Below are 72,089 nucleotides of genomic sequence, written 5' to 3' on the forward strand. Positions count from 1 at the left end.
ATTTGTTGGGCCGTATGGTTTGTTGCCACAGTGTAGGGATTATATAAAGAGGATATCTCTTCTCCTGCATCCACCCTGCCAAGATCACTCAAGATCTTAAATATTTCAATGAAGTCACTTCTGTCTAAACTTCTAAACTCCCAGTAGATATGAGCCTAGCCTGCCCAACCTTTTCTCATAAGACAACCTGCTCATTCTGTCAAAAATTCTTGTCTACAATAACCAACTAACCTTGTACATGAAGAATGCAGCTGGGCAGGATGACTAATGTTTATGGATCGCAACATGATTTGATAGATTTTCATTAGGTAAGTTTTCATTGGCAAATGTTGGTAATTGCAGATGAGGTACAATCAGTTATAATCTACTTGAATGGCCTACAGTCATATTCTGTTTCAGTGCCTTCATGAGAAAGACGAGAGAAAATGGGAAGAACAGTGACCATATAGAGTCTGTGATACTGCCACCTAGTGCATAACACGAAACATCAGTCAGCAGAGGTTGAATTGGATTTTAGATAATTTGAATAGTCTGGAACAGCACGTACAGATTCCACAGAAAGAGCGGTGGAGTTCTGGAAACAGGCTTTTTATCCTAGAGTTTGATTTTTTTGTGTCTTCCTGGCCTTCCAATTTATTATCTTCCCAAATGTAGTTCGATAAGTACCTTTTCCTAATGGCCAGTCGTTACAGCAACTGAATCACAAATGAATCCTTACATATCTTTAACCAAAGACTGCAAAACCTACCGTCCAGTAGGGGATCACTGCATAGCAACCAGAAGCAGGATACCTGGGTGATTTTCCACTGCTGGCCCTTTACTTCCTAGTATAGGTGAATGGAAGTTAACTATAGTGTTCCAACAGTTCCAACTGAAATCAGTTGACTCAGCACAAACCAGAGATTAAAGTCGGGACTTCCAGATGTCTGTGACTCATACATAGTCGGACAAGCCAGGATATCTGGCTTGTACATGAGCCAAAAGGAAAAAGGAGCTATGCGCTTTTTTGTGTAACTGCTGTCTACCTCTTGTTGGGGCAAGTCTCTGTGAGTGGTTGCAGTGACTTGGAACAGCAGGTTGGATTCCTCCACATTGTGCTGTCAGGTTAACACCTTGAGGGTCACTGTGTGTGTGTGTGTGTGTGTGTGTCTGTGTATGTGTGCGCATGTGCACATGGGTGTGTAATATCTTCACTATGGGTATCCCCAGAAAGTTGGTTTCTTTGCTTGACTGCCACAAAGCTGTTGCAGGTGTCTCCTGAAACTGGTTGCTAGGAAGCTATAGGAAATTAGTCTTTTATTTTATTTCGCACACAATCCCATTGGAACAGATAATGGGTTCTGCTTGGCAGCGTCTTACTCTTCAGATTGCCATTTGTGAAAGGAAAGAATCGGACTCTGTTTCTGTCTCTCATCAGATTGACAATTGTCAGTGTCTTCTCCAATTGTGCAGTAGTTGAACAGTTTTAATGAATATGTCACAGCATAAATGACAGATATTATTCTCCTTGACACAAGGGAGGTGGAGGGGAAATTTTTGATAAGTGTACAAGATTCTGACAAGTTTAGGTAAGGTAGATAAAGTAAAACTGCTCCTATATGGCGATGGCACAAGAGTTAGGGGGACACAGATTTAAGGCTTTAGGCAAGAAGACCATGAATGTGTGAGGGAAAACTTTTTAATGCAATGAGTGATTAGGAGCTCACTGCTTACAAGGGGTGGTGAAAGTGGAGGAGATGAAAAGGATCCAACAAGGAAATTGTATAGATAGGCACTTTCAAGAAATAGAATTTTGGAATGAGACGAAGTTGTGTAATGTCATTGGATGAGTAATCCAGAACCCCAGGCTAATTTCTAGGGGCACGGGTTTGAAACCCATCATAGCAGAGGGTGAATTTGAACTCAAGAGTAAAAAATTTAGATTAAAGAATTGGCCTAATGGTGACCATTGTCGGTTATTGTAAAAACCCATCTGGGATTTCACTAATATCCTGTTGACCTTTAGTGGTCTAGTCACCATGTGACTACAGACCCACAGCAATGTGGTTGATTCTTAACTACCCTCGCCCAATTACAGCTGGTGAATAAAATGCTGACCTAGCCAGTGACACCCTATATCCTAGGAATTAATTTTTTTAAAAAAGCCGACAGAAATAATTGTTAGACTGTTCCCCAAAGTATCAGTCAAATGATGGCAGTATGAGATAACTGATATATTCTGGTTTTGTGAGTGGGAAGAGTAGTTGATGTTTCCTTGGTTTAGATTTCTCTTCTGTTTGCTTCTATTTCGCTCAGTCTTCTGCGAAGAGTCTTCGAGCAACCATTGCAGAAGCCTTTGACCGTCTGCACCGTTTCTTGAAGGAGAAACAGAAGTCAATGCTGGAAGAGTTGGAGACCGACACAGCCCGCACCCTGAATGACATTGAACAGAAGATCCAGAGATACAGCCACCAATTGCGTGAGGTGCAGGAAGGGATGCAGATCCTGCAGGAGAAGCTTGTTGAAGCAGACAAGCTAATCTTCTTAGAAGGAATCAACACAACTTTGGAGAGGTAGAGTATACAATAACCATTCATTATGTGGTATATTTGAGTTAAAGTGGACCAGTAAAGGATGTGCAAGTCCTGCCTGTGTCTTACATTTCCATTGTATTTTCCAAGTCATAGACTCATACAGCATGGAAAAAGACCCTTTGGTCCAACCAGTCCATAATTCCAAACTAAGCTAGTCCCACCTGCCTGCACTTGGCCCATATCCCTACAAACATTTCCGATTCGTGTACTGATCTAAATGTCTTTCAAACTTTATAACTGTATCCGTATCCACCACTTCCTCTGGAAGTTCATTCCACACATGAACCACCCTCTGTGTTAAAAAGAAATTGCTCCTCATGTCTTTTTAAAATCTTTCTCCTCTCACCTTAAAATATGCTTCCTGGTTTTGAAATCCCCACCCTAGGAAAAAGACATATGCCATTCACCTTATCTGAACCCCTCATGATTTTATTAACCTCGATAAGGTCACCTCTCAACCTCCTATGCTCCAGTGAAAAAAGTCCCAGCCTATCCAGCCTCTCCTTATAACTCAAACCCTTAATTCCTGGCAACATCCTGGTAAATCTGTTCTGAACTCTCTCCAGCTTAATAATATCCTTGCTATAAAGGGGAGACTAGAATGTATACAGTATTCCAGAAGAGGCCTCACTAACGTCCTGTACAACCTCAACATAACATCCTAACTCCTACACTCAAAGATCTGAGCAATGAAGGCAAGCATTTAAAACACTTAATACTGACCCATTCCCAACCAATTTCTTGCTTCAGGGCCATTGCCAGGAAGGCTGCATTGCACTGCTGCATGGAACATCATTCATTGTGCACTGCCTTCCTAATTTTCCCGTGATCAGTAATCAAATGAAAGGCAAAGATAACCCCATCCATAGAGTGAATATAAGGACAATCATTTCATTTTAATAGAAATTTCTGCCATGGGATGTGACTATAATTTTCAAGTCCAGTATTTGTTGCTCATCCTAAATAGCCCTTGAACTGTTAAGAGTAGACCACATTGAGTCACGTCTAGGCCAGTTCTGGCAAGGATGGCAGATTCCCTTCCTGACAGGGTACTATAGAGCCATGTTGTGCAATAACCAATGGTAGCTCTCATGGTCATTATTGAGGCTAGCAATATGTACGGATTAATAATTAAATTTAAATTCTAAATGGCAAAGTGGGATTTAAACCCTTGCTTTCAGGGCATTAGCTTGCGCCTTGTGATTACTAGTCCAGTGATGTTATTACTGTGCCACCAGTACAGTGTAGACTTGATGGGTCGAATGGCCTGTTTCCACACTGTATGGATTCTTTAACCTTAGAGACTGAGTAAACCTTCTTGAACACCATTATGTTTAATGTAATGCTCCTAAAATCCATCACTCATCTGGGGTTCATTAACTCTGTGCAATGGTTTACTTGAAACACATTACAAGTTGTGAAAGTTGTAGTAGCAAACCACTTGATTTGTGTATGTGTAGTGTGCAAACCACCAGCAGACTAACCGCCAGGCAGAGTCACAACATTGCATAACACACACCACACACAGATCTTAATGGTGAATTCTTTTAAAGGCAAGGTACATATACAAGATACCCTTCTTTCCCAGTGAAACTTTAACTATTTACAAATACAAGCGAGCCTATGTGTCTCCAATGAATTGTTAATTTGCCGATCTGTCGAGACCTCATAATGGTGACTTTGTTTGGCAGTCCCACTGATTTCCAGTCATCATTGATATTGCTTGTCATTTCTAATTGCACTGTCAAAGTTTTCTTTCATGGGCTGCAGTTACTGGCCCAGAACTTACTTATCCTGGTCCATTGCTGTCAAGTTTTCTCCCAGATTAGCCACTAATGGATCTAATTCCAAATAGATCAAATCTTCCTGGCATTTACTGTTTGGTCATAGTAGCTCAGTTTGAAGCTCTGGTTTTATTCCATGGATTTTTCTAATTTCTGTCAAAGCCTTCTGTTGGTTCGGTTTTCATAACCTGCTCAAATAACCGTCCAGTCTCCCCAGACTTTGTTTGTTTGAAGCCTGGATCTCTTCCACTTGCTGCGTCAGTGGTTGTTTGGTTTTCTCAGTGTGCTGTTTGAGTTCTTTCCCTAGAGCATTATTGCTGGAGTTTATTTCTGAAAGGCACGTCTCATGAGAGATTTGCAACTCATTGTTGTGTGTGCTTTGCATCTCGACCTGTTTTTGAAGGCCTGTTATTTTCTCTAGCATTGCTGTGAGCTCAAGCTGATGTGCTTGTAGTTCCTCCTGCTGAGCCTGTGTTTTTGTGTGCGAGTCTTTTTTCATATCTTCCTGTAAGCTGGTAACTTGTTCATTAAATTGATTGTACTGAGCTTGAAGTTCATTCTGCTTCTGTTCTTTCTTCCTTCTCTTAATTCATTTCTTTTGAGCTGAACGGAGGTTATCCTTAAAGAGCCCACTCAGTGATTGTTCTTACATTTGGATTTAGCTTGAGATGATTTTTCAGCCATTTCCTCTTGACTTTCACTTTTCTCTCCACAGCAGAGGGCTACGATTTTATCTCCAGTAATTTGGAAGACAGTGAAGTGTTTTCTTTGTCCGTTATATTTAGATGTGCATGTATTTCTTAGGGAGTGTGCTGCAGTTTCTGTTATGTCTCTCTGATGTTTTGAAGTTTCAAAGTACTATGTACCAGTACCCCTAGGTCTCTCTGTTCCACGACACTACTCAGAGCCTGACCATTAACAGTATAAGTCCTGCCCTTATTTGATGCAATAAATGCATTACCTTGCATTTATCCCAATTAAACTCCATCTGCCACTGCTCAGTCCATTGGTCCAATTGATCAAGATCCCTTTGTAATCTTAGATTACCTTCAATTTTGGTGTAATCTGCAAACTTACTAGCCATGTCTCCTAAATTCGCACCAAATTGTTTATATAAATGACAAACAATAGTAAACCTAGCACTGATGCCTGCAGAACATGGCTGGTCACAGGCCTCCTGTCCGAAAAACAACCTTCCACCACACCCTCTGTCTCCTACCATCAAGCCAATTTTGTATCTCCCTGAACCCCATGCGCTCTAACTTTATTAATTAGTCTATCATGCAGAACCTTGTCAAAGGCTTTACCAAACACCTCATTGATCTTTAAGGGGCCCAACTGTCTCACTAGTTGCTTTAACAAATCCAAATGTAAGAACAGTCACTGAGTTGAACTCTTTAGGGATAACCTCCATTCAGCTCAAAAAAATGAATTAAGAGTAGGAAGAAAGAACAGAAGCAGAATGAACTTCAAACTCAGTATATTTAATTCAATGAAAAAATTGCCAGCTTACAGGAAGATATGAAAAAAGTTCGCACACAAAAAAACAATGTCTACCTCTCTGTCCTCATCAATCATTTTAGTGACATCCTCAAAAAACTCAATCAAGTTTGCGAGACACGATATCCTGTGCTGACAATCTCTAATCAGTCCTTGTCTCTCCAAATGCACGTAAATCCTATCTCTCGAGAAACTTCTCTAACAACTTACTCACCATTAATGTCAGAGTCATCAGTCTGTATTTCCCAGGCTTCTCTTTGCAGCCTTTCATGGAAAACGGCACAAAATTAGCCTCGCCACACTTCCCCACCCCCGACCCCACTGCCCCGGTCCTCCGACACCTCACCCATGACTGTAGATGATATAAACATCTCTGTTAGGGGCCCCGCAATTTCCTCCCAAACTTTCCACCACATCCTGGGATACACTTATTTATCCACCTTCATGTTTATTAAGACCTCCAGCACCTCCTCTTCTGTAATGTGGACTATTTTCAAGATGTTAATATTTATTTCCCCAAGTTTCCTGGCCTCCATGTCTTTCTGCACAGTAAATACTGATGCAAATATTCATTTGGTATCTTTCACATCTCCTGTGGGTCCACACATAGACCTCCTCATTGATCTTTAAGGGGCCCAACTGTCTCCCTAGTTGCTCTATTGCTCTTAATGAATTTGTAGAATCTCTTTGGATTATCCTTAACCTTATCTGCCAAGGCTATCTCATATCCCCTTTTTTTGCCCTCCTGATTTCCCTCCTAACAATGCCCCTAGACCCCTTATATTCTTCAAAAGATTCACTTGATCCCAGTTGTCTATACATAGCATATGCCTCTTTCTTATTCCTCAATATCTTTAATCATCCATTGTTCTCTAATCTTACCAGCCTTACCCTTCACTCTAACAGGAGCATAAAGCCTCTGAACTCTTGTTATCTCACTTTTGAAAGTCTCCCACTTTTCAGTTGTCCCTTTACCTATGAACAGTGTAGTCCAAATTGCCAGTGTTAAAGTTATGTTCACCACTCTTTGGCTCATAGTATATATTGTCAGGTTCTAATTTGTCAATCACTTCATGTATACACCTCTGTTTGGATAATAGATTGTCTTTATTGTAGTTTAGAGGTATCCTTGTGCATTGCTTATTTGGGTCATGCATGACTCTTAATAGCCACATCATTCTTTACCCTGGAGCACTGCCTCTGCCAATGGGCCTTTTCTAGAACCTGCCTTGCAAAATCGATTGAGAAGTGGGCATTATGTTGATGCATGCAGAAGGCCTCACCTTCCATATGTCTTGCTATGATTAGGTGTTCCAATGATTGTGTCAGTTGATGAATTTGTACTTGAGACTTTGAGTTTTGTTGACCTGCAAGGATCGTTTCGTATTTACTTCCTTCCCTCAGCAGCTCTTTTACGTGCTAAGTCTCCCACTTGTGTAGGAAGTCATTCTGGAAAGCTTGCGTGGGGGTGGATGTGCCCACTAACTCAACAATTATGTTTTCTCGCATCCCATCTGAAAAATCTCATCATGCAGCCTTTTCACTGGATCTGCTTACAAAGTGGTCTTTGCATTCTGTAAATGTTCTCTACACAGCATAAATTCTAGTCGGTGAACAGAGAGTTTTAATGTGACTCTGAACTGGCCTTCTAATGTGATCCATATCTTTTGGAGACCTTTAGTTTTTTGGTTGTTAATCCTGTGTGTAGACCTTAGTTCCCAATTGCTAAACAAATCTGAATGGCTTGCTTTTCTGTACTGGACATAGCCGAATCTAGAAACAATTGCTCTGAAAGCTGTTTAAACCTTTATATTGTGTTAGAAGGTTTGCTGTGGCCCAATTTAAAATAAGGAATTTTGTGGACATTCTGACAAGATACCTTTGGCCTTTCCTCATTTGTTATTAATCCAGCACATACCCTAATCACTTGCTTTTCTCAAGTGAACTAAATAGGCCTCTTGACAACAAGCTGTGTCCAAAAATGCAACTAACGACGACATTCAAGGTTGGCTGTCACATTAACACAATTTAATACTGTTGACCATATGTTTCACATGTTGATTAACTTTCTTGTTTACTGTTGAAGCACAAAAGGCCTCATTAACACAATATTTTCCATGGCTGTTCATCTGTTCATGTAAATGTTTATGGTCAAATAATCAATGGCTTATCGGTGGTTGATTCATTCGTTGTGTTGGCTTCTTTAATATAATAAAAAAAATTACAAGTAATGAAACAGCAATGACAGCAAACCAACCAGTTTCTACATGTACAGTTTGCACACCCATGTCAGACTGTCAGGCAAAGTCCTAATAGTGTATACACAGAGCACATGCAATCCTTAAAATGAACTCTCTTCTACATACAACATATACCTACTCAGAAATCAGGCAAAAGCTGACTAGTAGCTTACAAAAAGCTCAAAACCTAACAGTGAAGTGCAAAAATGATAATAACTTTGTGAGTTGAATTGTCAGTTTTCACACTATTTCTTCGCCTGTACCTGAGATGGGAGAAAATGTTTAATTCCATGAAAGTTGGAAGGCAGAAATCCAGAAGTTCCAGTTGCAAAATTGGTGGTACATTTCTCAGTGTCCAAATAAACAATACCTGGAAATGTTGAATTTTGCCTTGAAAACATTGTGCATCCTCATTTATTTACATCCATCTGATTAGAATTGAAGTTTTTTAACCCTCAATGATACATGGACTTTGATTTTTAACAAACCATTGTGTCCTCACTTCCTGAGGTTATTTTCCCCCCGTAGCCCACCTAGTCCAGTTCAGAGACAGTCTAACAGTGCAATGTTTTAGGAGCGGCATGGTGGTACAATGGTTACCTTACAGCACTAGGGACCCAGCTTCGGGTGACTGTATGTGTGGAGTTTGCACTTTGTCTGCATGGTTTTCTGCCACGTGTTCCAGTTTCCTCCCACAGTCCAGGTTAGGTGGATTGACCATGCTAAATTGCTCTGGGGATATGCAGGTTAAGTGGACCAGCCATGGTAAATGTGGGATTCTGAGAATAGGGTGGGATGATCTTCAGAGGGTTGGCGCAGACTTGATGGGCCAAATGTTCCCATCTGCACTGTAGGGATTCTACGAACACCTCCTGAGATTTGTCACTGAGACCCTGTACCCAAGTCTTTGATGAAGACATTCTGGTGCCTCCTTTTATTGTTTCAATTCCTGCCAGCTCCGACTTGGTGCTTTTTGCAACCTGTCAGCCCTAATTGGTTTTCAGTGTGGTCTACTCCTTGAAGTTCAAAGTCATTTCATTCAATAATTTAGCAGACCCTGTCCCACTTTGCTGCTGTGTGTTGCATCACATAATTCAAATTACTGGTTAACGAAACATGGGTGTCTAAAAATGACTGGTTATAGCCTACAGTTCATACTCCAATGAGATTTGAGGTGAGGGGGAAGTTGAGGGGCACAACAGGAGACTCCAGCGACTGCACACAGCTCTTGCCATACTGCTGCAATCATGGTTTTCAGACACTACTGTCTGATTAGAGGTGGAGATCAGTGCTTGTGCTAGTGCCATTCCCTTGCAGTGGGAGGTGTGAAATCTGGTTGTTTCATGACTTTCTGCTTTGCATATGCACTATACTAGTAGTTCAGTAGGGCTGACTTAACAGGACTGGCACTCCACACTTCTCAAAAATTAGGGAGCTCTAACTCAGTGAGTGTTGACAGGACTTTTCTTTTCACATAGTCAATGGTACCTCAGTTTTATCCATTGCTTTATCAGATTGCATGTCCTGAAGTTAGTACTGTAATTTGTGCAACCATTGGTTAGATTATATTGAGGCAATTTTTCATTCAGTCCTCAACAATCCCTATCACATCCATTAGGCACAAGGTGAGAGTTTATTCTGATGCATGTGAACCAAAATTCAGCATCATCTACCTCTGTTCATTTAAAAAGTTTTCCTTTCCTCCCCTTCTTCATCAAAGATTATTTCACTCAATGTCACACAAGTGGTTCGCTTCCTAAGTGCAGAGACTAACAATTCTGAGATCTCAGCAAAGGAGCCACTATAACATTTTCACAACACTTTGGTCAAAGCTAGCATTTAATGAATTCTGCAGTAGCATGAACATGTCCGGTTATACACAAGGGGATTGTTGACGTCTGAGCAACATATGGCCTACAAAACCTCTTCATACTTTTCTGGATATAGAATACCGTAAGACTAAGAAGTAGTTCTTTGCTATCTGTTGGATTATGTCAGGTTTGGTCCAGTTTTGTACTTGGTGTTCATTTTCTGTCTAAAATGATTTTCTGCTAAAATGACTTTTCTCTTCTAGGTTAAAGGGAAAGATCCATGAGACCAATTTAACCTATGAGGACTTTCCAACCTCCAAGTACATGGGCCCCCTGCAGTACACCATCTGGAAATCCTTGTTTCAGGACATTCAGCCAGGTGAGTTACCAACAAAGTGAAGTTTGACCAGGTCTGAGGATGGTCTCCTCCCTGCCATAGCTATTCCTGACTATTGTACATGTCAATCTGAGGAACTCTGGGTGATATCTCTTTGCTTTCTCATTCATGAAAAATGCTAAACTCTATCGTAAGATGGAGTTCACTAGGTACTGACAGTCTAGTACCTGTTCCACGTGACTGTTTGCAAGGGTCAGCCATGATGTGGAATGTGGCAGGGCTGTTTCACTCAGGACAGAGAGGAATAATGCTTTGGCCAGCCAGTGGCTGAGGTCTGCAAATTTAGCATAGACTCAGGATTGAACCAAAGACTTTGCTGGTCTGTAGGGCAGCACCTTTTCACAATTGGGCCTCTGAGAGGTTTTGTTTTATTTTAATCGATATTTACACAAGCTAAATTCCACCATGCATTTACTTTTGCAAACCTCCACGCTAAGGAACCTCAACACCCACCCCCCAACAGCTACAAACACCCATAGACACTAGCCACCATCAACCTCAAATGGTATTCCCCAGACAACCACAGACCCAGTGCATTGTTATTCCAGTGCTTTGATTGCTGCAAAAACCTCTTGCACTGTTTTGCAGGGAAAAGTGGAGGCAGTTAACCACCAAATCTTAGAATTAAGCAAGGAACGGTCAACAACATCAGTTTTGTGAAGACTTTTGATAGTCGCAAGAGGGACAGCAGGGCAGAACTGTATAGACAGAACCAGAAAAGGGGATAACTGTTTCTGTTGGTGAGAGGTTTGGGAACAAATAGACACAGATTTAAGGCAATTAGCAAAAGAAGAAATAGTGACATGAGTGAATAGGGCCTGAGGGTGCGGTGGAGACAGAGTCAAAACAGGCATTCAAAAGGGAATGGGATCATAAATGAAGAATGTGTAGGTTTATGGGGAGAAGGTGCAGGATTGGAATTTGGCGAATTGTTCCTTTGAAGAGCTAAAGCAGACACGATGAGCTGCAGGCCTGCTACTATGCTGTAACCATCTGATGATGGTGTAATCACATCCTTGTAACGGTTTACATGCTTAACAAGTGGATAGTGGTCAGAGGAGGGATGCGATTGGCTGTAGAATTGAATTGCCGTCAAAATGCCAAATTGTCAGCCATAATTTAGAAGCAGTATTCTCGCCTTTGAAACAGGAAAGCTCTAGGTCAAAGTCCCTATTCTGGGCGCATGATCAAAGCTAATTCTCTACTGCAGTATTAAGAGAGTGCAGCACTGATGGGCTGGTTTTCAGGTGAGATGTTAAATTGAGGCCCTTACGAACATAAGGAATCGGACATCACTTATTTTAAATAGGAGAGGAGAGATCGCCCTGATCAAACTGTACCTCGGGGCTAGCATCCTTTTTAAGAGGATCTGTTCGTTGGCACATTGCTGTGTGTGGGAGCTTGCTATCCTCGAGTTGGTTGCTGTGCTTCCTACTTCACAGCAGGGAGCAGACTTAATTCACTGAGAAGAAAACCTGGGTGGGGGGGGTGCTGCAGACGGCGCTATGCCAATGCAAGCCTCTTTCTGTTCTTTGAAGAGAGGGCGGCAAACAGCGGAGATGAGCATGTACCCGGAGGCGTGGGGGGGGGGGACATAAGACGAGTCAGAACCCAGTGATTTTGTACTTGGCATTTCGGAAGGATGTTGATGATTTTAATCCCTCCTGTTTGCAGTGCCAGCGGCCCTGACGCTGGATCCGATAACGGCCCACCAGCGCCTCATCCTCTCCGACGACTGCACCATCGTGGCTTACGGGAACCTCCACCCGCAGCCATTGCAAGACTCACCCAAGCGCTTCGACGTCGAGGTGTCCGTGCTGGGTTCAGACGGCTTCGACAGCGGCGCCCACTACTGGGAGGTGATGGTGTCCGAGAAAACGCAGTGGATGATTGGGGTGGCGCTGGAGTCCGTTAACCGGAAAGGGAGCATCCAGATCCAACCTTCCAGAGGCTTCTATTGCATCGTGATGCATGATGGGAACCAGTACAGCGCCTGCACCGAGCCCTGGACCCGGCTGAACGTCAAGTCCAAGTTGGAGAAAGTCGGCGTCTATTTTGACTACGACAAAGGCCTCCTGACCTTCTACAATGCTGATGACATGTCCTGGCTTTACACTTTCCGGGAGAAATTCACCGGGAAGTTTTTCCCTTACTTTAGCCCGGGGCAGAGTCACGCCAATGGGAAAAACGTTCAGCCATTGCGAATCAACACCGTCCGGATCTAAACAAAAAAATGCCAGGAGATTTTCTGGATGAAATCAGAGCTCCCTTCTTGATTCTTTTCTCTCATCCATCCCACTTCCCCTGGTTTTAATTTATGACTGAGCCCACCATTTGTCTTCTCAGCCTCTGGTCATCGTGGATCATGGCAGAAACTGTCAAGAGAGCACAGGAGTGCCACTTGCTGTCCGTGTTTATCACCGCACCATTGACAACAGCCCTCCTGGGACGAGCATCATTATAGGCCCATGGAGCCTCTCCCTGTAACCTCTTTACCCACTTTCTCCCAAGCTAATTGGGAAATATCAAGTACCAATTCTCTCTCCTTCCTTAGAATGACAAGCTAGTGATCAGAAACTTATTGGGATGGGCAGAAGTGCTCATTTCTTTCCACTGCATTGTGCCCCCTCATTTGATTTTATGTTTGAGTAGTTATGTATTTTTTTTCTTTCTCTCTCTCACTATTTCCCCTGCATCACTCCTGCCTTTTGCACCCATGTCTTTGCCCCATTTCTCACTATTGTTCCCCATTTATCTCACCGTCTATCACTGCCTTCTGCTGCAACTTTCTCTCTGTCTCCCTGCTCCATCTTTCTCACTGTCTCCCCCACCCTTCTCTCTGTCTTTTCTACATCTCTTTCAATCTTCCCTCCATCTCTCTCTCTGTCTCCCCTCCATCACTCCCTCTGCCTCCTCAACATCTCTCTTTCTGTCTTTCCCCATCTCTGTCTGGTCTCTGTCTCACCTCCTTCCCTTTGTCTCTGTCTCCTCTCATCTTTCTCTTTGTCTGTGTCTTCTAACCCTTTCTGTCTGTACTCCCCATCTATCTCCTCTTCCGTCTCCCTACTTTTTTGTCTCTCTGTCTCTGTCTCCTTCTCTCTTTCTTTCTGTCTCCTTTTCCGTCACTCTGCCTCTGGCACTCCCCACCCCACCTCTTCACTACACTTTTCTCTGTCTCTCCCCTCTGCTCCTATCTCCCTGTTTCTGTGTCTGTCTTTTTCTATCCTGCTCCATTCCTATTGGGCACAGTGCTTGAAACTTGTCACATTTCGATTGAACAGCCCAGTCACCAGCATGAAGTAAAACGGTGGAGTTTTATGCAGAAAGTGCAGCAGATGGCTTTTGCTAAGAGTCTGTTTTGAATGCCTGTGTGTGTGTGTGTGTGAGAGAGAGAGAGAGAGTGTGAGTGTGTGCCCGTGTGTGTGAGTATGTGTGTTTCTTTGTGCTTCCTTCCAGATTAGCTGTCTATGCCAGGGTGCATCAGTGAGAGACTAAAATGACACAAATTGATGGCAAAGCAATCAAAGGCGAAACAGACTCTAAACTGATTTGGGAAATTTCAGCTGAACTGAGAAATAAAAGTTGTGAACCACCAAACCTGGGAGGGCATTTCACAATGACCACAGCATCTCGGCACATGGATTAGGGGATGATTTTGGACTCTCTTTCTCTTGTTTTCCGTTGATTATTTTTGAATAAGGATTTTGGTTGATGGACGAAGCAGTGAAGGAAAGGGGCCATGGCTTCTGGGGAACATTTGTAAATAGGCTTTGGGATACTGCTTCAATAACGGTTCAGTGTGTCTTCAATGAAACCAAAATTATTTATTTTGATTAGGGATTAGGTAGTGAATGCAGACTGTTCTTATCTGCCAGGAATTATTTTAGACTGCAGTTTTAATGCTGACATGAAGCACTTAGCTTGTGCTGGAAGAGCTTTGGAGTCAGCTCGGGCCCTGACTCTGGACTTTCAGACTGTAACAATTGACTTGCAGCAGAATCTTGTCACAAATGTGCACCCTCAGACTGGGTTCAAATTCGACTGGGCCTCAGATGGGGTGAAAGTCTTTTTTCCCTCTGCGAGTTGTTTTGACTAGTCTTTTGGTCCACTTCTTCAATTGGATGTGGTTAGAAATTGCTGATTCCTGAGATGGTGCGAATGTGGTACTTGGGCCAAGGGTTTTGACAGGAATGGGGCACCGAAACTTGCACAAACGCAGCAGGGAAGCTGTCTGAAGTTGGGACAGAGCCAAGGTGCCTTCAACACGTGCAGCTCCTGCCCTGGGGGGTGGGGGGAGGGGGTGTGGTGTGCTGGTCCTGTAAAACAGACCGCGCTTTGTCCCCTCTCCCCTTCAGCACTGACATCATCCACCATAAGCATTTATTTAGAGAAAGAAAATGGTGCGATGTTTTGTAGTTGTTATGGAGACTGTGGAATGGAGTTTGCAGGGTTAGGACAGAACAAGACTTGCCACTTGGCTCACTACATGAAATCGCTGCAACAAGCCAACTCCTTTCAGTCCTGCTGGTGTGCTTTTTGTCTTTGCACCATGCCATATTTCTGCATGAAATTTTCCTAAGTCAAAAGTCAAGAATAGACATTTGCTGCCTTGGGAGAAGTTCTCTCCATCATCTATTCAAAAGAAATAATATTTAACCACTTCCAACCCCTGGCCAGTCCTTTTCTGGCCAATTCTATAGAGGAGATGATGGTGTAGTGGTATTATTACTGGACAGTTAATCCAGAGACCCAGGTAATGTTGTGGGGACCTGGGTTCAAGTCCTGCCATAGCAAATGGTGGAATTTGAATTCAATTTAAAAAAAAACTGGATCAAGAGTCTAATAAAGACCATAAATTGATTGTTGGAAAAACCCATCTGGTTCACTTTTTCCCCTTTAGGGAAGGAAACTGCTATTGTTACCTGGCCTGGCTTACATGTGAATCCAGACCCACAGCAATGTAGTTGACTCTGTACTGCTCTCCAGGCAATTAGGGATGGGCAATAAATGCTGGCCTAGCCAGTGACGCCCTCATCCAATGAATGAATTTTAAAAAAAATTGTTCCCCTCCTCCAGGAGCGTATTTCTAGTTGGGGAGTGTTGCACAGACTCTAAGCCCAGTCCACTTCCTTGTGACACCCACAGGCGTGAGCTCTGGCAGCGGGTAGTGGGTAATTTAACTGCGGAAGGCTTCACTTTCTATCCTTGCCCAATTGCAGCAGAGGTTATTGGATAGTCACATGATAGAGGTACCGTGGGCTGTTCCTTTTGGTTTTCTCCCCCTAACCCCTGGGCTCACAGAAACCTATCGAGAGTAAAAGTTTCACATTCAGCACAGCAAGAGATTAGCTCTGAGACCTTTCTGGTTGGTTTGGTTCAGTCTTCTAATGAACAAACTGACTGAACCATTGGGAAAAACGTGCTGTCAAGTTTTGTTTTAACCAATTTAACAGTCGGACTTTGTTCTTGTAACATGGGGTTACCATGATTTATTAGGCCCACCATTCACCTTCCCTTTTTCACTTGAGTATTTATTTTTAAAAGGTACAATTATACATTTTATTGCTTTGACTTCCACAATGCTGGCTCAAAGGAAGCTGGAACATAAAATGGTAGCTGCTATGTGACATTAAATTGACTTTTTCTTGGAGTTATGTTTAATTTTAAATGCTCTGATTTGTCCTGCTGTATCCAGTGATTACACTTCCTCAATCCCACAATAATGAGTCCCAGCATGTTGCAGTTCCAGTGTGATGTGAAATCGCTGCTTCGTGCGGGGAGTGCCTCATGTTCTCTGTGTTGGTACAGAGGCTGTCTTCAATCAGATGTGCCACGTACAGGCAGCAGAACCGAAGAGAAGCAGCTGGAGATGTAGCTAATGATGTGTCAACTCCTTTTAAGTGTTACACTCTGAGGACAATTCAGGGTTCATTAATCTGAAGACTGTTTCACTGATGCGAGGTGGATTTTCCTACTGATGAACATCTCCTCATTTTTAGAGCTGGCAAAGCATGTTTCACTGCTAATTTCACCTGATTGTCTTTGGACTACAGTTCAGGGCAAAATGATATCAAAACCTGAGAATCTGAGAGCCTTTCCATATTGGATGCTGACCCTTTTCCCGTAGTTTAAGCCCACTAGCCTGTTCATCGAATTTTGAAACTTGGCTAACTTTGTAATGCCTGACGATACATATCTTATTTTCACTTGTCCCTTGAATGGTTTTGGTTCCTTGCTGCCTTTTTCAATGGGTGCCTGTTGCAATCCAGTACCTCGCCCAATGTTCTGTGAACCCAGAAGATGAGTGCCAGGAGGCTATGAAGATTGCAGGGTGCATTGCAAATGGACCTTGGACCTGTTTCCAGATAAACTTCATATATACATATATACACTTAACCAAAAGGAAACATCATCCACTGATCAGACCAATAATGGGGAGGCAATAATCTAGTGGCATTATCACTGGAATATTAATCCAGAGAATCAAGTAATGTCCTGGGGACCTGGATTCAAATCCCACCAATGGCAGGTTGTGGAATCTGAATTCAATAAATGTCCAAAACCAGGAGTCAAATATTAACCATGAGACCATTGTCTATACTGGGGAGAAACCTAACTGGGCCACTAATGCTCTTTAGGGAAGGAAACTGCCACCCTTACCTGGTCTGGACCACATTTGACTCCACACACATACAATATAGTTGACTCTTATTTGCCCTCTGGGCAATTAGGTTGGGCCATAAATGCTCATCTAAACAGCGACGCCCACATCTTGACAATGAGTAAAAAGAAAATCCTGAGTGAGGAATTTCTCTTATCTCACTGCCACCTTCTCTTCCCTCAGCTTGCTGCACTGAACCTTAATGTCCTATCAATGAACTAAGCACAAACCAGAAATTGAATCCTGCAACTTTCAGACTCTCTGGCTTGGTCCTCCTCTGGGTGATGCCATCGTTTGATGGAGCAAAGGCAGTTCTTGTTCTAGACCCCATCTGAACCAAACAGCTCTTCAATCGAATTAAAGAGAAACATTTTATGTTCATTGAGGCTTGCTGAAGAACAGTCAAAGACAACAAAATCATGTCCATGAGTAGAAATCATCTTAAGTAACACCACAAAATGGGCAGTTTGGGTGGTTAAAGCAACCCTTTAAAGCACCTTTAATTGGAGTGCAAGAATTTCTTAAATTGATGCGTTATTTTATTACCGTCATTAATAGTGGCTTAATGAGAATATGTGCTTTTGCACAGTGGGGAGCTAGGTTCTGGAATGGACTGCCTGAGAGTGGGGTGGAAGCAGGTTCTATCATGGCCTTTACAAGAGGATTGGCTTATTACCAGAGAAGAATGAATGTGCAGGACAGCAGGGAGAAAGTGGGGAGATGGGGCACTGATGGAACTGGTCCCTCAGAGTGTCTGCATGGACAAGATGGGTTGAAAAAGTGCTGCTGTGCTGAGATTCTACTCTAGGATTTGTCAACTGCAGACTTCTCGGAATATTCTGTCTTGCAGCCCTGACTGGTTATGAAAGCTTGCGTGTAAAAAAAACTGGAACTGGGTGTGATGAGCCTATTCAGTCACTTTGGGACAAGCAGCCCTGGGACAAGCTGATTGAAGCATTCAAAAATCAGTGACCTTTTGATATTTGTGACGTTGAGAGCTCTCTGCTGGAATGAAAGCAAATGAAATGTTTCAGAAAGTTCCCATTCCACCCAAATGACTTATAAAATTTGGGGTTCGCACTCTCCCGCAGACCATGTGAAATCTAAGCATTGCATTAATGTGTCCTAATGGTGCATGGTTCACATTGTTGTGAAGTTGGATACCATGCTACCTCACATCAATACAACCTATGTAACCATCCTATCCAAGAGATATCCATTCAAAGGTCCTTTCTTTTCACGAACTTTGTATTAAAAAAAATCTTTGGGCCCATAAAATATTAAGCCGGCCTCAAGGACTTCTGAAAGTTTTCAAGTTGGTTCTGGTGGGATTGTTGGGCAGTGGGAGATGTTTAGTAGGAATCCTGCCATGTTGGTTTCAAACCTCCAAAATGTAACATGCATAATTTGTTTCTTCCTTGATTACATCTTTAATAAAATTGTGGGATGCTGCTTACATTTGTGGTACTTTTTTTTATGGGCGACATCAGTGAGAATTCATTTTGTTTGAGCTGTTTGGGTTTAAGATGCCTGCAAAGGATAACAAAAGATCTTAACGTCATTGAAACTCATGGCTCGCCCTCTTTAATGTTCTGTCCTTCCTACCCTAAAGGCGTTGATTGTTGTCAAGGTACTGTTTCTGGGGGCTAACCATCTTTTGGCTCCTCAGAGAAAAGTTGTTTAAACAGTGGGTGTCACCTGCATATTCAACCATGTGAATCATCGCGGCCAACCTTGCTTAATGTGGCAGACGCACACCACCCAGCAAGTGTCACACAGTAATGAAGAAGCAGCTCAAAGGGAGCCAAGGGTGAAATGTTACTCCCACTGTATCAGCCCATTTGAGGTGAGAGAACTCCACTTAAATAATAGAACAGAATCCAATCCCTTCTGCTTGGAAACAGGCCATCTGGCCCAATGAGTCCACACTGATCCTCCAAAGAGCATCCCACCCTGACCTATCCCCCTACCCTGCTCCTGCATTTCCCAGACTAATGCACTTAACCTACATGACCCTGGGCACTATGGGTAATTTAGCATGGCCAATCCACCTAACCTGCAGATCTTTGGATTTCCGAAACATAGAGAAAGTACAAACTCCACACAATCACCTGTGGTGGGTTTGAACCTGGGTTTCGGGCACTGTGTGGCAGCAGTGCCAACCACTGAGTCACCATGCCACCCTATGGGAATTGAGCTAAGGTCTTCTTTGTGTTTATTTTTAGCCCCATATGTTAAATGTGTGGTGTAAATACTGGCCTCACGAACAATAAAATGACCCAAGAAAACTGCGAGTCAGTGATTTCTGATGATAATCAAGATAAATCATCTGGTACCACCTGAGTTTCTAATCTATCCTTCAATGAAATTTGAAAGGTGATGGCAACCAAATTCTCATCAAGACTCTACATTCTGAAGGGCTGTTGTGGCACAGGGGTAACGTCCCTGCCTCTAGGCCAGAAGGTCTAGATTCAAATCCCACCTAGCCCAGGCACATCTGATAGGTTAATTAGAAATATTTACAAGTCATTTCCCCATACCCACAAGGGTTGCATTCCTGAGATCTCCTGCAAATGTTGAAATTGGCAAGTGTGGAGCTCCTTAAAATGGCTAAAATTGTCACATATGAGCAATTTTTGTCCACAGGTGTAATTTTGTTCTTATTTTCTCACACAGAATGGCGATTTCACAATTTGTGATTTTGCGAATATAGAGGAATTACTGTATAACAGTGCAATTGCTTAGACTCAGATCCATGAATCCAAGAGATTAGGCAAAACCAGTCTCATTACTGTTTCTAATCTTTGCCAAATAAGTCCTGCTGGTAAGTTTTCTTCGCCTCAAAAGAAAATGGGGCGGCATGGTGGCTCAATGGTTAGTACTGCTGCCTCACAGCACCCAGGACCTGGGTTTGATTCCAACCTCAGGTGACTATCTGTTTGGAGTCTGCACATGCACCCTGTGTCTGTGTGGGTCTCCTCTGGGTGCTCCAGTTTCATCCCACAGTCCAAAGGTGTGCAGGTTAGGCAGATTGGCCATGCTAAATTGTCCATAGTGTAATAGGGATGTGCAGGCTGGGTGGATTAGCCATGAGAAATGAAGGGTTACAGGGATAGAGTGATAGATACAGATAAAAGTCTGGGTGAGATGCTTTTTGGAGGGTCAGTGTGGACTCAATGGGCTGAATGGCCTGCATCCACACCATAGGGATTCTAAGTTTGTATTTGGTGATTACGGGAATGACTACCATTTTCTGTGATGTTCGTGGCCTAATACTGAAAAGCATTGAGGAAATTATTCTCTCAGTGACATTCCAGGGAGCTTGATGACACTTGTGAAACAGTACCCAGTGTAATTTAGTGCATTCAGAGTTGGGCAGGGAAAGAATGCTTATATATCCTCTTTCATTCTCTTTGGCTATATGTTTCCAATTAATAGTTGGAAGTTCAGCATCAGCACTTGTCTTTTATTTTTAAAAACATACCATTGCCCTGTTTAAAAATACCGTTGTATATTTACTTGCTGTGTTGCTTTACTGACATTGATCAATAACAGTAGAATACCCAGGGTGAGCTGAAACCAGCATTTTAATCTTTAGTGATTTTAAAGAGTGCAGCAATATTCAGAAATAGTATTTAGGTTCTATAATGGAATTCACTGAGTGACATGGAGCTTTAACAAGAAATATCTAAGAAACTGCAGACGAAAACTGATGGGGAGCCTGGAAGGGAGAGATTGAGAGGGCTGGCCAAAGGTTCTGTTAAATAAGTTTGTAAAGGTGAAGAGAGCTTTTTAAGGTGGCGATTCCAGAGGGTGGGATTGAGGCAACTAAAATCTTGCCACAGCTGTGGGACATAGAGAGACCTAAATCCTTACCAGTGAGGTATTCAGGAATGCACAGTTAACTGGAGTGAGTGTTTGCAGAGATTGGGTGGAGCAAGTAAGGATTTCTATAAAATGTTAAGGCTTCGCTGACAGATTTGTGTGACTGAAGAATGATTTGTGCCGAGTTAGCTGGTTGAGACCTCCGTCTCTGGTCAAGGAGTTGGGGTGTGTATGTGTGTGTTTGTGAAGATGTTAAAATGAATTGTGTTTCTGCTCACTATCTGGTGACCTCTACTGGAGACTGTGTGTGTGTGACTGTTGAGAGGTTAGACAGTCTCAGCTGGTGAGACACACAAATGACCACTTTGGCAGGATGGATGCTGCAGCTCTGTGACTATGTCCAGCACATTCTGGCCAGAAGGCCAAAGAAACAACTGCATAGCTAAAATAATAGATCTTGGTTTCTGCTTCTTTCAAAAGGAAAAACAAAATGATGTTAAATGGATTGCACTGTCTGTACACACAAACTGTTTCACCAATAGTTAAGATTCATGGTGTATGGGTGTCGTTGGCTAGACCAGCATTAATTGCCCATCCCTAAATGCTTAGAAGATAGTAAGAGTCAACCGCATTGCTGTGGGTCTGGAGTCATATGTGGGCCAGACCAGGTAAAAATGGCAGATTTCCTTCCCTAAAGGACATTATTGAACCAGATGTGACTTTGGGATAATCAAAAGTCGTAACATGGTCACCATTTGACTAGCTTTCTTTAATGATTAATACTTCAATGTTAAAATTTGTAATTTGATCACAGGATGTTTCAGAAACTGTAGAACTTGAAACAACTTGTGCACAAATGATTCTAAATCATTAAGATGGGAAGAGGGTAAACTTTAATGAGAAGTGGAGGGAAGGGAGGTTGATTTACTGTAGTGAGCTGGGCACTCGGGCATTCTCCTCAGGAAGCTGGCATTAAGTTCAGTCCAGTCTGATGGGATGACCCAACTGTCTATTGGTTGTAAAGTTGAAATTAGTTTGAGTAGTCACAACCCAAATGTTGGTGGGGCTTGGGTCCACAGTGACAAATTAGACTGTAAAATTACATTGGCATTAGGGCAGCACAGTGGCTCATAGCACTGCTATCTCACAGCGCTAGGGACCTGGGTTCAATTTCACCCTCAGGCAACCGTCTGTGTGGAGTTGCATGTTCTCTTCATGTCTGCATGGGTTTCCTGCGGATGCTCCGGTTTCTTCCCACAGCCCAAAGATGTGCAGATTTGGTGGATTGGCCATGCTAAATTGCCCATCGTCTCCAGAGATGTGCAGATTAGGTGGATTAGCCATGGGAGATGCAGGGTTACAGGCACAGGGGTGGCAGGTATGGGTGCTCTTCAGTGGGTCAGTGTGAATTCAATGGGCCAAATGGCCTGCTTCCCCACTGTAGAGATTCTATGATTACTACTTATTGAAGCTGCAGGCTGTAGGAAATGGTCAACTAGCAGATTTCCAAAGTTTGCAACACTCTTCTAAGGACAGCATTGGAACAACTTTTCTGTTTGATGATACCAGGTGTTTTAAGTAAATGCATTTCTCAATATTGCCACAATTATATTGGGAAGAATGCAATTATAATCAAGGCGCATTATTCCACCAGTCTCTCCAATTTGTTTATTCAATTACTGATCACGGCCAATTGCTTTTCTTTACTGCTGTTACCATCCATAATAAGAGAAACATCCTCTACCCTCTTTAATGAACTCAAAATAATCTGTACATTATGAAATAAAAATTCTTAATGCAAGTGGAAAACTCTGGCTAAAACCTAAGCTATGATCCTGAATTAAAACTTATCACCTTAGGAGCATAAGATGTCGGAGCAAAAGTAGGCCATTCTGCCCACTGAGTCTGCTCCACCAATCAATAAGATAATGGTTGCTCAAATAATCCTCAACTCCACTTTACTGCCTTTTCTCACAACTCTTGATTCCCTAACTGATTAAAAATCTGTCTTGTGTATACTTAATGACCAGCCTCTACAGCCCTCTGTCTTTAAAAGTAATCCAGATTCATTACCCATAGAGTCATACAGCATAGAAAAAGACCCTTCAGTCCAACCAGTCTATGCTGACCATAATCCCAAACTAACCAATCCCACCTGCTTGCTCCTGGCCCATATCCCTCTAAACCTTTCCAATTTGTGTACTTATCTAAACATATTTTAAACATTGTAACTGTGCCTGCACCCACCACCTTCTCAGAAAGCTCTGTGTAAATAATTTGTCCATCATGTCTTTTTAAAATCTCCTTCCTCTCACCTAAAATATATGCACCCTAGTCTTGAAATTCCCCACCCTATCTATACCGCTCATGATTTTACAAATCTCTACAAGGACGCCTCTCAACCTCCTACGTTCTAGTGAAAAAAAATCCCAGCCTATCCAGCCTTTCTTTATAACTCAAACTTTCTTTACCTGGCAACATCCTGGTAAATCTCTTCTAAACCCTGTCTATCTTAACAATATCCTTCCTATAACAGGGTGACCAGAACTGGACTCAGTACTCCAGAAGAGGCTTCACCAATGTCCTGTACAACCTCAACATGACTTCCCAACTCCTACGCTCAAAGGTCTGAGCAATGAGGGCAAACGTGCCAAATGCCTTTTTAACCACCCTGACTATATGTGATGCAAACCTCAAAGAATTATCTAACCCTCTGCGAGAAAAAATTCCTCCTCAAGCCCATCTTAACCAGGCAAAGTCAGAAGTCACTTAACATCAGGTTATAGAGTCACAGAGCATGGAAACAGACCCTTCAGTCCATCTGGTCCATGCTGACCAGATATCCTAAATTAATCTAGTCCCATTTGCCAGCATTTGGCCTATATCCCTCTAAACCCTTCCTATTCATCCAGATGCTTTTTAACTGTTGTTATTGTACCAGCTTCCACCACCTTCTCTGGCTGTTCATACCATACATGCACCACCATCTGCATAAAAAAGTTTCCCCTTAGGTCCCTTTTACTTTTTTCCTCTCTCACCCTAAACTTATGCCCCTGGCTTTGTACTCCATTACCCTGGGGAAAAGACCTTGGCTATTGACCCTATCCATGCCTCTCATGATTTTATATACCTCAGGTGAAACTCCTCAGTCTTCAATGCACCAGGGAGGATAGCCCCAGCCTATTCAGACTCTCTTTATAGCTGGCAACATCCAGGTAAATCTTTTCTGAACCCTTTCAAGTTTCACAACGTCCTTCCCATAGCAGGGAGACGAGAATTGCACGCAGTATTCCAAAAGTGACCTAACCAATGTCCTGTACAGCTGCAACATGACCTCCCAACTCCTATACTCAGTGCACTGACTAATAAAGGCAAGCATACCAAATGCCTTCTTCACTCTCCTGTCTACCTGCGACTCCGCTTTCCAGGAACTATGAACCTGCATTCCAAGGTCTCTTTGTTCAGCAACACTCCCCAGGACCTTACCATTAAGTGTAAAAGTCTTGCACTGATTTGTGTTCCAGTCCAACAGATTTGAAATCACAAGCTTTCGGCGTGCTGCTCCTTCGTCAGGTACTGAGCAACACCTCACTCTGAGATTATATCCTCTGTTCCTGGACTCGCCCACAAAAGGAAATAATCTGTCGAGTCCCCAAATAATCTTATATGCTTCAATAAGGTTGCCTCTCATTCTTCTAAACTCCAGTGAGTTCAGGCCCAATTTCAACCTCTCCTCATAACAAAATCCCTCCATAGTTGAGATCGCATGCACAACACAAAAAAGATAAGGTTCTGTCGGGATGTTTTTATAAAAAAGCAAAAAGGCGGGAGGTATGGTGGGAGGTGGGTGAAATACCCCATAAACCAGAAGTCTGGAAATAAAAGAATGAATGTGAAGACTTCTCACATCCAGTATTTCCAGTCGATGAAGCTGAATTTCAATAGCCGTACTTTGACTCCTAGCTCTGACTCCAATCAACCTGGATTTGAGTAGTTAGAAATTGGTCACAGTTCACAAATTCAGTCTTTACGAGGTAGACAGAACCACTAGTGTTTGGAAACTAGCATGGACAAGTTGGACTTGGAAATTAGTCTTTGGAAACTGAGTACAGGATTTCAGGAGAGGGATTTGAGTTCCAGAGATGTGTTTGGTAGATCTACAAGACAGAAGTTTGCATTCAGGGAGGTAATTATTAGTTTAGGGGTCATTAGTCCTCTCAAAAGTAGATCTTCTCAGTAATTATGACAATAAATCCTATTTTTTACCACCTTGAAAGCTTTGCTTAGCTGTTTCTCCAAAGTCACTTGATCTCCAGTAAAAAGCAGGCAAACCGCTGCTTACATTAAATTATTGGCTTAATTTTCAAGTAATCATGTGGTAAAAAATCCTCAAATTCCCACCCTAAAGGCATTTTGAGTCAACCTACAGCATATGGACTACAGCGGTTCAAGAAGGCAGCTCACCACCACCATCTCAAGGCCAAATAGGAATGGGCAAGAAACACTGATCAGCCATCAATGTCCACGTCCCATGAGTGAATAAAAAAAAACAAATCCCTTTTCAATCCAATATCCTAATAGTTGAAAATAGTCATCCAGCACAGAAACATTCCCTTCACTGTAACTCGTCAATGCCGACCTGACATCCCAATCTGACCTAGTCCCATTTGCCAGCATTTAGCCCAAATCCCTGTAAACCCTTCCTATTCATATACCTATCCAGATGCCTTTTCAACATTGTAATTGTACCAGCCTCCACCACTTCCTCTGGCAGCTTGTTCCAATCACACAGCACCCTCTTTTGTGAAAATGTTACCCCTCAGGCCCTTTTTAAATCTTTCCCCTCTCACCTTAAACCTATGCCTTCCAGTTTTGGACTCCCCAACCCTGGGAGGGGAAGAAACCTTTGGCTATTGACTCTATTTGTGCCCTTCATGGTTTTATGAAGCCCTATAAAGGTCGTCTCTCAGCCTCTAAGGCTCCAGGGGCAAAAAAAAAGTCCTCCCAACCTATCTTTCAAACAGTCCTCAAATATAAATATGTATTCCCAACAATCCTGATATCATGCAATGGATACACACACACAATTTTTTTAAAAAAGTAAACAAATGTAATTATGAAATACCAAGTCTGTGGAATTTGTGTTTTCCTAAGTTATGATGGCTAGCACTTTCAACCTATCTGATCCTAGGACAAGTGTTCCAGTACAAAGTGATGATCTTGATGTCTCCAATTTATTTTGAGCAGGCTGTGAATTTGAATCGTGTTTTGCCACGTCAGTGAATGGATGAAAATTTTAGAATAAGGCAAATTGATGGACCAGTTAATGTAGGCTGTTAAGGAGAAGAATGATAGGTGATTGCACTTAGTGAAAGTTAGACTGCTCAATTTGTGGAGAATGGAAAGTGAAAAGCCAGCAGGAGACATGGGAATTGACAAGTCTGGAAGGAACAAAGACATGGGTGAGAATTTTAGCAGCAGATCAGCCAAAACAGGTAGAACTAGGCAGTTATGTTGATAGAAAGGATAACGGGTTCAGCTCAGGATCAAGCATGAGTGTGGGGCTGTAATCTATCTGGTTCAGTCTCAGACAGTGACTAGGGAGGGTAAATGGAGTCAGCAACTGGGGAACAGAATTTGTGATGGGGACCAAAAGACAATGGTGACAGTATGCTAGTAGCAGAAACAATAACACAAACACTTTGCCTGAGAGTGTTGACACAATCTTTAATTAGGGGAGGCTCATAAAAACCCCTGACAATACATTTTAGAGAACATTACATGATGCTACTCCAAAGCTTCTATAAATAACCACATTGAATGAATACTCAGCATCACCCACAAACTGTCTGACTTCTTTCTTCAACAACTTTATCAATGCAAGCACCGGTTTTGCTTCAACCAAAAACGAGGAACCAATTTCCATAAGTTGTTTTTGTTGTGCTGCAGTACACACACGATTCCAGCACAGCACCTTAGTTAAACATAGCAACCTTAGGATGTTGCTGGAGCTAAAGCTGAGATATGTTTGAGAAGCAAAGAGAGGAGCAGGGGAAAATAAAAGTCTAAATGAAACAACAATCAAAAGACTGCCATTTTCAAGGGAAGACATGCTTAGATAGGTCACATTTACGTTCATTCTTTCTGGATAGGGCTCAGATGTCAGCCTTGACACTCAAAGTGCTCTTTGCCTCTACTCAGGCATTGGTAGGTTCAAGACTCATTTGAGAGATCTGAACACAATCTATGTTGCCACTGTAGGGCAGTACTGAGGAAATACAGCACGTGTAAAAGCATTATCTATCAAATGATAACAATGCGTACAGCTGGATGAACACAGCAGGCCGAGCAGCATCAGAGGAGCAGGAAAGCTGCTGTTTTGGGTTTAGGCCCTTCTTCAGACCGTTTTTCTGAAGAAGGGTCTAAGCCCGAAACATCAGCCTTCCTGCTCCTCTGATGCTGTTTGGCCTGCCGTGTTCATCCAGCTCTACACCTTGTTATCTCAGATTCTCCAGCATCGGCAGTTCCTACTATCTATCTATCAAATGACAGTGTTTTTGCATGGTGCAAAATGAGAGAAGCTACAGCAGGATGCATAAGGCACATCAGTAACATGGCTCTGGAATGACAGCTGGTTTCCATTAAGCATGAATCATAACTGGTTTAACAGGATAGGATAGAGTTTCTGCTTTGAACACATTGGTAATCCAAACACACACACTGCAACCTAAGTTTTGAAAAAGTATTTTCATTTCTTGATTTTCTTTACAATTGCACTCATTTATCCCTACAAAATCCACTGAGCTAGTTGACATTAGACAGTATTTTAAAACATTGTTTAAAAATCTTTGATGATATATTTAATAGTAACTTGGTGCAGCTTGATTAACACACAGTTGGAATGATTTATCACAAAAGAAAACCACTTTTAATCAGTGTCAACCCACTTCTAGTGAGTTTTCTGATTTTAAGTGACTACATCATGACCTGTTAGAACACATTAAGAGGCCATATGGCCCACTGTGTCTCTGCTCGCTCTCTGTAAGAGCAACTCAGTTTAAACACCACCCCTGGTAGCCCACTTTTTCCTGTAGTCAGCAAATTTTGAATACAACATTAAAAAAAAGTTCTACAGAACCATTTACATTGGGATACAGTTGTCTGTTTCATTGAAATTTAAAAGAAAGGTTACTTTTAGAAGTTTTGAAAATCCTTTTAAGTTGGTGTCTTTGCACCTGAGAGAACCAGTTAAATATCTGCTGCGTTAGCAGCTGAACTTTCTAATGATCCTTTCATCCTGGGAGCATGGTCAGTTTTGTGGAAGAGGATCTCTTTGAACTGGTGCAACTCAAGACGCAGCAAATGTAATTGTGTTAGAAGTTCACAGTCATTTTCACGGTAATCGTTTAAAGCAAATTATGCCAACGAAACACAACAAGGCAGAAATTCTAACACAAAATAACTTCACAAGTTCTTTTATTACATTGACAATGGGCAATTTATGAATGAAATATCCTACCCAAGACACTCCCAGCTGAAACTCTTTCTTCATGGTCACTTAAAGTGGAAGATATCATTTTCTCCAGGGCGTAGAAACAACACAAAGCACAAATTACACTATATAATTGCAATAAATACATCAAAACATAAATACCAGTATATAAATAGACATCAGGTGGTGCAATGGTAGTGTCACTCTCTCATGGCCAGGAGACCTGGGTGCAAGTCCCACTTGGTCCAGAGATGTGTTATAACAAATCTGAACAGGTTGATCAAAAATATTTATAAATACAAATTTTCTTGAATGATGCACAATGAAAAAGTCTTGTTAGTTGAAAAATGAAGGTAAAAGATGATGATTTAAAATAAATGTTTTCTTGAGAAAAGAGCTTTGCTGGCAATTCCAGTATTTCTTACCCATCCCTGATTGCCCTTGAACTGAGTGACCTACTAGGCAGAAAGCAGTTAAGAGTTCATCACATTCCTGTAGATCAGGAGTCATATATAGGGGCAAGGATGGCAGTTTCTCTCCCTGAAATGACATCAGTGAACCAGATGAGATTTTGCAAGAGATGATGATAGTTATCAGGGTCAGAGTCATAGGTCCAACCAGTCCATGCCGACCATAATCCCAAAGGAAACTAGTTCCACCTGCATGAGTTTGGCCCTATCCCTCCATATCTTTCCTATTCATGTATCTAATTCTAACCAAGACTACCTTTATATTTACTTATTGAATTCAAACCCCATCAGCTGCTGTGCGGAGTTTTGAACCCTTGTCCCCAATCATTAGGCTGGGCCTGTGGATTACTAGTCACATTAGCACCACGCAAGTAGTTATCCCAATGACTCATTATTCCTGCGCTACCATTCTGAATGGCAGTCTCCAAGGAGGACTCTGATCATTACAGCTTACATTTCAAAATCTATCTAGTAAAATTGTGCTGATCCCAGCCCTCATCATAACAGGCACTTATCTTGACTACATTGCTTCAATACTCTGTCCAAAGCAAAGGGCGAGGGTGAAAGGAAGACATTTCTGGCCTTCTCAATTGGCAGTTAAGCTAGAGTGAATGATAGAACACCATCCCTGGATGCTACCAACATTTATGCTAAATAAAACTCTTCTGTTCAAAACAAATTCACTGACAAAGGAAACATTCAAATAGAGATTTTAGGAATAATTTTCCAAACATTCTTTAAAATTTATTGACCTCAGGTGCCAATGACACAAAATGATGGATTTAAAAATCCATTTCTATTGGCACTGTAAAGTTGGAGAATGAAGTCTCATTGCCTGGCTCTGAAGTTTCCTAGCTTGGGGTGCAAACTGAAGTTTCTCAGCTCTTCTGGTTTGGGAGAGAGATACCTTTGTTGAAAGCAAGTATAAAATATGAGGACTCAATTGTAAGCTTCACAAAGCTCAAAAAAAGTGGTGGAGCAGCACTGTGGCTGTGGTTAGCACTGCTGCCTCACAGCGCCACAGACCCTGTTTGATCCCAGCCTCCGGCGACTGTCTGCGTGGAGATTGCACATTCTTCCCGTACCTACGTGGGTTTCCTCCCACAGTTCAAAGATATGCAGGTTAGGTGGATTGGCTGTATAAATTGCCCAGTGTCTAGGGCGAGAAATATAGGGTAGGGGGTGGGTCTGGGTTGGTGTGGACTCAGTGGGAAGAATGGCCTGCACTCACATTGTAGGGATTCTATACTCAATATGAGATCAGAGAAAGCATTTTTTCCCCCTCCAGGATACCGCTCAATTGGTAGGGACTCCTGAATGAAGAACATTCAAGTTTTGACTCAGAGTTCACCATTGAGGTTTCTGTCAAGGAGGAGGGTGTTTGTAGGTTAGAAAGATACAAGCATTGCTTGATACATTTCAGGGGAGACAGTGAAGAGGAATTGTGTGTTACTTATTGAGAGGTCAGCAGGAAATGGCTGTTTAGGATGGAGTCCATAATATATTAACATAATAATTGGATACTGGGGGCAGCAGCCTCAATGGTTCAAATGGCATCTTGTTCTTCTACACAAAAAGTTTACAGCATGATATTTAAATATAGGAACTGCATGCAAGGATGATTCATCTCCGCTTACTTGATAAAATGGTAAATGCTGGCATCATTCTTACAGAGCTAGAGAAGCTGAATCAGTATTGAAGCTCTGTTTAAAAAATCTAGATTCAGGAGAGGACAACATTTCCTTGGTACCTCTCTCGCAGGCCATTCGTTCTTCACTTAGCTTGAGTAGCAAGCTAATGGAAGGCTATTTCAGCAGGACATGGCAGCTGAAGTCCAGCTAGCCTTCATCCAGTATTGGCACATCCATACAGAAGCAAAACGAAACACCAGACAGAAATAAGGAGCACAACTTCGGTCAATTGCTACTCTAGCTTTACATTAACTTGAAGGAACATGTCAATTAGGAGTAGGCAAAAGACATTTGACCCCTTTAACTAGCTCAGCCATTCAACAAGATCATAGCCGCTCTCATTGTGGTGTCAACTGTACTGACCTACCAAACCTTGATACTCATTCAATCGAGAATTTATCTATCTATCTCTGCCTTAAAAATATTCAACAACCCTGCTTCCACTGGAATAGAAATTTGTAGATTAACAACCCTCTGTGGAGACAAAGTAACTTAACGCGTTTTCTATTCTCCTTCCAAAAAAAAATTGTGATCTGAGACAAGTTAATTTTTTTTGCCTTAAATTTTGAAGTTGACTTATGAGCAAAGACCAGAATTTCTTGTTTCTAAATGTGTTGCTCTGCATATGCATTTAGTGTTTTAAGAAACAAAATCTGCCTGTTTCTGGGCTGTAGAGGGTCAAGCCATCAGTGTTGTCCACAGTCATTCTGCGACTGCATCTGTTTGCAGAAAGCCTCAAACTGTTGTTGTTCCAGTTCGGTCATTACTTTGTTCAAGGCGTAGATCTGTTTGGAGAGGTAAAAACAGCACCGAGTTCAATACTGTATCAATGAAAGCAGTAAAATATCAGGCAGACAAGGGTAATTTCAGAAATTCTGCAGTCCTCTTGGAGTTAATTATACTGCAGCACCACTTCTGACATGCATGGTTGTTATTAGAAGCTCGCTACTGGGACCAACGGACTGATCAAACAAATCCTTTGTCAGTTTATTTATGCAGGGATTTACAAATCGGGGGTTTTTAGACACTAGGGAGAAAAGGGTGGAAACTTTCTAAACTATTTTCACAGTTATGGCTTTATACCAGCCCACAGGAGAGAATTTCAACCTATCAGTCTGAACATTTATATTTTTCCAAGTCGCTTAATGAACGTTGACTGAGATAAAGCTAAACTTGTGGAACTTCTTAGCTAAATTGGCTAAAACCACACAGACGGTTCAAATGAAAAAAATGCCATTTTTCAAAGCAATTCTAAATATACTATACCTCTCACAACATTTGATCGATACTGACTTCTGTGTTGTGAAGCAGTTCCCAAAACAACACAAAAATGGAGTTCTGAAGGAGGGTCATTGGACCCGAAACATTCACTCTGTTTCTCTTTCCACAGATGTTGCCAGACCTGCTGAGTTTCTCCAGCAATTTCTGTTTGTGTTACAAAATGGTAATGTAATTCTGATATGACTCAAGAGTGTAGTGGGTGTGAGACACTCCTCCTTGGAAAGGTTGCTTTAATTCCAATAAATCACTGTGGAGTTTATCCAGGTTGAAAAGGTGATTTAAGGACAACCTGAAAATTAGCAGCCTGACTGGCAAATTCTTGCACGTTGAGAAATCAGATGCTCCTGTCCACACTGGCAGGCCCACCAAAAATTACTAACCGGGAGAAGACCTCTCCTCTGACAATGAGCAGATAATCGAAGCTGTAGAATTCTGGTAATAGAAACTACTGGAAATACTCAGCAGGTCAGGTAACAGTTAATGATTTTTTTAATCAGTCTGAAACATTAACAGTTTTCTTTACACCATCACCACCTTATCTGCTGCATAGTTCTTGCAATTTGTGTTTTTATTTCAAATTGCAGCAGTAACCACAATGTTTTGTTTTAATATAATCAGTTACTCTGTTAGTTGCAGTCAAGTAGCACAGGATAACTACTGCCAAAGATGGTAATTTAATCATGCGTCTGATGACAAAACATAAACTAGTTGAGCTCTATTCTTGTAGCAGAACCTTAGAAATGACACAGCATGAGGGGGGGGTGGGGGGGTGGTGGCGGCAGGGTTAGTGGCGGCGGTGGTCATTCGGCCATCTTGTCCATGCCGACCTAGAAACACCCAAATGTCCTTTCTAATCCCATCTTCTTGAACACAGCCCATGGTCCTGCAGCTTAGGTGAGTCCAAACCGAGAGGTTGTAGGTTTAAGGCGAGAGGAGAAAGAAATGAAAGGGACAAAGGGGGCATGTATGCGTGTATGGAATGACCTGCCAGAGTAGGCTGGTACAATTACATTTAAAAGGCATCTGGATGGGTACATAAGTAGGAAGAGTTGAGAGGTAAATGGGCCAAATGGGACTAGATTAATTTAGGATCTCTGGTAGGCATGGATAAGTTGGACTGAAGGGTCTGTTTCTATGCTATTCAACTCTACCACTCTGCAGCACTTAAGGTGCAGATCCAGGTATTTTTTAGGAAGAGTTTAGGGTCTCTGCTTCCACCACTCACTCAGGCAGCAAATTCCAGATACTCACCACCCTCTGCATATCTGTTTCATCATGTCTCCTCTAATCCTCTGCCATTTAGCTTGAGTCTATGATTCCTGGTTTTTGAACTGTCTGCTAAAGAAAACAGGTCTACTATAATTGGTCCCCACCCCTTCACAATTTTGTATACCACAAATCATGTCATTCACCGACACACCCAACCCTGTTCCAAGGAAAACAAACCCAATCTCTCCTCTTGGCTATAATTCTTCAGCCCTGGCAACATTCTAATAAATCTTCCCTGCACCCTCTCCAGAGCAATTATGTCCTTCCTTTAATGTAGGGGCCAGAACTGCACACAATCCCCCTGTTGTGCCCTTAGCAGTTTCTTATACAGTTTCATCATTATATCCTTACTTTTTGTATTCTTTACCTCTGCTAATGAAGGAGGGCATTCCATATGCCTTCTTTACAACTTTATCTACCTGTACTGCTACCTTTAGGGTCTCAGCACCAGGGACCCCGAGTTCAATTCCAGCCTCAGGCAACTGTGTGTGGAGCTTGCACATTCTCCCTGTGTCTGCATGGGTTTCCTCCGGGTGCTCCAGTTTCCTCCCACAATCCAAAGACATGCAGGCTAGGTGGATTGGCTATGCTAAATTGCCCATAGTGTTCAGGGATGTGTAGATTAGGTGGGTTATAGGGGATGGGTCTGGTTGGGATGCTCTGAGGGTCGGTATGGACTTGTTGGACCGAAGGGCCTGTTTCCACACTGTAGGGATTCTATGATCTATGAATTTGCCCACAAGCAACGCAAGATTAACTGATCTATAATTGTTTGGCATTTCCTTTGTACCTTTCAAATCACATTTAGATGCTTTTTAATCCTCGTTTCTTGTCGTTCCGAGTCACTGACTACATCATTAACTAATGCTCTATCTTCCATTTCCTGACCCGAATCTGACCCATCTAAGCCTACGCTTTGGTTCACAGTCCTGTGGATATTGGAGCAGATTGGGCGTCAACCAACCCATTGTGCTCTGGCTTTATAGCGCAGGGTGCTTAATTCAGGTATCAACATCAGAGCCTATACCTCAGCCCGCTGCCTCTGTTTGAGTTCTTGTAAAGCAGATTTCTGTTTGGCTTTATCCCCTCGATAGGGTGGCTCCTTTGGCTTTGGCTTCTCCTTACGACAGGATGGTTCCATCTCCTACAAAGGTAACAATTTGAAAGGAAAGAAAGATCCAAATGCAACTTGAAAGGCATTGACACAACCAAGACCACAGTGGACATACAATGATTGCTTCTATTTGATTTGATTTGATTTGATTTATTTATTGTCAGGTGTATTTTGTTACAAAAATAGTGAGAGAGTGTTGTATAGTGTCACCATTCTCCAGCACCATCTTAAAACACAGAAAAATAAACTAAAACATAGAACATAAAAGCAGAAAATGAAGAAATAAAATTATTTAGATTTTAAAACACAGGAAACTTAAATACATGACCCCAATGGGCTACAACCCATTTGAAAAATGCTAAATTGTTCTCTCCTTGTGATAGCAAAGTTTTCTTACAGGGGAACAATTTCATAACCATCCCGTGAGTAACCTCTTCTGTTTGTGGCTGCGCAAGAGTTCACAAAGCAATGGGAGTGTTTGGCATTGCAGCCACTCCTCACCCTGTCCTGCTTTAAAGGCCACACACAATGGAGAGAGCTGAGAGGTGGGGGCCCTGGGGTGAAACTGAGAGGGGGGAGGGTCAATTGAGATGCTAATCTGGCAGAGAAACAGCTTTCATTGCTCAGGAATGAATGAATGAATGAATGAATGAATGAATGAATGAATGAATGAAGGCTGGAAACTGAGGGCCTTGCCCAGACTGAGAGGTCAATGAAGTGGGCTATGGGGTGGAGACACTCAACATCGACACCAGCTTCAGCTTCAGCCACAGCCTGCAACTGAATTAACAAGGGTCGGGGGGAGGAATGACAGGCTCTTAGTACAAAAAACAAAACCTTTTGCAGCCCCTCTGCCCCGCGGCCGCTTCTAAAACACTCACCCGAAACCAAATTAAATAACAGCAATTAACCCTGCGGAACCTCCGTTCGCCACTCCGTGCCGCCCACAGCAGCCGAACCCAAATCACGCTCGGACACAGCGGCGCCTCCTGGTCCGTCGCTTAGAATGATCCGGGCGGAGCGGGTGGATGCAGCGACGCTAGCGGAAAGGGGGAGTCATGACAGTTAGGGGTTGGGGTTTGAGTGGCAGCTCAGTCACCCGCAGGAGTGTGTCTGCAGCGACACCAGGGGCTAGGAGGAGTCATGACAAAGGGGGCAGTGTAGACTCATCAGTCACTGCAGGGAGGCTGTCCGCAGCGACTCTAGCGGCTGGGAGGAATAATAGCAAAAGTCGGGGGCTGAGCAGTAGCTCAGTCACTGCAGGGAGGGTGTCTATAATTATATCAGATTTTACCCTTAGTGAAAGGGCTTGGGAAAAGGGACCCGCTATTTTAAAACAAAGATATCACACTTTCTTGAAAAACACAAATCAGAAAAGTTACAATTATGTGTGAAAGTTTAGGGATCACGAGTTCAACCCCCTCCCAAAATAAATTTGCATTTATATAGCACCTTTCACAACCAAAGTAGGTCTGAAATTGCTCCAGAGCCAAGGAAGTGATTTATTCTCGAAGGGTTGTAATACTAAAATCACAGCAGCCAATTTTCACACAGTGAGATCTCAGAACTGTCAACTATCAGATAACACTGTCTTGTGGTGTTGAGTGAGGGACAAATTTCAGATAGGACATGATAGGGGTAAGGGATCTTCAGCACCCATTGGATTGAGAAGGCAGACAGGGTTCTGGGATGGACATCTTACTGAAAAGCTGTCGCCTCCAACAATGCAGCACTCCCTCAACACTGTCATCCTTGATTTTTGTGCTTATGTTTTGGAGTGGCATTTGAAATGAAAATGTTGAGAGATGTGTTTCCATCATTTGAGGGAGCTGGTGGCATTTTGTTAGTATCACTGGACTAGCAATCCAAAGGTGCAGGCTCATTATGTGGGGACACTAATGCCTTTCAGGGAATGAAAATGCCATCATTACTTAGTCTAGTCTACATGTAACTATAGATTTACAGCAATGTAGTGGACTCTGAAATGATCTCGTAAGCCACTTAGTTTAAAGGCACTTAGGATGGACATTGAATGCAATTTACAATTAAAAGTAAAAATTAAAGTTCTTATTTACCATTCCATGCAGAACCTCTTCTTCCAGTGTCACACACACACAGCTTCTTAATCTTCACTCCGACTGAGATCAATGAAATCATCATTTGCTGAGGGTTACACATGACAGCCTCCTTGTCTGTGTGGTTCATTTTATATATGATGCCAACTAAATCATTAAGAAAGCTCAGAAAATGTTTTCAAATCACATTTAAGACTAATAGCTATTTTAAATAACTATCTATAATGTAATAATACATTAATATTTGTTTGACTGGCTTTTGCATGTAAGTATTTTGTTTTAATGGCATGTGGGATGTGGATGTCACTGGTTAGGCCAGCATGCATTACCCATACCTAATTGCCTTAGGCAAGTTGATTGTGAGCTGTCTCCTTGAACTGTTGTAAGTCCTTGGGATGTGAGGACATTGACAATGCTTTTGAAAAGCGGTTTCCATGATTTTGACCCAATGACATGGAAAACAGTGATATATTTCCAAGGCAGGATGTGTGTATCTTGGAAGGGAACTTGCAGGTGATGGAGTTCCCTTGCATTTGCTGCCCTTGTCCTTCTAGATGGTAGAAGTCACAGATTTAGTAAGTGCTATTGAAGAAGACCTGGTATGACAGCGCTGTGGCTTTAAAGATTATTTTTGTACTGTTTTTTTTGGAGAGGTTGTAAAGTAGAGGTGCCGAGTAGTTTGCCGTAATACAAACATCTTGGGAGGCCTTGGGATGTTTTTAAAAGCCTGAGTGGGTGTGGTCAGCTCTCACAGATCCAGATTTGGGCTTTTGGTTTTTTCAGTAGCATCAGAAGCTTTTGGGATCTCAACAGAGTTGGAAGATTCAGTGAATGTCCCCAGCTGCTAATCTCTCTGAATTTTCTCTTGTTTTTTTCTTCCTGGGTGGGAGAACTGCATAAGAGAAACTGTTTCTGAATTTTCTTTTTTGCCAAGGGTTGTGTTTATGGGACATTACTATATTGGAACAATTAACTAGTAATGGTTACTGTATCTATTATTCTGTTAAGATTTCCAATAGAGCTAAGTTATTAAAAATTCATCTTTCTTTGGTTGTATTTTAACTGCTGCGTTTAAATTAATTGTGTTTTGCTTAATGTCAAGTAGTTTGACCAATCACATTGCATCTCGAACATGGCACTTCACATTTGCTTTTCAAATAAGAAAATGTTCAGGTCTAGGCTACCACCTTAAAATATTTTGAGTGGGTCTGGTCAGGTCCCTAACACTGGTGAATTACTGCATCTTCTCAATGGGACACACTGTTGCATTGTGCATCAATGGTGAAGAGATGAATGTTTGAATATGGTGGAAATGGTGCCTATCAAGTCATCTGCTTTGGCCTGGATGGTGCTGAGCTTCTTGACTGTGATTAGAATGGAACTCATTCAGACAATTAGAGAGTATTTTTGTTACACTGCTGACTTGTGCCTTGTTCAAGGTGGACAGGCCTTTGCAAGCCAGGAAATGAGTTACCCAGAATTCCTAGCCTTCCCCTTGTGGGTACAATATTTATATAATTGGTTCAGTTTGGTTTCTGGTCAATCTGGACCACCCCAGGATGTTGATAATTGGGAATCTATTTCAGCAATACCATTAAACATCAAGGAGCGATGTTAGGTTCTCTCTTGTCAGAGACAGTCATTGCCTGGCACTTTTGTGACAAGAATATTAGCTCAAGCCTAGATATTGGTCAGGTCATGCTGTATTTGGCGATGGGCTGCTTTAATATCTGAGGAGTTGCGCATGGTGCTGAACATTTTGCAATCATTGGCGAACATCCCCACTTCTTAATGATTGAAGGAAGGTCATTGATGAAGCAGCTGAAGATTGTTGACCCTGAGGAACTCCTGCAGAGATGTTCTGCATTTTCTGAGATGACTGGTCTTCAACAACAACCATCTTCCTTTGTGCCAGGTATGACCCGAGCCAATGGGATAGTTTCCCCAAATCCCATCTCCCCAATTCCCGTTGATTCTAGCTTTGCAAGGGCTCTTTGATGCCACAATTGTCAAATGCAGTCATGATGTGAAGGACAGTCACTCTCACCTCACCTCTGGAATTCAGCTCTTTTGTCCATGACTTTCTAATATCTCTTCAAATTTTCCACTCTTCCAATCGTAAGGCTGCCGTGCGATTGTTGACTTGCTCACCAAGTTGGTAAGTTTGTTTGCAAACATTTCGTCACCGTACCAACTAGCCTCATTGGTACACCTCTGGTGAAGCCTTGAACAAGGCTGCCATTTTAGGGAGATACATCTGACTACATGTTGTAGCAGGTGTGGCACCCAGGTGTGGTGGATAAAGATGTAGTTAGAACTGAATGCTGTGTGCAGAGTCATCAGGAAAAGTGATTTCTTAGAGACACATTACAGAGGTTTTTGAGACCTTTAAACTCTTAGAAAGGTGACGTAAATCTTTATGCTTCATTGTAAACATTTGTTACCAGAGAAACTAACTCTTTACTGCCTGAAGAAGACTTTGCCTTTCGGCATAAAAACAATTCCGAAGGGTTTGAGATATAAAAAGAGACTGGAAAGGCTGGCACTTCTTTCACTGGAGCATAGGAGGTTGAGGGGTGACCTTATTGAGGTTTATAAAATCTTGAGGGGCATAGATAAGGTGAATTACAAGGGTCTTTTCCCTAAGTAGGGGAGCTCAAAAATAGGGAGCATATTTTTAAGGCAAGAGGAGAAAGATTTCAAAATGACATGAGGGACAACTTTTTTACACAAAAAGTGGTTCGTGCGTGGAATGGACTGACTGAGGAATGGTGGATGCGGGTACAGTTACAAAATTTAAAAGACATTTGGCTAAGTTCATGACTAGGAAAGATTTGGAGGGATATGGGCAAAAGGTTGGTCTAGTTTAGTTTGGGAATATGGTCTGCATGGGCTAATTGGATTGAAGGATCTGTTTCAATACTGTATGACTCTGTGTTTAGACCAAGGGTGTAATTAGCTCAGGAGCCGAGTAGTTCTGATGGAACCACAGATGTGCATCAGTGAGCAGCTCATTATTTTGCAATTGCCTCCTGATCACCTGGTCATGACCCCTTCTGGCACTTTGCTCGTCATCAAGAGTACACCGATAGGGCAATAATTGGACTATAGCAGTTCAAGACGGCAGCTCACCACCATCTAGGGATGGGCAATAAATGCTGGCCCAGCCAGCTGAGCACATGTCTCACCGGTGAATTTAAAAAAAAAATTGGCTGGGTAGGTTTGTCCTGTTTTTTTGTGGACAGGACACAGCCATATTGTTGGATAGATACCAATGTTGTAACTGCAACAAATAAAGAAGAAATAAGTTCCATTTGCTTCGCTTGCTGTACTTCACAGTAATGCTGCTGGTCTTGTGAAGTGATATGCATCCAGCACAGTCTGTTTACCAGCTGTGTAATGTACAGTGAAAGGTCATTGACCTGAAGTATTAACACTGATTCCTACTCTGTTGATACTACCTGAGCAGCTAAGTATTTGCATCATTTTCTCTTCCCAGTTCAGATTGTCAGCATCAGTGTAGTTTGGTTTCATTATATGCAAAGAAATTGAGAATAATTGAGAGAAAGCATAACAGCACCCTGAGGGTGGAATTTCTCCTGATGGTACAACTTTATGGTCGCAAGGAGGCTTTTTTGCTCAATCTGTTGATGTGGGAATTTCACCTTGTTATTTTTTCCAGCAGTTGCAGAAATAAAACTGCTTTGCTACCAGCATGTGGCAGTGTTGCACCATGAATCCATGGTTTTACACAGTTCTGGGCTCCACACTTGCAGAGATTTAAAAGGGAAAGGAAGTTTGCTTTGGCAGCTTTGCTTTAATGCATGGTACAACGTGAATTGGAGGCAAAAAAAGGCATGAGACATGATCCAAGTGTTACATTGGGCAGTGTGTGCAAGCTCTGCTTTTTTTAAACATACATATATTCATCTACGTAACTGCCAAGTCGCAGGGAAAATAAAAGAGCAGCTAATTTGCAGAAGTCAGATGGGCACAAGTGGCGCAATGGGTGGTCAGCCTGCCTCATGTTGAAGAAAAATGCAGCGCCTCTGGGATCCTGTGGGTCCGTGGCCAACATGGAGGACCACCGCTCCTAAAATGACTTGGCCTTTCATTCTGCAGAAATACACCCCATCACTACTGTATCATCACTAATGGGGAGGTTCACTAGGTTGATTCCTGAGTTGAGGGGGTTGTCTCATGAGGAGATTTTGAGTAGACTGGGACTATACTTATTGGAATTTTGAAAGATGAGGTGGGATCCTATAGAAACATATAGAATTATGAAGGGAATAGATAAGATAGAAGCAGGGAGGTTGTTTCCACTGGCAGGTGAAACTATAACAAGGTAGTTTAGCCTCAAAATAAGGGGGAGCAGATTTAGGACTGAGTTGAGGAGGAACTTCTTCACCCAAAGGGTTATGTTTCTGTGGAATTCCCTGCCCAGTGAAGCAGTTGAGGCCACCTCATTGAATGTTTTAAAGGCAAAGTTACATTTTTGAACAGTAGGGGAATTAAGGGTTATGGTGAGCGGTCACGTAAGTGGAGCTGAGTTCACAAAAACATCAGCTATGATCTTATTGAATAATGGAGCAGGTCGATGGGCCAGATGGTTGGCTCCTGCTCCTATTTCTTTATGTTCTTATGTGAGCTCTATATGTAGTGAGTGAATGCCCTGTACGAGATGGAAGGAATTTCTGCTGAAGTCCACTGCAGACACCAGGAGTCAATTCATTATCATGGTAATCAAATCTCTGCCCTTTTCCAGGGCCAGTCTCCTTTTCACGTAATGGTGGGAGGCCATGGGAAAATGAGCAGGTCTTTTGGAATACAGAACCTTTTTGGAATGGTCATTTAAGTTTTTTTTTTCGAATCTGAAATCTGTTTGGCAAAAAGCTGTTTTCTGTATGAGAAATAAATATGACCATCAATATTGTGATGACCACAGTAAAAATGGGCTATCAATATTCAACTTCCATCATTTGATTCTAATATCTAAGGCATTCATTGTGCAGTGATTGGAATGATCTGGGCCAGGTAGATCCCGTTGAGTATGAGATCTCTGATTGGGGCAGTTAACCTGGGCCAATCAGGGAGCCCTGGCTGACAGATATAAACAGGAGACTCAAAGAGTCTCTTCAGTCTAGGGACTGGCTCTGAGCTGACTGATCAGAATCCATGTACTGTGCATGTGATGGGATACCGGTCTCTGTGCAGTTATTTCAGTGGCGATGAGAGAAAACAGTACGTTGCTGAAGTAAACTGTCTCTCTCGCTTGAAGGAGTCTTGTGCCTGGCATTGGCATTCCTGATGCCGTTTCACCCCACATGCCCCCCAGGTTCGGGAAGATCAGGTTTAACCTGGTGGGGAATCTTCTCCCCTGTAAGCAACTCTGCTAGAGCTGTCCCTGTAGATGCATGAGGAGTCATCCTATATTCAAACAGGAACCAGGACAGTATGGTATCAGCTGTGGGCCGTTTCTTTAAGCCCGCCTTCAATGTTTGGACCAAACCATTGAACAATAGATGATATGGAGCTGTCCGAACCTGGCGAATGCCATTAGGCTTTAGGAAATACTTGAACTTCCTGCTGGTAAATGACATCCCATTGTCCATGACCAATACTTCCAGGAGTCCGTGCATCGTGAACGATGCTTGCACCTTCTTGTTCGTAAAACTCAGGGATGTGTGTAAATAAAGGGTGACTTGGTGACATGATAGTAGCCGCTGTGCAGTTACTTCACATTGTTTTAAAAATGACACTACTGACATAAAGTGATTGCTCTGATCACCTGGCCAGGCACCCATATGGTAAACACAAATAGCTGTATTGGAATTACTATCTTAATCAAGAAGTGAGGGGTCAAGAAATTTGCATCTCTTTTTCTCCTCACACTTGTGCGATAAATTCACATATTTAAGATGAAAGATTACCTCTGGAGCATTCAAAAAGACATGGAGATAGATTTGGAACACACAAGAAAAACTATATTTCAGTAGCTGGCCTTGACTAATAAAAGAGAAGGAAATTAACATAGGCTGACAACAGCAGGGGAACTGAAAGCTCTTCTCTCCTTCTTTCTCTGCACCTTAGAAGCTAATGACAATCAAAAAGCAACTTGAAAAACCACTTGAAAAATCAATCTTGGCCATATGCTTTGCCACTCCTGAGGAAACAGGACAACAGCTCAACAGTTGAGACTCTAGTTTCAGTCTCACAACCGAATGATTCTAAAAACTTTAAAATGAAGCTGCCTTTGCCTTCTTTTGCACACAGTCAGCATTCCCCTTATGTTTAAGCTCGTTATTTACGTTCTGTTTGTGTCTAATGTCACATTTTCCATTTTTCTCAGATGCATTAGGTAGTAAAATGCCATCATTCCCCTCCCCCCAGAAACAATCTTGGCATTATATCTCCTTCGCTCTGATCTAGTAAACTGAGTTTTAATTAAAACATATGAGCTGCGTGCTAAAAAGGAAATAGAAATATTATTGGCACTGAGCAAGAGGGGGTTAAAAAGTGAAAGCTGATTACTCCTTTTCGACTGGTTATTACAAATTCAAGGGCTCAGAATGCTACAGGCGAATGACAGAATTAAAGTGAGGAAAACAAATTGTTCCTTCAAAAGCTGTTTTAAAAAAAAGAAGAAACTGCGTGAAGATTGTCTTTAGTCACTAAGATTAAAGGAGCTAAGATGCCCATATTTGATATTCATACTTTCATAGAACAGGATGGAATAATCAACTGAAAAAATACTAGCTTTATCTTTGGAAAAATTAGAAGCGATAGCTGAGCACTTAGAGGTGGAATTCCATCTGTGAGCCTGGAAAGCAGAAATTGCAACATGGGTGGTACTCAAATAATAAATCAATCCTGCAGCAGCAGAGATGAGAGTTGGAATTCCGACAGAGAAAAGAAGCAAGGGACTTCCAGGAACAGAAAGTAGAGTCAGAGAGTCAGGAAAGGAAGGAATAAAGTAGATTCTAAGAAAGTGAAAGGGAGACGTCCAATAGAAACAGTGTGAGCTTAGAAAGGAGACTGAAAACAGCTAGACCTAACTCGGGCATAAGTGCTGAAATATTCAGCTCTCCGTAAGATTGATGAGGAAGAGGAACGAGCTTTTTAATTCCTTTTGAAAGATGAGCAGAACAGTCTAAGTGGTCAGTCCATTGTCAGAGAAAACTGTCAGGGAAAGCACGTGAGTTGATTCCACCTAACCTGAGGTTCCTTACCCATTGTGCCATTGATTTATAGAGCACCAAACAGTGCAAGTTTAAGGGCTCACCAGGGAGGTGCCAAAGGTGTACAGGCAAAACATCCATACTCTCAAGAAACAGCCTGACCAGACAGACCCAGAATATACAAAAACAAAAACAGAAATTGCTGGAAAAGCTCAGCAGGTCTGGCAGCATCTGTGAAAAGAAATCAGGGTTAATGTTTTGGGTCTAGTGACCCTTCCTCAGAATCCGAGAATATATTCAGCTTAAGTGGCGTTTGTCTAGAGGGCAGAAGGAATTAAAATGGACCCCCCTGACAAAAACCATTTTGAGGTAAATTTTCTTGAGGAGGTAAAAAGCTTTTAATTTGGACCTATCTTGAGGAACAGTGCGTAGCAGGGCTCAAACAAGCAGCAGTTCTGGCTGAAAACCGAAAGAATTACGGATCCTGTAAATCAGGAACAAAAACAAAGTTGCTGGAAAAGCTCAGCAGGTCTGGCAGCACCTGTGAAGGGAAAAACAGAGTTAACGTTTCAGGTCTGGTGATCCTTCCTCAGAACGGCAGTTCTGGCTGCTCTACACACAGACCCATAACTTAGGAAGCTGGAATCCAGGAGCTTTCACAGACCAGTGAGGATTAGGGCTAGCTCAATACCTCAGAGACAGGCTATAGAGAAAAGGGAAGCCAGAAACAGATCAGAACTCTCCATGACTGTTAAAAGGATGGAACTGGATGAGAGAAAGGTGGGAGCGCTTTCCCCAGGAAACCAGGGCAAAAAATGTTTGTATTGGTGTCTCCCAAAGCTTGTTTCTGTCGCATTAAGACTAATCAGTGACTGTTGACTGTGAGAGCTGTTAGGAATTCACATCAATTAGAACAGTGATCAGTGACTGCCTTAAACAAGCTAAGAGAGAAATTAGCAAGGCTTTTTCACTGGAGCGCAGGAGGTTGAAAGGTGACCTTAAAGAAGTTTATAGAATAATGAGGGTATAGATAGAGTTAATGGCAGTTATCTTTTCCCTAGGATGGGGCATTTCAAGACCAGGGGATACATTTTTAAGGTGAGAGGAGAGAGATTTAAAAAAGACATGAAGGGCAAGTCTTTTACAAAAAGGGTAGTTTGTACGTGGAATGAACTTCTTGAGGAAGTGGTGGATGTGGGTACAATTACAACGTTTAAAAGATATTTGGATAAGTACGTGAATAGGGAAAGGTTTGGAGGGATGTGAGCCAGGAGCAGGCAGGTGGGACTAGTTTAGTTTGGGATTATGTTTGGCATGGACTGGTTGGACTAAAGGGTTTGTTTCCATACTGTATGACTCTATGACTTTGGGTGCTTATAGGCCTTGCTAGTGCAGAAAATAAATCATTTTTCACCTGCAAACAAAGTAAATTCCACTGTGCTGACAGACGGGTTCAGGAAAGAGCATAGAACTGCCATTGGTTAGAGTTTACCTGGGCAATGAATTTTTGATCTTATTGGGGAATGCTGTTTTTTTTTGCTGGTGGCAAAATATACCTCTCAAACAGAGAAGGATTACCCAGAGAGTGTAGGGAGAATGGTGAAAGCCAGAAGCAAGTGGCAGAAATGTAGTTCAGAAACCCTACGAGGTCAGTACAACCTGTTAGATGTGGGGTCACCAAGAAAGAGTGACTTGATTTAAACACGGCCAAAGTCTAGCCAGAAGAGTTAGAAAGGATCGGAACAGATCTAGAGGGTGATAACAGGATCAGAGCCAGACCTACAGCCATAAAGGAAGGGAGAAAAGGTCAGAGGAACATGAAGGTAATGCCCCACTTAGTAGAGGAGCCAGAGGGGAGACCAGCTGAAGTTGAACATCCACCTGATGGTAATAGTGTGCCCGGGCAAGTTAGGGGAAAAGCTATTCCTGGAACAATGTGAACGGGGAGGGAACATACTACACAACAGGCAGCAGGGATCATCAGGGTTTACCAGTGAGTTAAATGCAGAATTCCCACTGGGAGATGGAAGGAACATGACCAGGGCTCAGATTTCAATCGGTCAAATCGGGTTGATGTAGCATGAGGTGCAACGTGCAATGCTGACACACTGCAGGAGACAAGTCTCAGGTTATCATCCATCAACCACCCAGTAATCACATTCGTAAAAAAAATGGTTATACCTGGTACATGGATTATAGAACTGGGCTGTAGAGGATTAAGGTTTTTAGGAATGTGGCACAACCCAGAGAATGTCTATCTGTCAGTCCCAAAGCAGGGTTTGAACCCTGATTAGGACAAAGATAGTGAACACGGATGGTGGGCTTTGTGTTGTTGTTGAACTTATCTATCAATCTGGAAACCTCCCCTGGACTGATCCCAATATATTTGCGTTCACCCTTAAGTAAGGAGACTAAAACACCAGGGTAACTGCTAAAACATTGGGACTCACTGTTGTCACTTTAGCAACCCAACACCTACAAAGACTTTAAACTCTAATTACCTTTACCTTCCTGTCTGCATAGGTACTCTCTCCCGTTTCTTTTTAAACTTATTATTTGTGTATGTATGCACTTGATGTCACATTTTCTTATATTGCTCAGGTTTAATAGATAGCTTTGGAATGGTCTCTCCTTCATTTTAATTTATTAACTGAGCTTTAATTGAAGCATGAGAGCTGTGGGCTGAAAAAGTGCAATTTAAAAAAAAGTTGTGATCAACTGAGATCCTTTTAAAAGTCATCCCCTCCTTAACTGGTCATAACAATATGGGTCAGAGCACACTCTGGTTTTGGACTGAGCAATAACTACCCACACAGCCTATTAATAATCATTCAAAAAAAAATCCTTCTAGAAAGATGTGCTCTCTGATTACACCTTTGTAAATCATCTTGGAATGTTTTTGGATGTTAAAAATTCTGTGTAGGTCACAATAGTTGGACTGGTCGAAAGAGCTCTGGTGACTTTACTATTTCCCGAGACCCAGCCCCAAGCCTGGCTTTTGTGCCAATGATGGAACGTAATTCCTGTTGAAGTTGGCACAGTATCAGTTTGTGTATATGGGAAGGTGCATCCCTGTTATTGATGCTCAACCCATTCCCCTCTGTGCCAAAACTGAACTGCACAGCTGGGTTGTGGTAGATGCCAGTTCAAATGAGCGACATATGGAATGCACCTGAAGCTGGAGAAACTCCAAACTGTTCACATCTGCAGGAGGGCGGAATAAAGAGAATATTGAGGCCCCAGTAACTTGCTGCTTTTCCAAGAACTCTATACACCAGGTACCACTCAAAGCCTGCAGACAGCCTGCTTCTCCACACACATAAGGTCGACTGGAATCAATGTGCAGTGCTATTCAAATATACACAAATGTTTCAGAAAAAAACCTCAAACATACAATGTACAGCAACTTTGTGAACATCAGAAAAAGAATAGGATTTGGATAGAGACTCTATCAGAAGTGAGAGATGAGAACAAACGAGTCTGTTCCGGTTTATTTCAGCCTTAACAACAGTTGCAATTCTCTCTCTATGTCCCTCCTATGACTGAGCGCTATGTGATCCGTATAGTGCGCTGTCTCACTGAAAGTTGCACGACTCAGCAAAACTTTGCTTTTTAAGAAAAAAGCAGTGCCTTTTGTCACTTTTCTTTTCAACACGTCAGCTGAATCCGTAGCTCACGAATTTACGAGTTTTATAAGTATAGTGAAATCATGCAACAAATCTCACAAATAGCTGCATTTACTACATGCTGTCTAAACACTGTAATGAAAGTGCCAGTTTTACTCATGATCATAAGTCTTGGAAGTATCCTCAATAGCCAGCAGTAAAATACAATTGAGTCATGGAGCTCTCTCACAGTTTACAGTACCATCAAAACCCCTCAGTTTGATTCTTGGCCAAGATATCTTTTGCCAGCAGTTAAATTCTTTATAGTATTACACCGTGGCTTAAACTTTCTGTTAATTCATTCACACCTTGTTTTATGAGTATTTTGGAAATGGAAGAAATATTGATATTACAACAATAAATCACAAGTGAAATGGGTTGTAATTTGGCGTTAGTGGGATGCTGGACTGCCCTGGTTGATGAAATATGGAAAATATCCAGAATAAGTAATTTCCCCAATGGCCTGGAGGGTGAATGCATTATTCTGCATGTATTGAGCTGCACAGATCTAAACGAATCTTGAACTGTGATTTGTTTGTTCATTTCTTCCAAGGAACTACAAAGATCCCCTATTGGCAAGGGAGGTAAACCTCAGTCGGGTTTCTGCCTCAATTGCAGTCCAATATGCCCTGCCCAAAGAGAGCACATATGGGCTACACCCTACAACCCACTGATGATCGCAGGATGAGCATGAAAGTTTGAGTGAAGTACTGGAGGTTGCTGGGACAGAGAAATTTTGATTTAGCGCATTTAACAGAGAAAACTGGACATAGTCTGTCAGGAATCAGCAATTTCAGATATTTGAAGGGGAAAAGCTGAGAAAACATGTAATATTAAGAAGATATAGCTCCCACATGCACTCTGGGGGACAATTACAGAAACTAATGCAAGTGCAATAACGGTGGTTATTGAGCCCATCAATAAATCCTAGGTAATGCATGGTTTACCTCCTCCAATCTCCAAATTGGCCTTCTGAAAGCACCGAGCCAGCTACTAAGAAATCCTCAGAAACCAAGCTGCCATTCTTTCGAACGTAAGCATAGTGGGCTCAATGTTTAGCACTGCTGCCTCATATTGCCAGGGACCTGGGTTCGATTCCACCCTCGGGCGACAGTCTGTGCGGAGTTTGCACATTCTCCCCTGTGTCTGTGTGGGTTTCCTCTGGGTGCTCCAGTTTCGTCCCACAATCCAAAGATGTGCAGGTTAGGTGGATTGGCCATGCTATATTGCCCGTAGTGTCCAGGGATGTCGAGTATAGATGAATTAACCATGGGAAATGCAGGGTTACAGGGATAGGGTAAGGATGTGGGTCTAGATGGGATGCTCCTTGGAGGGTTAGTGTGGACTCAGTGGGTTGAATGGCCTGCTTCCACACTGTAGGGATTCCATATGAACATAAGCAAGGAGGCTGATTGTCTTTGGCACACTGTCTACAGACATGTACTTTGAGTGGGACACACACACACACACAACCCAGATGCTTGTCCCAACTGCAATATCTCATGTTGTCCCCCTCTCTGTGGCTGCAGTTAGGTAATTGAGCACACACTGGGAATAGGACTGGCATGATCATTGAATGTCTTATTTCTGCTTTTGGCAATGCTGTTGCTGGTGCACGAAATGAGTATGATTTACAGTTTGTTTATGTGATACTGTACAGTTCTGGCATCACCTTGTCAGTTTTGTGTCTAGTTGACTGGAGATTGTAGCAGAATACCTAACCCCCATGCAGATCCTGACATGCTGTATTATTCGTGAGTATCACTTGTCAACAAGTACTTGGAGTAAATAGCTGCTGAAAGCTGTTAATTCTACAAATTGTAAAATTGCTGAAATTCTTCCATCCACCTGGAAACCCAGAGTGTTCAGTACATACTGTCACAACAATGTCAAATAATACTAACATTTTCTACTTAATAACCCCAAAGAATGCAAGCAACAGCAAGCACAGGGAATTTCTAAAAAATCCACCTTTTTATCTGTCTCTGTGAAGTAAGCACTTTTGCTAGATTGCCAGCTGGTCTTCAGGATTTTTAGCTTCAGCTCAGGCAAATTTCCTTGATTAACCCTGTCATAAACCATCGTTTCCTTGCATCTCTGAAGGCTATTGGCTGCATGGTTGATAAGTTGCCTGGCGAAGTTCCAGGGCTGACTCTGAATCAAACTTGCCCATTGTTGGAATGGGCTGAATTTTTGCAGTGGTCGTCCAGAAGCTCTGAGAGCTGAGGTGAGGTGTACCGCCTAGTTTGTTTGCCCTCATTTTCTGAAGATGCTGATGACTTCCATTGCATTGACGTTGGAATACATTTTGCCAAATTCATCAATGTGAACTCGCAAAATGAGGGCCAGCAGGCCACTCAACCAAACAGAGTATCACAGCAGGTCTGCTCCTATACCAAGCTGACACCTGCATATCCACTTTCCAACAGGGATGGTAGGACAGCGATTAGAAAGGAGACCTCCAACTTATTTGACCTTTGGTGATCCAAGGTGCTGAGGGTATATGTTGCGATTCCTGCCCCTGATGAAATCATCATTGAATCCCTGCAGTGTGGAAACAGGCCCCTTTGGCCCAACAAGTTCACACCAACCTTCAGAGCAACCCACCCAGACTCATTCCCCTATAACCCACTTAATCTACACATCCCTGAGCACTATGGGCAATTTAGCATAGCCAATCCACCTAGCCTGCACATCTTTGGACTGTGGGAGGAAACCCACACAGACACAGGGGGAATGTGCAAACTGCACACAGACAGTTGCCCAAGGGTGGAATTGAACCTGGGTCCCTGGCGGTGTGAGGCAGCAGTGCTAACCACTGTGCCACCATGATGATCTACTTGAATAGGGATCAGGTTTGAGAGTGGGATCTCCAATGGTCAGTACCACACCATGCAAGGCAATTACCTCTTCCGGAAATCAGGAGGAGAAAAGTTAAAAAAAAAACAACTGACCATTGTTGATTGTGAGTATTGCTGCTGGAGACTTTTTTTTCCTAATTTGCTCGTTTGCAGTATGTGTGCTGGACCTGCACTTATTGCCCAGAGTCAACTACATAACTGTGGGTTTGGAGTCACATGTAAGTCATAAGGACAGCAGCTTTCTTCCCGAAAGGGCATTAGTGAACCAGATGGATTTTTAATCAACAATGGTTTCACTGTCATGATTAAACTCTTAAATAAAGACCGAAAGTTCTGAGGAAGAATCGCTGGACCCAAAACATTAACTCTGATTTCTCTCCACAAATGCTGCCAGATCCACTGAACTTTTCGAGTAATTTCTGTTTTTGTTCATAATTAAACTCTTAATGTCAGACTTCTATTAGATTCCAATTCCAACATCTGCCATGGCGGGTCTAACAACTCATTGGAAGGTGTATATTCATGACAATGTATAGAATTCGAAATACACTAATTTTTCCTAGCTCTGCCCACATTGCAAACTTAATGCTGTCATCAGATTAAACACATCCTCCAAAATATGCACTGACGTTTGAGAATCTGTTGGTTAATATACAGTATATAAAGTGGCAGTAACTTATTCTATAATGCAGCCCTCCAAAAGGATGGGCAGGATTAAAAATGAGCTGATCCCTTTTCCTAGAATCCCTGCAGTGTGGAAGAAGGCCATTCAGCCCATCAAGTCCATACCTACTCTCTGAAGAGCATCCCCCCAGACCCACCACTGCATATCTCATGGCTAATCCAGCTAACCTATACATCCCTGGACACTATGGGCAATTTAGCATGGCCAGTCCACTTAACCTGCACATTTTTGGAAAGTGGGAGGAAATTCACGTAGACACAGGGAGAATGTGTAAACTCCCCACAGTCGCCCTAGCGTGGAATTTAACCTGGGTCCCTGGTGCTGTGAGGCAGCAGTGCTAACCACTGACCTAACTAAAGCAGACCCCAACAATCACAATACTTTGTGTTCAGCAATGGGATGTGTATCTCACAGGCAAGTGGATGGAATACAGATGCTGGCCAGAGAAGGAAAGGTTGGCAGTGGTAACTAAAAGCTGAGTTGAATGGATGAATTTTGAGGAATCCTTTTCATGAAGGATAAATAAGAGTTGGTAAAGAGAAAGAGCTCCAAAATATAATCTTTAAACAGCTTAAGGCTTTTCTGCCATTGGAGGAAGGGATACAGAATAGGTGAGAGTCAGAGGAAGAGACTAGACTGTTGAAGAAGTCACAGAGTTGGATGAATTAAAACTGAAGACAGAGTTCTTCAGTTTGAGGTATTGGGATGGGTTACATGTCTGCTTTCTCAATCTGACTCGACACATCTTGCCCCCAGTGTTTGCGATGCTGAGTGAGTTGTTGTAATGTGACTTCTGCCTGAAGTTAGGACTTTGGGTCATTGTCCACTGATACTTCGTCCTGAACTGTTGTTTTGGCTGATTTTGTTTACAGCAACGATTTGCCATTGCCTTCCAACGATGGCACGAGAGGGTGTGGTCTGCCCCAGCTGGAGCAGGAATTTAACCCATGCTGATGGCATTATGCTGAACCACACACTAGTCATCCAGCCAACTGAGCTAACCAGTCCTAAGTATTAGGAGCAAATGTGATTTGTTCAGACTGGTTAAACGCTCACTGTTATTAAATCTCTCCAATTAGGAAGACCAGGAAGTCAAATGAATTCAATGCCACGGTCCCATTTAAAACAATTTTCTAATCGGCATTTTTGACCATTTCTACAGGCTATTATTTTCTGCCTGGCTGGGCCAAACGTTGATGTATAACTGCACTAAATGCACAATTACTGCCTCTCCAGTCAACTTTCAAAGCATTTCTAAGAAGAGCAATATTACAGCTAATTTCAAGAATCTCGTGCAATGCTATATCTGGTTCAACATAAGCATTTTCAATGTGCTGTGCCAGTTAATCTCCACAATATGTATCATTGGAAGGTGAATGGAGTGTCTACCAAGAAAAGCTTCCTTGGAAGTCATGTTCTTTTAAGAATAATGCTTACCCTTGCAAATTAATTATAATAATGCACAAAGTGATCATTCTTTTCGCAACTAATATTGTGCATGTTTTAAATGGTGAAATAACATGTACCACCTACAAGGGGAGATAATGGCCGATGGCATGATCGTTATTTATCCAGAGACTCGGGTTATGTTCCAGGTGAGTTGGGTTTGAATCTGACCATGGCACATGGTGGAATTTGAAATCTGGAATTACGAGTCTAATCATGACTGTGAATCAGTTGTTGATTGTCAGGAAAAACCCCTCTGATTCCTTAATGCCCTTTATGGAAGGAAAATGCTATCCTTACCTGGTTTGGCTTACATGTGACTCAAGACCCAAAGCAATAAAGTTGACTTTTAACTGCCCTTTAGGCATTGAGGGATGGGCAATAAATACTGGCCTGGCCTGCGATTCCCATATCCTGTGAATGAATTTTAAAAAATGATCAACAGCAAAAACATCGAAATCCCCTCAACAGCACCTTCCAAGTTCACAACTTCTACCATTCATGAAAAAAAGACAACAGATGTGTAGACAAACAGCCTCCAAGTTCCCTTCAAGTCACAACCCACCCTCACTTGGAGTGATATGGCTGTTGCTACGCTCTCACTGAATCAAGATCCCAGAATTCCCTTCCTGACAGCTGTTTTTGTATCTACTTCAGATGCACTGTCGCTATTTAAGAAGGTGATTCACCACCACATTCTCAAGGGCAATTAGGGATATGTAATAAACATTGGCCTTGTTGGCATGCTCATGTCTCAAGAACAAATACGAGATGTATTTGTATAAAGATTGAGTTCCTGATACTCAATTTTTAGTCCAAAAGTAGGGTGTCAAATTTTACATGAGCAACATTTTAGTGGAGTTTGACCCCTCTCCCTTCTTCATGTTATCACATTGTTGTCACATCAGATATTGCTCCTTCCAAATCCCTCCCACAAGAAGCCAGAAGTGTTTTTATTATAGATTTTTAAAATAATTAATAACATTCATGGAGACAGACATTATTTTGCACACACTAAATTCATCAGGTTTATCAGATTCATCAAAAACAACTGCCCCATAATCTGATGCATCGGATTTTGCTCAGTTGTTTTACAGAACAAAGATACGCTCTATTAGCTATACCGTGTTTTCTGCATGTGTATTAAAATCCATTAAAATCAACCTTTTTTTTCACTTTCAGAACCAAATAACTAATCCCTATTTCCTTTTTGAATGGCATTCTTTAGATCATTAGAATCATGTTGATCAGGAATCATCTTGTCATTGGCCACATCATTCCACAAATTCCACATCTTTGTGCCAAGATGTGCGTCGGATATCCCTCATTTCTTGAATGATTTGCGGACAATTTCAATTCCAATTACCCTGATTCAGATAGGATTGCTAAAACTTTGGAGTCCATATACCTTCTTTCTTGAGGAATGTCTTCTCTCCTCTCACCATGCAGGCCATTCCAATTCGTTCTCATGTTATCCTTGAAGAGCAGGAATCTAATGCAGGAATCACTACAATATTGCTTCTTGTGATCTAATTTCAGACATAACATCATCGACAAGGTGTGGTCTAAATGAATCCAGGTGATAAATTGTTTGATTTACATAGTCCTTTTGGTTGGGAACTCCAAACATTCCTTAGATATATTTTCAAGCCTCCTTTATCTGTCCATCCTCTGCCTAGATACCTTGTACCTAAGATGGTGCAGTGAATGGTGACATTGTCAACTTTTCACTGCATTACTGTATCCCTGTACTTGAGTACACATCACAATAAAAACCTTATTCTATTTCTTATTCTCTGTTGTCACTGTAGATTTGGGATTACTAATTTGGAATTTTTATTTCTCTTGAATATCACAATTGGTTTATATTTTGTCCCATCTGACATATACAAAAGCACAATGAAGAACCTACAATTTTCATGGCCAGTTGCCTTCACTTAACATTGTTTTCCTTCACTTTTCTAACCATTTCACTGGCTGCCATGTCAAAATTCAGGGAACCTCATCCATGTTTCTAATTAAGGCCAATCTGTATCCATTGTTTGGTCAGTGTTTGACAATAATCTGCTGGAATTCAGTAAGTCTGTCATCAGGTTCTGCTGGGAGATATTGTGAAATTTTGATATACTTTTGCAGTACAAAATTGTTTCTCTGCATAAATGTGGGTACACCACCAGGGCTGGTATTGAATTTAGCAATATTTAATTGTTTGTTTTGGGTCCAAGACTTGGATAGATCTGAGCATCCACTTTGGTGGTTTTCATTGACATATTTTACACTTTCCAACTGTGACGACTTGCTAGGCTTCTTCTGTTTGCGCAGTTAGTCTCAAATCTGCCTTAGTTGTGTAGAAATCTTACTTCAATCTCTAGCATCCATCTCCGATATCTTAAATCCTCTGGCTGCTGAATAATTACTTGCCTACCAAAGAGACATAGAGCAGAGAAACAGACCCTTCGGTCCAACTCATCCATGCCAACCAAGTTTCCCAAATTAAACTAGTCCCACTTGCCTGCATTTGGCCCATACCGCTCTAAACCTTTCTTATTGATGCATCTCTCCAAAAGTCTTTTAAATGTTGTAATTGTATCTGCATCTGCTATTTCGTCTGTTAGTTTATTCCACATATGAACTACCCTCTGTGTGAAAAAGTTGACCCTCAGGTCCCATTTAAATCTTACTCCTCACACCTTAAAAATATGCCCACTGGTTTTGAACTCCTCCACCCTTGGGAAACGAGCTTTGCAACTCATGTTATTAATGCCCCTCATGGTTTTATAAACCTCCATAAGGTTACCCTTTAACTTCCTATACTCCAGTGAAAAAAGTCCCAGCCTATCCAGTCTCTCCTTACAACTCAAACCTCCTGTCCCAGCAAAATTCTGGTAAATCTTTTTTGCACCCTCTCCAGTTTAATAATATCCTTCCTCTGGCAGGGCGACCAGAACTGTACACAGTGCTCCAAAAGTAGCTTCACCAGCATGCTGTACAACATCAATATGACGTCCCAACTCCTATACTCAATGATCTGAACAATGAAGGCAAGTGTGCCAAATGCTTTCTTAAACCACCCTGCTTACCTGTGATGCTGCTTTCAAAGAATAATGTACCTGAGCCCCTAGGTCTCTCTGTTTGACAACATTACCTATTAATTGTGTAAGTCCTGCCATTGTTCGTTTTATCAAGTGCAAAACCTCACATTTATTCAAATTAAACTCTATCCGCCACTCCTCAGCCTACTGGCCCAATTGATCAAGATCCCTTTGTAATTTTAGATTACCTTCTTCACTGTCAACGTTACCAATTTTGGTGTCATCTACAAATTTACTAACCATGCATCCTATGGTCTCATCCAAATTGTTTATATAAATGACAAGCAAAAGTGGACCCAGTACCCAGTACTGTGGAACATCGATGATCAGAGGCCTCCAGTTCAAAAAACAATCCTCCACTACTACCCTCTGTCTCCTACTGTCAAGCCAATTTTGTATCCAATTAGCCAGCTCTCCCTGAATTCCATGTGATCTAACTTTACAAATCAGTCTACCATACGGAACCTTGTCAAAGGCTTTACTAAAGGCCATGTAGACAATGTCTACCACTCTGCCCTCATCAATTTGTACTCTCAGTGGGAATGAAAGGTTTGGGTTATAAAGATAGGCCGGGACTTTTTTCACTGGAACAAATAAGGTCGAGAGGTGACCTTACAGAAATTTATAAAATAATGAGGGGTACAGATAGAATAAATGGCTGTTGTCTTTCCTCTAGGATGGGGGATTTCAAGACTAGGGGGCACATTTTTAAGGTGAGAGGAGAAAGATTTAAAAAAGACATGAGGAGCAAATCTTTTACACAGAGGGTGGTTCACATGTGGAATGAACTTCCTGAGGAAGTGGTGGATGTGGGTACAATTACAACGTTTAACAGACGTTTGGATAAGTACATGAATAGGAAAGGTTTGGAGGGATATGGGCCAGGAGCAGGCAGGTGAGACTAGTTCAGTTTGGGATTATGTTCTGCATGGACTGGTTCGACCGAAGGATCTGTTTCCATGCTGTATAACTCTATGAGTCTCTGACTCTATGTGTATACCATTCTGCCCAGATATAATGTTGCCATTTTAGAGTGTGGGGGCCATTGGCACTGCAGCATGCACCAGCAAAGTAATAGCCTTGGTATCACATATTGACATGAATGGATGTAAGGAGCTGAGCAATCTCCTTTGCTGCTATTGTATGACTTGGGTTGCAGCAGTGTGACATTGGCTTTAGCAACAAGTGGTAAATATAAAGAGCTTGGATTTTTGGCTAAAAGTTGCGACTCAACTTATGCATGAGGGATATGTGAAATAAATGATTAGTTTGGCCAAATGCTGGGAGTTGGCTTTTACATAGGATTGACCACTCCTCCAGCATATACAGCAACAAAAAAAAAACTCTCCCTCAATTTTCTTGTGGGTAAAAGGCTACTAAGACTTACAGACTAGATGCTCCAATGTTTGATGCTGATTTATCTGATCTCACTTAAGACTTCAGTCAAGGATATAATTGGGACGAGATTTCTATCATGGATTGGGGAATTAATAATGGAAAAGAAAGAGATGGTAGATTAGTTGAACAGGTATTTTTCAATAATTTTCACTATAACATTCACATCATATCCCAGGAAATTAGGAATGGAAGGGAGTGAGGTATCCAGGAAAATTGTAATCACCGGGGAAGTGGTATTCAAGCTGTGGGCTGACGACTCTCTAGATACTGATCAATTTCACCCTAGAGTCTTAAAAAAAAGCTGGTGAGATAGTTGGCTTTAATTTTCCAAAATTCCTGAGGTTTGTTAGACTTGAAAATAAAGAAAAAGTTCCTGCATTCAAAAAGGGTGGAAGACAGAGGACAGGGAGCTACAAACCAGTTAGCTTAATATGTGCCACAGGGAAAATGTTAGAAGCTATTATTAAAAACATAATTGCAGAACACCTAGAGAAGGTCAAGGTAATTAGGCAGAGTCAACACAGCTTTGTGAAAGGGAAATCCTGTTTAACCAGTTTTCTGGAGTTCTTTGGAGAAGTACCATGCACTGTGGTTAAAGGGATGTACTGTACTTAGATTTCCAGAAGGTACCACATCAAAAATTATGGTGGAAACTAAAGGTTCATGGCATGGTGCAACATATTGTCATGGAAAGAAGACTGGCAATTTAAAAGGGTTACAGAGAGCAGGTAACGAATGGGTCATTTTCAGGTTTTGAGTGTGGCCATTTCATGGTGAGACATATGTGGCTGTAGCTGGAGTCTGTGTAGAAACAGCATGATGTCTTGCACAGGACGTATAGCCTCCTTCAGTAGGCTGGACCCGATCCTGAGTGCAGATGTCCATGGAAGATGTGATGAGGTAAGGCCTCGCTGAACAGGAAGCTGGCACAGGTGACCCAATGACGGCATGCCATCTGTACCCCAGCGGCAAAGTCCTTCAAGCCAGCTGAGGATGTTCAAGAGTAGAATTACAGCTTGCAGGAACGTAATCACCCTCAGCTTCCCCAGCCATGGGATTATCTGTGGTGCAGGCCCCAGTGATGATGGCTTGCCTTGCAGACCTGCTATCACAAGAAGGCCCCCAACTTGTACCACCATTGCCCTCTGCCCTCATGAAAACTGCATCTGTGGGGAAGCTGATGTCATCTGTGATCTCTGTCAGGAAAGTGTGAATGATAACATGAACATCACGTTAACAATTGTGATGCCACGTAGGTCAGAAGCAGATCTCCGAAATGATCCTGCAGCAAGTACATTGAGGTTTATGATAGGATTATAGAATCCAATAGTGCAGATAGAGTCCATTCGGCCCATCGAGTCTGCACCGACACACTGAACAACATCCCTTCCCATCCCCACTCTGTCACCATAACCCCACATTTCCCATGCCTAACCCACCTACCCTGCACATCCCTGGACCCTACAGGGCAATTTAGCATGGCCAATCCACCTAGCCTGCACATCTTTAACTGTGGGAGGAAACTGGGACACTCAGACAAACTCACGCAGACACGGGGAGAATGTGCAAACTCTACACAGATATTTACCGAGGGTGGAATCGAACCCTGGTCCTTGGCACTGTGAGGCAGCAGTGCTAACCACTGTGCCAGCATGCCACTCCAAGAGGCACTTATTAAGGAGGGCACAGATGTCTATTGGACAGATGTCCCTGGCCAGGTACAGTCTCCTCCTGCACTGGCACTCAGTATGTCTGCCTATTGTGTGGTACCCATGCAGCATGTATTCTTGAGGTCCTCCTCCTTGGCATCAATTCATAAGATCCATCCTCTTGCTGTCTAATGATCATTGGTGTACTGGACCTCCATCCATTTCCAGTGGCAGCCTTCCTGCTTTAAGATAGATTGCTGCAAGCCTGGCAGAATGGCCTGATGCCCTATTAACAGCAAATGTTGTCACAGCCTCTGGGATGCCTCAGATGTCCCGTCCTGAATCTTCCCTCTTCTGTCTTGCAACTCCAGCACCTTCCATGGAGTTTTCCTGCTCACTTTACTGCAAAACTATGCCAACTTGCCACCTTTCTGAGATCTTTCTAAATGTCTCCTCTGCCATTTAGTGGCATGGCTGTTTTCAAAAGAAAACATTCATGAGACATGGGCATCACTGTCAAGCCCCACATTTATTGTCCATTCCTTATTGTTCTTGATACTTTCTCTTGATTGCTGTCTTCACTTGCGTGCATGCAGGGTGAGGCAAAGATCACAATTTACAGTGTTGACTTCCATAGCTGAATAGTCTGCTAACTCCCAAAACATGGACTCATAAAAGAAGGACAACCATTGAGCAAATTGTCAGGCATCAGCCAATTGGGGCAGCGGTAGTGCACTGGTTATGTTAGCAGACTAGTCATGCAGGGCCCTGAATTAATGGCACAAAGCCAAACCCCACCAGTGGAGATGGTGAAGTTAAATTCAATTAATGAAATAAACCTGATATGAAAAGATGATCTCAGTATTGGTGATCATACAACTGTCATATTGTTGTAAAAGCCTCTCTGGTTCAGTAATGCCCTTTAGGGAAAGAAATCTATTACCTTCAGATGTCATCCTGTATGTGACTCCATTGCCAAAGCAGTGTGGTCGCCTCCTCCTAGTTGCTCTCTGAAATGACCTTGCAGTCCACTATATTGTGCATAAAAGTAGACAATAAATGTCAGACCTTCCAGCAATGCTGACTCCCTATGGGTGATAAAAGTCAGCTTTTATGGGCTATCCTAATCAACAAGTCTGTGTTTTCAGAATAGAAAGTACAATATAGCAGGCAGATTGTTCAGTTTAGTGATCTCATTAACAAATATTTTACGGAACTATGAGCCTGATCACAACCAGATTTTTGCTCACATAAACGCTATCTTCACATCCGCACAAATGACTTTTCCTCACAAATATTGTTTCATAGCCTTTGAATAGACCACTGCATGCTATCTGAGCTTCCACCTGCTGCTCTGAAAGTGACTATCCTCCTATTTAGAGACCTGTCATAACAAGTTCCTGATGGATTGTCCTGGTGACAGTCTCTGGGGTTTGGTGACAAGGTAATAGAGATCCCTACTGTCAAACAGCCCCTATGTTGTCAGCAGTACCTGTGTTCAACAGTGTAGCTGGCAGCCCTCCACATCTGTGCTTCCAGGCTCAGTACTTGAGCCATCTTGTCTTCCTTGGCAAATATACCTCTATTTTTGGCTTGCTGTGTTATTGAATACATGTGAAATAATAGTAAAAACAGCAGAAATCTCCAGGGAAAGGGTTGAAGTAACTGATTTGTACCTCATTATAAAGCTCTCCATTATATATCTCTTTTATGAGGCTATTAGATTTGGCTTGCAACATTTCGAGCTTTTATATTTTATATACAGAGTGCTAAATGGCAGTGAGTCATACACACTCAATGAAATTTGGGAAATGTTTAGCTGAAGAGGCCCTGTTATAGGAACTCAATAACTCTCATTTCCTTGTTTTTACTCTTAGTCCTGTGTCCAACAGCAAGCATCATTATTTTGGAACATGTGCGTATATATAAGGATTGCGTTTCCATAGCATCTTATTACCTCTCTCAGAAACATCTCAAAGGATTTTATAAAAGGTAACTCTGCCAACTCTAGCTGTATATGTTATTGAGGGTTTCATTGCATGGTGTACTATGATCCTAAGAGAATGTTCGTCCCTCCAAACATACAGCTCCACACTCCTGCATTCGTCACCTCATACGTCAAACCTCATGGTGATACACCTTCTCCTGCAAATTGGTAAACAGTCTTCCCCACCTGACTGGGTGATTCCTGACTGTCAGCTGAGCAGCCCTGTTTTCCCATCTCCAATACTTTTATCATTAATAAAGTGTTCAAAGCAAATGAAAAGAATACCTGTTATTCCTAATTTCCCATGTGGCATTTCTCTTTGATTATTTGTAGCATTACCCCAGAGATTAGCCTTAAGGTTTACAGGGTACCAATCAGGAAAATATCTAATGGTCTGAGGCTGAGCGTAGAACTACTATTTCCATTTCAGACATTAAACCTGCACGGACACTGTATTCTTTCCGGGACTTGAATTTCTGAGTTGCTCAGCTACTCAAAGCACGATCAAGGTGCACTTTATACATGTTTCAAAACTGAAGAGACTTGACTTCAGATCAAGAGTATCACCGTTATTTGTGACATTGATCTTTAGCGTGCCTAACAACTACTGCCTTTTGCATTTGGGTCTGGAAAAGTGTGTCGAAATCCCTGGGACTATACATATTGTTGGTGTAGCTGAGCTGTGAATTAAAAATTAAGGCTTTCAATTGCAACTCTAGTTCCCAAAGATTAATTCGGGGTTTAGAAAGAGCGCAAGGGGTTCTCAGGATTTTCATGTCATTTGAAAATTTATTCAGAGCTAATATTGAATGCATTGTATTCAAAGGCTTCTGCTTGCATTTTTAATAAATGTAATATTTAGTCATTGGAAACGGAGCTTGGTGCAATGTATAAGCCGAAAGCACAGTCCTTTTTCTTGGATGTGATGGTCTCGATCTTCAGCAGACAGCATAAACAAGATACTAGTGGCTACGAATAGATAATATGGTTACTGATCCAAATATAATATGATGGTCCCCCTGAGCACACTCAATGGTCCGAATCCTATCTTTTTGGCTTAGTCTGAGTTAGGTTGAGTTTTTTGGAGGGTTTCTTGCCAGAAAGCCTAATGGGTTTCATCTTCTCTTTCCAAACTCACCTCATTAATGCTCTACAATGCCCTGTAGTGTTTCTCACCTCTGATTTCTGTTCCGTCTTACCACCTGGCATTTCCACAACAACTCAGCACTCAGCAGCAATCTGCCCAAAGACTGGCATCCCTTGCGCCCTTTAAAATGCCACAGTGCACGCAGACAAGCATTGATATAGTGAATCCATCCTGCTCATTGATGGACGTGTGCACGAGATGTTGGACAGGGGGAAGGTGGCACGACATACCTCCAACAGGAACCTAGAGCTCTTGGTGGACAGGCTGGTATAGCCGAGAGGTGTCCTCTTCCCAGGAAATTGCTAGAGGAGGCTGTGCCACTAGGCCCTGCCAGTCTGGTCTGAGGCCACCACCTGTCTCAGTACCATCTGCAAGATGTGGATGAATAGCCAGCAATGCAGAAAGAAGGTACATGACCTTCCCCCGTTGCACCACACAAAGTGCTATGTTTGTGTCTCTTCTACCTTGCACTCACGCTATTAGTGCCCCACTGCACACACCTCCCACCAAGGCTCATGGCCCCCACACCCTCACTGCAACGCATTCCCTCTCCCCACTTATCTCCTTCTCTACCACACTGTAATATATTCTCATTAAAACTGGGTCAGCTTGCCTGGTATTGATAGTGTACTAGTCCTGGTCTGTTACCAGGGAGACAGTGGCCTAGTGTTATTATCACTGGACTGTTAATCCAGAAACTCAACTAATGTTGTGGGGACCCAGGTTCGAATCCTGCCATGGCAGATGGTGTACTTTGAAATCAATAGAAAATATCTGGAATTAAGAATCTATTGATTACTGTGAAACCATGTGTATTGTCATATAAATCCATCTGGCTTATCCATGTCCATCAGGGAGGGAAATCTGCCGTCCTCACCTGGACTGGCCTCCATGTGACTCCAGACCCCCAGCAATGTGGTTGACTGTCAGCTGCCATGTGAAATGGCCTAGTAAGCCACTTAGTTGTATCAATCGCTACAAAGTCTCAACAAAGAAATGTAAAGGGCCGGGCCATCTGGCAATGACCTAGGCACCGGAAAAGACAATAGTGGAAGTAGCCCTGTCTACCCTGCAAAGCCCTCCTCACTAACATCTGGGGGTTAGTGCCAAAGTTGGGAGAACTGTCTCACAGACTAGTCAAGCAACAGCCTGACATAGTCATACTCATGGAATCATACCTTACAGGCAATGTCCCAGACACCACCATCATCATCCCTGGATATGTCCTGTCCCACCGGCAGGACAGACCCAGCGGGGTTGGGGGGAGGTGGGGGCACAGTGGGATACAGTTGGGAGGGTGTTGCTGTAGGAGTCCTTAACATTGACTCTGGGCTGTATGAAGTCTCAGGGCTTCAGGTTAAACAGGGGCAAGGAAACCTCTTGCAGATTATCAAATACCTTCCTCCTTTGGCTGATGAATCAATACTCCTCCATGTTGAACAACACTTGGAGGAAGCACTGAGGTGGAAAGGGCATAAAATGTACTCTGGGTGGGGGATTTCAATGTCCACCACCAAGAGTGGCTCGGCAGCAGTACTACTGATCAAGCTGGTCGGGTCCTCAAGGATAAAGCTGCTAGACTGGTGTCTACAGCAGGTGGTGAGGGAACCAACAAGAGAGAAAAACATACTTGACGTCGTGCTTACCAATATGTCAGCTGCAGATGCATCTATCTATGACAGAATTAGTAAGAGTGACCATCGCACAGTCCTTGTATAGATGAAGTCCTGCCTTCACATTGTGAATACCCTCCATTTTGTTGTGTGACACTATCACTGTGCAAAACGGGACTGACTTTGAATAGATCTAACTACTGGAGACTAGACATCCATGAGGCGCTGTGGGACATCAATAGCAGCAGAATTGTACACCAGCACAATCTGTAACCTCATGGCCCGCCATATCCCCCACTCAACCATTACCGTCAAGCCAGGGGGTCAACCCTGGTTCAACGGAGAGTGCAGGAGGGCATGTCAGGAGCAGCACCAGGCGTATCTATAAATGAGGTGTCAACCTGGTGAAGCTACTAAACAGGACTACTTGCATGCTAAACAGCATAAGCAGCAAGAGATAGACACAGTTAAGCGATCTCACAACGATTGGATCAGATCTAAGCTCTGCAGTCCTGCCACCTCCAGTTGTGAATGGTGGTGGACAATTAAACAACTCACTGGAGGAGAACCCCCTCCTTGGTGATGGAAGAGCCCAACACGTCCAGTAAAAGATAAGGTTAAAGCATTCACAACAATCTTCAGTCAAAAGTACCAAATGGATGATCCATCTTAGCCTGCTTCAGTGGTCCCCAGCATTACAGATACCAGTCTTCAGGCAATTTGATTCACTCCACATGATATCAAGAAACAGTAGGAGGCACCATAAACTGCAAAGGCTATGGGTCCTGACAACATTCCGGCAATAGTACTGAAGATTTATCCTCCAGAACTTGCTGCTCTCATGATCAAACTCTTCCAGTACAGTTACAACACTGGCATCTATTCGACAATTTGGAAAATTGTCTATGTAGATCCTATACATAAAAAGCAGGAAAAACCTAACCTGGCCAATTACTGCCCCATCAGTCTAGTCTTGATCATCAGTAAAGTGATGGAAGGTGTCATCAACAGTGCTTTCAAGCAGCACCTGCTCAGCAATAACCTGCTCAGTGACGCCCAGTTGGTTTCTGCCAGGGCCACTCAGCTCCTGACCTCATTACAGCAAAAAGATCTCAATTCCAGAGGTGAAGTGAGAAGTGACAGCCATTGATATCAAGGCTGCATTTGACTGAGTGTGGCATCAAGGAGCCCTCGCAAAACTGAAATCAATGAGTATCAGAGGGCAAACTAGGGAGTCATACCTAGCACAGAGGAAGATGGTTGTGGTTGTTGGAGGTCAGTCATCTCAGCTCCAGGACATCTCTGCAGGAGTTCCTCAGGGTAGTGTCTTAGGCCCAACCATCTTCAGCTGCTTCATCAGTGACCAACCCTCCATCATTAGGTCAGAAGTGGGGATGTTTGCCGATGATTGCATAATGTGCTCAGGTACTGAAGCAGTTCATATTTAAACCCAGCAAGATCTGGGCAATTTCCAAGCTTGGGCTGACAAGTGGCAAGCAACATTTGCGCAACAAATGCCAAGCAATGACTATCTCCAATAACAGACAATTTAACCATAACCCCTTGACATTCCATGGTGTTACCATCACTGAATCCCTGACTGTCAACATCCTGGGGCTTACCATTGACCAGAAACTCAACTGGCGTCATCACATAAACACAGTGGCTACAAGAGCAGGCCAGAGGCTAGAAACAGTGCGGCAAGTAACTCCCCTCCTGACTCCCCAAAGCCTGTCCACCATCTACACAGTACAAGTCAGGAGTGTGATGGAATACTCCCTACTTGTCTGGATGAGTGCTGGTCCAACAACACTCAAGAAGCTTGAGACCATCCAGGACAAATGGATTGGCATCACATCCACAAGCATCCTCTCCCACCATCACTGACTCTCAGTAGCAGCAGTGTGTACTGTCTACAAGATGCAGAATTTCACCAAAGATCCTTAGACGTCACCTTCCAAACCCACAACTTCTGCTCTCTAGAAGGAGAAGAGCAGTAGATGCGTGGGAACATCACCACCCGCAAGTTCCCCTCCAATCCACTTACCATCCTGACTTGGAAATATATCAAAATTCCTTCACTGTGACTGGATCAAATTCCTGGAATTTCTCCCTAAGGCCATTGTGGATCTATCTGCAGCACATGGACTACAGCAATTGAAAAAGGCAGCTCACCACCAGCTTCTGAAGGACAACTAGGGACAGGCAATAAACGCTGGCCAGCCTATGACTTCAGTGTCCCATGAGTGAATAGAACTTTCTTCTGGTTGACCAGAATTCACACTCTCTATTCTCATCCTGAATTCTGAGTCTTAATGATTCTTAAATGTAGTTACTTGTGCTGTGACTGTCAGTGGAGATGGTGGGAGACAGAGTACAAAGCATGCATTGTTAATTTTTATGATGTGGAGGTGCTGGTGTTGGACTGGGGTGGACAAAGTCAGAAGTCACATGACACCAGGTTATAGTCCAACAGGTTTATTTGAATTCAGAAGCTTTTGGAGTGCAGTCCCTTCATCAGGTGACTGAGGGTTACGCTCAGAAAGCTTGTGATTTCAAACAAACCCATTGGGCTATAACCTGGTGTCATGAGACTTCCGACTTTGCTAAATTTTAGCCACTTTTGCAAGTCAAAACTAAGCTCTCGAAGGAATTCCTTAGTATTATTTCAGAGATAAATCCCTTAAATGCAGAATTCTAAATAATATTCTTTAAGGCTGTGTTTACGTATCCAGGCGAATTTATTTTCATGACATGAAACACAAGATGAGTTGCCACCTTGAAACATGCTCATTTATATGCTTTTATTATTGCTGAGGTTTAGGATTAGGATTGGGGTAATGGGTCTTCTGTGATGATCAGTTTGGGTTGTGGTCAAATGAGTGTCCACCATGCACAGAAATCATTACCAACTTTATCAAAGTTGCAAAGTTTATAGTTTTTTTTTGCTTTATATGGAAGGCAGGCTCTCTTTGCCATAGGGGTGCCCTGCTTATTTAAAAACGGTGAACATAGCCACAGGCTGGCAGGCCCATGGCATTTAGAACCGCATATATGTGCAGGAATATTGCTAGACTTCAATCAACTTCAAACATGTGAGCTGTCAGCAGAGATCTACTGCTACCCATCCAGTTAGGACATCAGTCCATAATCTGGAACCGAATGGCAGATAATTCCTGGCCCCAGAGCCATGTCCACTTTTCTGGGTTTTGTTTTCGAACTGGCTAGAGTATTCTAGAAGCTCTAGTTTGCTAACTGAATGAGAGTCTGCTCCATACTGCGCTAAAACAACCAGGAGTAAAAACCTGCAGATGCTGGGAATCTGCAATAAAAACAGAAAGTGTTGGAGAAAGTTAACAGGTCTCACAGCATCTGTGCATACAGAAACGGAAAATACAAAATAAGTCTGATATGATCCTTGAAGAGAGGGGGATAGAATGGGGATGAAAAAGTGAAACAGATGAGAGGTCAGGGGAAAGTTAAAGAGTGAGGTGTTACAGAACAAAATGTTAATGGAGTGGTAATGATTGTAGAAAAGAGGAATAAGTCCAAAACAAGGTGTTAAGAGCAGAGCACAGGTCAGCTTTGCTGAAAGTAAAACCGAGGCACTAGGAGAGGTGGTCGGGTGAATACTGGAGGAAACAAAATGGAGGACAGGACTGATACCCTGACATTATTGAGCTCAATGTCGAGTCCAGAGGGCTGTAAAGTGCTTTGGCAACTAATGAGGTGTTGTTCCTCCAGCGTATATTGGCCTTTGCTGAAACACTACGTCAGGCTTAGGACAAAGGTGAGAGCAAGATAGTGCATTGAAATAGCAAGCAACTGGAAAGTCAGGGTCATTCTTACGGACAGAGTAGAAGTGTTCCAGAAAGCAGTCACTCAATCTCTGTTTGGTTTCACCAATGTAAGGGAGACCATATTGTGAATAGAGAATAGAGCTAACCTGATTGAAAGAAGTACAATAGATCTCAGCTTCACCTGGAAGGCATGTTTGGGACCTTGGGCAGTGAGGAGTGAGGAAATAAAGGGGAAAGGGTAAAAGTTACAACTTCAGCAGTTGCAGGAGTAAGTGCTGTTGGAGAGGGCTGAGTTGTTGGGGGTGACAGAGGAGTGGGCCTGGGTATCACAACAGAATGCCGATAGGGGAGCGGAGGCAAGATAATTTCTGGTTGTGTCATAATGTTGAATGAGGTGGAAATGGAGGAGGATGATCCTTTGAATATGAATGCTGATGAAATGTTAAGTGAGGATAAGGAGAACCCCATTTTGATCCTGAAACGGGGGGGATAACGGTGAGGACAGAAGTGCGAGAGACAGAGTGGGAGAATCCTCACTTGAGGAGAAAGGAAGACATGTCAGAAGCACAGTTGTAGGAGGTAGCATTATTGGAACACATGTGACAGAGATGTAGAAACAGAGTAAATGGAACGGTGCCCTTAAAGAAATGAGGGTGTGAGGAAGGCTAGTCAGGTTAGCTGTTGGATGAGTGCAATGAAAATTAAATAGACAATTTATTACTGGAAATGGAGACTGACAAGTCAAGGAATAGAAGGTAAGAGTCAAAGATGGACTAGTTGAAATTTATAAGGGCGGAAATTGCAACCAAAATTGTTAAATCACCACCGACTCCGGCTCTGGACGAGAGCAAGAAGCAGCACTGGTACAGTCATTTATACACAAGATTTGTAGCTTTTGTTGTGACTTCAAAGGTCCGTCATCATGAAATTCCTCCTCCTGTTCCATTTGGCCCTCACCAGCTTTTTTCAGAGTATAAAGCCCATCACTCTTCCACCCCTCTCTTCAGTTTTGATGGTGAGTCATATTAGTCTCGAAACATTAACTCCGTGTCTTTACAGATGCTGCCCGATCAACTGAGTTTCTTCAGCACTTTGTTTTTATTACTGCACAGGATGTCTGGGTTCTGATCTTCTGTTGCCAACTGTATGGCTACTTCAAACCCAAAACGATCCCACTTACCTCATTCTTCAAAGTGAACAGTCAATGATGGGCAAGACGGAATAAATTTCACTGGTGCTCTTTAAGATTTTGCTAACTCTGTTTGGTTGTGGGTTAAGTCATTGACTATCCTTCTTTCAGAAGAAGGAAAATGTCCTTTAGAATATCACAATGTAACTCAGAATGAATTAAGAACGTACCATTTTTTTACAGACAGGAACAATCGTATACGAGGTCACTCTGATCCACTTTACTGTGGGATTCATTATCTCCTTAATTGGTGGAAACCGAATGCCTGATGAGGAGGGAGGAATACCTGAACATTCTCCTCAATGCAGAAATCCTTTCAATAAACTAAAGGGTCCCTGTTTTAGTAGAGCACCAGCAATTTTAAAAGGGCATTTCGCTAAAGCAATAAAGTACAGGGACGGAAAAACAAACCAAAGAACTGTGGTTGCTGGAGTTCTGAAATAAAAAACATCTGATGAAGAGTCATGAAACTCGAAGCGTTAAATCTGCTTTCTTCTCACAGATGCTGCCACACTTGCTGAGTTTTGCCAGCAATTTCTGTTTTTGTTTCAAATACAGGAACAGACTCTGTTCCGAAGAGGAGCCGTGATGGATTCTAAACATTTACTCAGGTCCTCCCTCCACAGAGGCTGCCAGACCTGCTGAGTTTATCTGGCATTCTCTGTGTTCATTTTAGTCCAGGGATGGAGCTCCACTTCATAATATTGCTCAGTCTCACTTTCTAGCAGTAGCAATATTGCACCACATGACTCAAACTGCACTTATACTAATTTTATTTGAATGATACAAGGAAGTAACATACCTGAAAATGAAAATATTTGCTTGTTAAACATAAATGCATTTAGTGTTTTGTGTCTGTTCAGCACTGGGACCTCAAAATACCAGGAGCTGGTAATACCTTATATTCACTGTGTATAACATACGTGCATCTGAATAAGGCTGATTTCATTTGGGAGTGCAAACATCATGTTTATTAATTCTGTATTAAGAATATCGTAGACTGAAAATCACATAGAATCTGTCTAAACAAATATATTAGGATTTGTACATTATTTAGATTACACTGGCATTCCTATACAAATCTATTTTACAACTTTTTCCAGTGTTTGATTATTCTATTCTTATTAGAATAGAACTGTTGCTACTGCAGTCTCCCCTCAGTTTGCTCTGTAGCCTCCTAGTGGGGCTGCTCTCTCTTAAACTTCCTTAAATGGTAGGATTTTAGTCTATGGCCCTGTTCAAACAATATTGGTGTAGCTGCACGGTTGACCAGCAGAAGGCAGACTATTGTTGGATGAGGGAATTGTGTTATCTTACTTCCTCCATCTTACTGAAGAGGGTCATTTCTTTTCTCTTCATCCCAGCCCACTTCCATCCATAAGCAACACCGCCTCACTATCCTACTGTCAAATAAATGAACTTGGACGACAGTCACATCTCAGAGTGAGAATAGTTTCTTTCTCAATTTCCTTTCTGTCTCTGGTGGAGGTGCTGACTTGTGTTGTAATAGTTAATACTAGCTAGCTGTCCTGAGTCCTGACTTCAGTCGGCATTTTCTGTGTTCAAAGCTACAACAGCAAAGTTTGTGGGTGATTCAGTAAGGGTTGAGCCGCTCACTGCTACCAGACACAGTCAATTACAGGAAGTAGGAGCTGGAGGGACTTCAAGTTGATTTTGACTTATCTTTTCCCTTTTCTATTGAGGTCAATTTTAATGCCCAGCTGAAATCAACTGCCATTTCTTAAGATGGACAATCCTTCCTTCGGAATTTTGCAACTTGTCGCAGCTTAAAATTCGTGAGTTTTGAATAGGGAAGGTATAGATTCAAAAGTGAAGAGTCCTAAGTCATGCTATGAAAAATGACAGCAAATTCTTTCTACAAAACAAGCTGGCACCTTTGTGACATCACATCTCAGAAGGCCACTATGATCCTTAGCAATCTGCCAGAGCTACAGCACGAGTATAAAGTCCACAGTATGACTGGAGCTGTCTCATGCAAAAAATCCTCACATACTTTATCTGATTTGTGAATGCATGAAGCAAGGAACCTGTCAGAGTTGGACCTGCTAAAGACTTAGTCATAAGAAAGGGAAGGTGGAAGAGAAAACTGATTGATGCCATGTGGGGTGGGCCGTGAAGGTTGTAAACGTTACTTTTAGAAACGGGAGAAGATTATTAGGTTCCCCAAAGGACAAGTGGACCCGATTGCCTCTGAGTCATTTTTGCAACAACTTTCCCTGGTCATTTATTCTACAACTTTATTACCCCTCTAGATGTTTTTTTCGCTTGACCGTCCTTCTTACCAACAAATTCCTGATTTTAAATTTATATTCTCCCCTGGTATCAGGTTGATATAGTTTGTAGAGTCATACAGCACTGAAACAGGCCCAGCCTCTACCACAGTACAGACAAGAACCTGCAGGATTGTAATGCGCTGAGTGAGCCTTGAAACTTCAAAATGATGGCTCCTTAAAATTTGCTCCTTCTCAGGGAGAACTAGCCTAGCTTGTTTGGAAGTGGCAGAACTTAATTGACTTACAATTGTTTGCCACAGTCGTACTTATAGCCTAATCCCAATCATTGGAGGTGCTGCCATTAAATCTGAATCCAACTACGACTGGTATGAAACCACAGTTATTGAAAAGAGTCCCTTCCTTTATTACAATGCTCAGTGTTTTGCATTTGCCTGGATGATCCCACTCTTGTTCATTATTGTTAAATAAAAATGCCTGTTCATTTAAAATACACACACAGAATTACAAATAACTCTAAGGAACATTTCTTATTTTGTTACAAAAAGCATTGGAAATATGAGACAAGCTAACATATGATTAATATTAAACAGCAGCCTATATTTTATGAAATAACATACTGGAATCTTGAAAAAAAAAACCACAGTTCAAGATAGCAGCATTGAAGTTAGCATATCGAAGTTTTTAACTAGCCTGGCCACCTGCTAGGAAATCTTCAAGATTAGGGACATTATAAAGAGGAAATATTATACTTTTCTGTTTGAATTATCGAGTGTCAGCATCACCTCTTTCAGGAAATATATAGCTATCAGATGAGGAGTGAAGCTCCCCACTTGGTCAGACAATCAGGTTTAATAGAGCCTCTGCACCAAGGGGTTTTCCTCTTTCCAAATCAACCACCCTGTGGTCCTTCTATGAAATATCGCAAATTTGATGCAAGCTTGTGCTAAATGGTGGGGGGAGGGGGGAGGTGGGGCGATGGGGGGCGGTGGGGGGGTGGTTGGTGGTTTAGTGCTGTGGGCCCACACTCACTAGCAACTTGGTTAAGTGCCCAAACACAATGACAGTCAGCAGTTAACTTAGTGGATTTAGACCCAGCTCAAAGTCTAATTCTTAGAGGCACTCTGTCCCTTTTGGTGTAAGTTTCGCATTGGTCTAAAGTGATGCACATGTACATATAGAAGAAAGAAGAGAAAAGGTAACTCCAGCACAAGAACAACTGCAGATGATCAAAAATTAGGATTCTAGATCTTTAAAATCTGTAGCACAAATTTCTGTCCAGATAACATGGTCAACAATACATGAACACTAGGATCATTGAACAGGCTGAACTGTACTGTGCTTTACATCGTACTAGAAGCATTGTTTGAGATAGAATCTTCCAGGATTCATTTCATCTTGACATAGTCTATTTGTAACTGAAATATTCAGAATACTGTTATAATACATTCTGTTAGTCTGTCCAGCGTGCATTTCAGCCTGTTAAGGCTTTTTCTCTGTATTTGGTCTGTTTCTGTTTCACCGACTCTATACATTATGTTACAATTGGTACCATCTAAATTAATTATTGACGGTATAGTGCTGTCTTCTCTGTTACAAAGTAAAATCACACACACATGCTTGTGGGGGAAACCACGATGTGCCAGTCACTGCAAGCTGTTGGGAGCTGTGTGAAGGCTTGTAATGACAAGTTTGGAATGTACGCAGTTTGGAGGTATTGACATACTGAGTCATCCGGAGACCACTGGAGTTCTGCGAGAGGCATCGCTATGCAACGGGAGACAATCACAAGGCTGGTGAATGGATGGAGAGGTTACAGGACAAGCCAGATCGCCTGGACTGCACGATCATCGGCAGGGTCTGCTGGCAGCTGGAGGTAACGTTAACATGATCAGAGGACAGCAGGAATTAATGGAGAATTGGAGACATAGTGAAGTGAGT

The 72,089-nt window shown here is 42.3% G+C and overlaps 3 protein-coding genes across 4 annotated transcripts in view; 1 reads left to right on the forward strand and 2 right to left on the reverse strand.

The window, feature by feature from the left end:
- trim62.1 (tripartite motif containing 62, tandem duplicate 1) overlaps window positions 1–18,422 on the forward strand; it is a 77,493-nt gene extending 59,071 nt beyond the window's left edge. Inside the window, exons 3-5 of the mRNA XM_020513978.2 lie at window positions 2,296–2,552; window positions 10,172–10,287; window positions 11,980–18,422. Of these exons, the coding sequence (XP_020369567.2) occupies window positions 2,296–2,552; window positions 10,172–10,287; window positions 11,980–12,530 (924 nt within the window). The 3' untranslated portion in view covers window positions 12,531–18,422. The remainder of the gene's footprint in view (window positions 1–2,295; window positions 2,553–10,171; window positions 10,288–11,979) is intronic.
- Window positions 18,423–28,237: 9,815 nt separating this feature from the next.
- LOC109914384 (small vasohibin binding protein) lies at window positions 28,238–35,092 on the reverse strand. Its single transcript, XM_020513974.2, has 3 exons — window positions 34,990–35,092; window positions 34,022–34,138; window positions 28,238–31,229 (listed from the first exon to the last, which is right to left on the reverse strand). The coding sequence occupies exons 2-3, from the start codon at window positions 34,133–34,135 to the stop codon at window positions 31,131–31,133; spliced, it is 213 nt and encodes a 70-aa protein (XP_020369563.1). The 5' UTR covers window positions 34,136–34,138; window positions 34,990–35,092; the 3' UTR covers window positions 28,238–31,130.
- Window positions 35,093–71,145: 36,053 nt separating this feature from the next.
- Window positions 71,146–72,089, reverse strand: part of wnt4 (wingless-type MMTV integration site family, member 4) — a 26,327-nt gene continuing 25,383 nt past the window's right edge. For both annotated transcript variants that reach the window (XM_048614992.1, XM_048614993.1), the window contains exon 5: window positions 71,146–72,089. This exon is cut by the window's right edge and continues 835 nt beyond it. The gene's annotated coding sequence lies outside the window, so the exon portion shown is untranslated.

Source organism: Rhincodon typus, chromosome 31 (assembly GCF_021869965.1).
Source record: "Rhincodon typus isolate 14 chromosome 31, sRhiTyp1.1, whole genome shotgun sequence".
Taxonomy (NCBI): Eukaryota; Metazoa; Chordata; class Chondrichthyes; order Orectolobiformes; family Rhincodontidae; genus Rhincodon; species Rhincodon typus.

Coding starts and splice junctions, on each gene's coding strand:
- LOC109914384 (XM_020513974.2), bottom strand. CDS start 34,135: ATGGAACCATCCTGTCGTAAGGAGAAGCCAAAGCCAAAGGAGCCACCC. Junction 31,230..34,021: donor AACAGAGGCAGCGGGCTGAG/GTATAGGCTCTG, acceptor CTCTCCAAACAG/ATCTACGCCTTGAACAAAGT.